The 72,089-nt window shown below is 36.0% G+C and overlaps 3 protein-coding genes and 2 long non-coding RNA genes across 7 annotated transcripts in view; 3 read left to right on the top strand and 2 right to left on the bottom strand.

The window, feature by feature from the left end:
- Positions 1–1,248: 1,248 nt before the first annotated feature.
- LOC121253403 lies at positions 1,249–1,785 on the bottom strand. Its single transcript, XM_041153421.1, has one exon. The coding sequence runs from the start codon at positions 1,783–1,785 to the stop codon at positions 1,249–1,251; it is 537 nt and encodes a 178-aa protein (XP_041009355.1).
- A 12,258-nt stretch (positions 1,786–14,043) lies between these two features.
- LOC121252006 (phospholipid-transporting ATPase 2) lies at positions 14,044–47,427 on the top strand. Of its 3 annotated transcripts, none has more exons than XM_041151454.1 (25): positions 14,048–14,249; positions 18,491–18,699; positions 19,188–19,401; positions 24,389–24,505; positions 26,112–26,204; positions 26,310–26,484; positions 27,787–27,953; positions 33,161–33,265; positions 33,822–33,919; positions 34,016–34,158; positions 35,765–35,861; positions 36,022–36,131; positions 36,217–36,381; positions 38,095–38,249; positions 38,627–38,707; positions 38,907–39,027; positions 40,851–40,957; positions 41,750–41,881; positions 43,047–43,200; positions 44,187–44,304; positions 44,434–44,607; positions 44,723–44,774; positions 45,183–45,310; positions 46,235–46,385; positions 46,882–47,427. In XM_041151454.1, exons 2-25 carry the CDS (start codon positions 18,563–18,565, stop codon positions 47,212–47,214), a joined length of 3,327 nt encoding a protein of 1,108 aa, XP_041007388.1. In that variant the 5' UTR covers positions 14,048–14,249; positions 18,491–18,562; the 3' UTR covers positions 47,215–47,427. The 3 variants fall into 3 exon arrangements, 2 of the variants coding, with proteins under 2 accessions (XP_041007388.1, XP_041007386.1); XM_041151452.1 differs by having other exon boundaries at positions 41,747–41,881; XR_005938164.1 differs by lacking the exons at positions 45,183–45,310; positions 46,235–46,385; positions 46,882–47,427 and having other exon boundaries at positions 14,044–14,249; positions 41,747–41,881; positions 44,451–44,607.
- On the bottom strand, positions 32,403–51,319 carry LOC121252007. The gene is made up of 3 exons (XR_005938165.1): positions 51,307–51,319; positions 40,815–40,816; positions 32,403–32,562 (listed from the first exon to the last, which is right to left on the bottom strand). It is a non-coding gene; the product is annotated as an uncharacterized LOC121252007 (long non-coding RNA).
- Positions 51,320–67,177: 15,858 nt separating this feature from the next.
- On the top strand, positions 67,178–68,321 carry LOC121253402 (secreted RxLR effector protein 161-like). Its single transcript, XM_041153420.1, has 2 exons — positions 67,178–67,351; positions 67,977–68,321. Exons 1-2 carry the CDS (start codon positions 67,178–67,180, stop codon positions 68,319–68,321), a joined length of 519 nt encoding a protein of 172 aa, XP_041009354.1.
- Positions 68,322–70,931: 2,610 nt separating this feature from the next.
- LOC121251764 overlaps positions 70,932–72,089 on the top strand; it is an 18,281-nt gene continuing 17,123 nt past the window's right edge. Inside the window, exon 1 of the long non-coding RNA XR_005938103.1 lies at positions 70,932–70,947. This is a non-coding gene — a long non-coding RNA (uncharacterized LOC121251764). The remainder of the gene's footprint in view (positions 70,948–72,089) is intronic.

Here is a 72,089-nt window from a genome sequence, read left to right as displayed (position 1 = left end):
GTTCAGGTGTTCCTAGTATTGTAAATTGAGCTTCAATACCACATGCTTGGAGGTATCTTGAAAATGGTCTTGGATTCCGCCCAGTCTTGTTATATCTTCCATAGTACTCACCACCCCTATCTTATCTCACTACTTTGATTTTCTCTTCCTTTTTTTTTTTTTTTTTTTTTGGTTTTTGAAGTTCCACAATTGCTTTACAAAACTTGAAGGCTTCCAACGAATATGATTTTCCATGAATGAGCTTAATATATCCATAACGAGAATAATCATCAATGAAGGTAAAGAAATATTTGTAGTTTCTCAAAGCAGCAGGTGTAATAGGATCACATATGTTCGTATGTATTAGGTTTAAAACACCTTCACTTCTACCAACCTTCTCTTTTATGGTTTTGGCAATAAGCTTCCCTTTAATACATCAAGATATGTTTCAAAAAAAAAAATGTCTAGTTCAATAAGAATATCATCTTTAATCAACCGCTCAATTCTATGTCTAGAAATGTGACCCAATTGAAGACTATTCATTGATTCTATCATGTTTAGAACCAATTACAACATTAAAAGCAGGAGACAAGTGAATTTAATACAAGCCATCAAACAATATTCCAAAACCAACCACAACAGAGCCATAATATATGGTAACATTTCCATTTCCAAAAGAAAAAGTGTATCCACATTTATCCAAAATAGATACAAAGATAAGATTTCTCCTAATGGAAGGTATAAAAGCAATGTTAATTGGTTTCAAAATATGATTAGATATCAAAATAAGATCAACATTACCAATATGTTCAACTTTAACCTTTACTCCAATTCCCATGTTCACCATTAATTATCTCTCATTTGGATTTCTATTGTTGTTTAAGTCTTGCAAAGAATTTATAATGTGAATGGGTGCACCAGTATCTTACCACCAAGTATCAGGAGGCACGTCAACTAGATTAGACTCAAAGTACATTAATATCAAATGTGTACCTTTCTTATCTAACCATACCTGAAACCTTTTGCAATCCGCCCTCTTGTGCCCAAACAAAGTACAAAAGTTGCACCTTCCTTAAAAAATGGTTATACCTTAGGCCCAAGTGGAGCATTCTTTTGAGGAAGCTTTCCAAAATTCTTCAATTTGAACAACTTCTTGCTCGAACCACCCTTTAAGAACTTCTTCTTTGAGTTTCTATCATCACGTGACACCATGAGACTTTTTCCTTTTTATCATTTCTTCCTGTTGAGTGACAATAGCAGTTAATTCACTCAAGCTCCATTCTTCCTTCTAAGCATTATCTGTGGTCTTAAGTCCATCAAATTGAGACGATAAAGACTCAAGCACTTGCCACACAAGAAAAGTGTCTGCAACTCAACTTTCATTTCCTTCAATTTATTAAAGAAATGAGTGAGCTTCATAATGTGCTCTCGAACTCTACCAAGCCCATCATAAGTCGTGGTAGTGAGCAGCTTTATGTAGGTTCCATTTTCTACCTTATCAAACTTAGTGAATTTCTTCCCCACAACTTCTAAAAAACCATTTGCATTTTCAGTGTTGGCTATACTTTGCCTAATAAACTTGTCAATGGTATATCTCACAATCATAAGGCAGGTTCTATTAGAATGTTCCCAACTCTCATACAAAAATTCCTCCTCAGTAAAGCTTTCCTCAATAAGTTGAGTAGACGCATCCACCCTCATAGTTAAATCCAAATTCATGATAGCTAAATTGATAGTGAGAAACTCGTACCAATCCTTATAATTGGTTCCAGTTAGCGTCTTGATAGCAAACAATTGTAGAGACATAGCAAGATTGCCAAAAGCTAAGGATAGCACAAAAGTTTATTATGCATACACAAGAAATATGCACCCATAAATATCCTCATAATAAAAATAAGATTTTTCATCTCAAGCATATGCTAGAATCCAAAACACAAAATGGATTCTTACGCACAATCATATTTAAACTTGTAATACCCTATGGTGGGACTTTAGAAAATAGATTTAGAAAACGAGACGAGAATTCCTAACTTTTTAAAACTTTTTCCTTCTTTTCTCATGATATAAAATATTCGACAGTTAAAAATTAAAACTTGCATTTACAAATCTAAGAGAGAATTTTGCAGCGGAAACATTAAATTAAAATATAAGTTCTTTTACAAAAATAAGATTTCAAATATTACACAAAAGGTCTAGGCTTCTTTGACCTTTTCCTTGAGCCATGTCTATACTAATGTTTCGTCCTCATTCATTCTTGGTGGGGCACACATAAAAATAAAATGAGCCAAATACTCAATAAACATTACTTTATACTGTAAAAATATATAACATAAGTTTTATTCATGCATTCTCACTCATATACATACTTTACATAAAACGTTTTCTTTTCTTTAAAACATTACAAGGTGGGGTTTTTCTTTTTAAATAGGTTTTCATTCCTCAAAACACTTTCCACCTTGTATTTTTCTTAGTAAAACAAAAATCTTTCATGCATACAATTAATCTTATCGCTTTTTTTTTTGTCGGTACACACTGTTACGCCATATGTGTTGGGGTTAGCAGTCTTTTGGACACGATTCCACCCATAGCGACAGGTTGGGAATCCCTCAGTCAGGGGGCAGCACTAGGTATACTACCAATACTACTTACCCAGCATTGTAATCTGCCCAGTCTTTTGGTACCATCATTCATTCATCAGTCATGGCCGTACGTAGTTTCATACATTAAAACATCATTTCTTTTCAATCATTTCATTTCCTTTCATTCATTCATTTCCTTTTCATCAGTTCATTTCATTTCATGAAACATTCATAATCATAAAGCATAAAACCTCATCATTCATTTCATGAAACATATATACAATACATACTATATAAAACATTCATTCACATGCATACAACTATTCTTGGGGTGCATAAAAAGGGGCTGCCAAAGAAGACCATTACATATATATACTTAAACATTAATACATTAGTATAGATTCATAAAACATTTTCATTCTAAGAAACATTTCATTTCTTTTTCTTTTAATTTTATAAAAGAACATTTTCTCATAAAAGCATTTTATAAGAGATTCATTTTCATTTTCATATCTTTAGAAAACTCTAGAAGAGCATGAACGTAATAATTACCTGGACTCCATGCTATGCACATTTCGTCCAGTCCGTTCATGTGCGTGTCAGATGGCAACCTACATACATTCACAACCTTTCGTTATTTCCTTTTCATTTACAAGAACACTAAACGTAGAACTTGCATAATAAAACTATCCCTAACTCTTAGTCAATTCTCTCCATTGTGGCTTTAACCTCCAATTGGTTCTTTACTTAGACTTCTCCCTTTTAGACCAGTCATTGTCCAAATAATCTCCATTATCTATTTACTTCATACTCCTCCATAAGATTCCTAATTGTACAAACTTATACCTCTAGGTATTCATAACATCCATTAATTTCACCTACACATGTCATCATCTAATTCTTGAAGTATAACCCTCGCCATAAACCTTAGGCCTAGACTATTAATCTAGAAATCCTAACTTCATTTTCTACCTAATAAAGTGAGCTTCTATTCTTCACTTTAATCTCCAACCATTATTCATGAGCCTACAGCTTAACCCCACTTCACCATACAACCCAACTACAGTCACAATACCAGTCTTTAAATAATACCATTCCCCCGTACATTATCCAATCCAACACCAATCCAAAGTCTCAATTCATTTCCTCACATCCAAATTCATAACACAAGTCAACCAAGCCAACCCATACAATCCATCAAACATACATATACAATCCACCCAACATACATGTGTCACACCCCTTTATCAGCTAAGATCATCATATAATCCAATTAAGATCAACAAACGTCATCCATACATAATACACTCAAAGTATATACTCTGCCCAAATAAATACCATCCACTCCCTTGCAATCCAAACCAATACACCCAATACATGAAATTTGCCTATACCATTTATAATCTACAACACACATTTACAAATCTTTACGAGTTTCAAATCATGACTCCACAAAACTACAACCATTTATCACTTCAATAATTATTACTAGATCACGTCATCCCACTCCAATCTCCCACGAGCACAATTTAATTTATAAAACAAGGTTGTTGCCCATACTATCAATTTCTTGCACATGCAAATTCCATATACAACAACCTACTCATTTACAAAACTTTGCTAGCTCAACTACAACTTCCTTAATCCATGACATCAAACACCATATTGTGTAATTACACCTACACACTCAATCCAAAGTCCAATCAAACTCCCTACATAACAACCAACACAATCAATATATTTAGTTCCGCCCATATCGATTATACACCTACACCATGCATTCACAAACACAACCATACAGCTTCATAACCTCAACCATGGCCTCCCTGTTAGACCCCCACGTCGAGTTGCCTCTAGAGATGCCACACATGCCCTAGTCATGGTGGGGACAAGCACCTTGGCTAGCCCACAAGCATGCCTTGGCCCGCGCGTTGGCACACAAGGAGCTCCCAACATGCGGGCTAGCGAGGCTAGTGGAGCCTGCCAGCGCGCGCAGCCTTGCGTCGCGCGCCCATGAGCGCTACAACGTGCACAGCCATGCGCACAGGCATGCACCGCACGCTCATGCGCACAACACTGGACCGCGCGCGCATGCCCGCGGCAATGCAAGCCGCAGCGCGCTGCACTTGCTTGCAAGTATCAGTACGCAGGCCCATGCGCACCTTGATGGGCCGAATGGCCCTTGTGTGCACCCATGTGCCGCAAGGCCATGCGCAGCTCTTCCAGCCCACCCAGCACGCGATCACACACTTGTCCAACCCTGCCACACACCAGCGAGGTTAGTGGCATGCCTCACAACATGCCATCCAGCACACGGCTCCAACCCGTGCCTAGCAGAGCAGGTCAGTGGCATGTCCACCAGAGCATGGCTCTAGCCCATGCCTTGCAGACGCGAACGCAGTGGGCTGGGTGAGGAAGACGCGGATGCGGGACGAGAGAGAGAGGAGGAGAGAAAAGAAAAGAAGAAAAGAAAAAGGAGGAAAAAGAAAAGTGGAGGGAAAGAAATGAGCTCCAATCCTCACATCTTGGGTCACAAAAATTATCCAACGGAAAAGATTTTAAAACCGCAAGTCAATTAAAATAATTTAAACGTAATGATACAATGAAAATAAAATAATTAAATCCAACAATCAATTAATTTAAAATAAAGAATAATTTAAATGCATCACAATAATAAATATTAAGAAAACATCTCAAATTAATTTTCACAATTTAAAGATCATAAAATAAACCATCTAAAAATATCTGATAAATTTAAAACAAGAGAATAAATATTTTTGAATTATTAAAAATAATCATTCAATAAAAATACACTAAAATACGGGGTGTTACATTCTCCCCCCCTTAAAAAAAATTTCATCCTCGAAATTTGTAAGGACATACATCACGCAAAAACAGGATACAGGATACAACCAGAACACGCTCGAGACAACATACCATCACCAACGCCCAAAAGCGCAAGTAATGCTCTCTCAAGTCTACTCCCATAGGCAATTCCATCATACTCGCATTAGACTTCCAATGGCATCTCATGTCCAGTATCCCTAGGGTGGCTATGTTATCCAAAATCTCATTTCCTCAAGAACCTTAATACAACATCCAATAAATTCCAATGATTAATAGCTCCGTACAATAATCTGTGCTAACCTCAATCGACTCCTATGCTATAATTTCTAATCCTTCATTGTATTCTACCTTTGGTAACCTAATGGACACCTCCAAAGTTAACCATCAATAACAAATTTTGCACAACCAAATGATTAATCTCCAACTACAAGCATCATCTAAAAAAATTTCAAGTCACCACCAATTCCTCAAGATCAGCACAAAATCCGAACTCCTAACTATAACCACAAATTTTACACTTCTGCTGCACACTCTGATAATTCGCCACAAGCATAAAATTTATGTCCTCATAAAAAGACACCATCGAGTACAAGGTGGCTCCATACCTACTAACCAGAAAACTCTTACCACCTTTTGGTAGAAAATACTCTTTCCCAAAACCAAGAGTTATCACTCATATTCCTCAATTAACTCTCGCTGTCTTGATCAAAATCAATATTCTGCAAAATACATCCATGATCATTAACAGAAAACCAATATCAATCAATCTCAACATCCCAAATTGCAAACAAGTAACATCACCCCAAAATACGCCCATCTCGTCTAAGATAAGGAATATACCTTAAAAAGCTCGATTCCAACTCTGTCAACCAATAAGAGCGCTTATAAACTCCTACCCAACAACCTAAACCCAAAAACTCATCACCTACATTCTTAATAACATCTAATCTAGCGATGACTAAACTCACTATGAACCATCATTGACTCCACCAAAACATTATCGAAACCTTCTTAGTAACTCGCCCACCTACTTCTACTCCTATGAGCTAGTATCAGTACGACTAGTTCTTTTAATAGCACATCACTACTAAACCTCAAGGCAAGCCATACTGCTCAAATCATCAATCCACCAAAAGCCAATGCAAATCACCCAAGGATCCTAATACTTTATTAACTCATATACTTGATCATATTATCTACCGCTGATGCCTAAGTTTCAACTTCCAAGATCTTATCATACACCAAACATGACGACCCATAAATCTTTCTTCAAGTTAATAGCAATGTCCTTAATCTAACCAACTGGATGCTCGATCTTCAAAGAAAGTATAACCTCAAAATTTAAATTCCTAGGTAACCTCAATTCACAATTAATTCATGTAGATAATCACAATAATTATTGCCAACCTTCATTTCATTGAGTAATCCGCTTCGACTACACACTCCGATTGACTCAAATCAATTGAACATCATTTTCTGAACTAGATCAACATCTTCAATCCTCAGAAAATATACAAACCAGATCATTACCTTCCATCTCCAAAGAAATTCTCTCCTGAAAAATTCTCATATCAGTAACTCAACTCTGATCAATCCTATTACAATTCAGCTCTTCAACTCGGCAATTTTAAAACCTTAAACCAGATAAGAATCATTTCTCGAAATCTTTAAGATCGATGACCTTAAATCTAAAACATTCACCTTATAAAGCTTGAAAATTCTAAAGTCCCAAATGTTATCAAACTGCTTAACAAAGTCGGCAAGATCGAAAACTTCTAATCTAAGTAATCCTTCAAATGCTTGTTGAACCTACCACCTTAAATTCAATAAACTTTTTTCCTAAAAACTATAGAGCCACAAACCTTAGATAAACTTCTCATAAATCTAACCTTGAAGCTTGTTGAACTTACAACCTCCTATTCTAAAACCTCCTGTCATATTTCCACGAAATCTAAAACCTTAAATATCCTATTCCCCAAAGAGATCACCCAGACCATGCCGTTCCCTTCAAGTCTCGATATTAAAAACAAGCCAATCACCAAGAGTTCAGGCCTACTACACTAAATGTTCAAGCCTAACAATAACATTCTCGATCGTATCATCTTCCTGCCATAGCGTAACCAACCCACTTTTAATTCAAGCAAATTAAAATACAATTGTAGCAAAATAAATTAAAATACGACAATACAACATAAAATAAAATAGAATAAAACTAACAATAAAATATCATAAGACAAAATGAATAAAACAAATGAAGTAATACATAATAAAATAATCAAAACAAATAAAATAACCCACCATAAAATAAAACAAATAAAATAAAATAACATACAATAAAATAAATAAACAACAACGTAGTATACAATAAAATAAATAAAACCAATAAATACAACATACTTTTTAATTAAATAATTTCAATTTACAACTTCTAAAACTTTCTGGTACTGCACCTATGGGACATGTGGGTTTACCCAGAGCCGAAATGCTCTGATACCACCTGTGACGCCCCGACTCCCACATACAAAAAAAACACGGGAATCGTGACATCAGGATAATGACAACACTGTCACGCATCCCAACGACATTGCCAAGTGTGTGTACATGCAATAGTGTACAAATAAACAACGCAACGGATAAATTAAGCAAGTCAACTAAGTACCAGAATTTTAAATACAAATATTCAAAACAAATTATCCTTAAAAAGTTATTCAGTCATCCCAAAATATATTACAAGACAAATACATAAATAATTGATAAAGCGAATCTCGATAAACAGGATTAATCCCAGATCACTCCGCCAACGGAGCCAAGCTAAGGCTCGTCATTCTCATCTGCATCAAAATCTGCATACCATAAAATGGTACCACAGGTAAGTATAAACCAAACAACTCTCGAGATAAAAACATATTAATGCAATCAACATGCATTCATATGACAAAATACACTTAGCCATAAAATACCATTTTTTCCAGAAAAATGATTATTTCCAACACACGTCAAAATCCCATTTTGACCCAAAAATATAGTCTATCATTTTCCCAGAAAATGATTCACACAAAACAAATCATTTATCGGACACTGTAAGCGGGAATCGCAGGCGAGACTATACCACCATTCCTACCGCATGCACCGTAGGCAGGAATCACAGGCGGGACACAACCACCATCCCTGCTTACCACCATCCCTACCGCGTGCACCGTAGGCGGGAATCACAAGCGGGACTCTACCACCATCCCTGCTTACCACCATCCATACAGTTCATTTCCACACAATGAATACTTATCACACACAATGAATACTTATCAGAGCACTGTAGGCGGGAATCACAGGCGGGACTATACCACCATCCCTGCTTACCACCATCCCTACAGTCTCTTTTCCTTTTTCTCAAACCAGTCAATCTAGTCGTTTCAAACACACTCAGAATCATTTCACATGAAAATCCAAATTTCAAATAAACACATGAAAATTCAGTTTTCAATCAACACATGAACATGAATGCATTTATACGAAAACCCAGTTTCCTTTACAAACATGATCATGCGTGCAAATATGCCATGTACATGAACAACGCCATAACCAACAACCAACAACTCACAATGCAAACCAAACACACCACAACTCCGTCCACAATCCATCCGACCCCCGAACTCCTCGGACTCAGTCCGGCATAACCAACCAGTTCACAGATAATATGTGTTAATGCAAAAATACATTTAAAGCACAAAAGTTCTTTGGAAAAATACTTACAGTGCTATATAATAATTTCTGAGGGATCACGGAGTTGCAAGAAGTGGCAACACAGTTGCAGAACAGTGCAAAATGCACTGTGGCAGTGGGTCTCAAATACCCATTTTTGAACGGAGACAACCCAAGACCCGAAATTGATAGGGTATGGCTTAGGGATATCAGTGAAGCTAGTGGTGGTGGTGGTTGGCCGTGGGTGGCGGCGCAAAGGGTGGTTTTAGGCCAAAACTGTCGAAATCGGAGATGGAGATAAATAGGCTTCACCTGTGATAGATCGGAGCTGGGGTTAGGTCCATTGGGTTGCCAGGAGGTCGATGATGAAGTGGTGAAGAAATGGTGGCCGGAGGTGGTGCGACGGCGGCGCTGGAACGAAGAGAAGGGAGGTGGTCGCCGAAGGGAGGGGAAGATGATGGGCTGGGCGGTGTCGGCCACGGCGGCGCGACGGCGGTGGGCTGGGTGAGGATGACGTGGACGCGAGGAGAGAGAGAGGAGAGCTTCCGTGGGAGAGAAAAGAAGAAAAGAAAAAGGAAGATAAAGAAAAGTGGAAGGAAAGAAATGAGGTCCGATCCTCACATCTTGCGTCACAAAAATGATCCAACGGAAAAGATTTTAAATCCGCAAGTCAACTAAAATAATTTAAACGTAATGATACAATGAAAATAAAATAATTAAATCTAACAATCAATTAATTTAAAATAAAGAACAATTTAAATGCATCACAATAATAAATATTAAGAAAACATTTCAAATTAATTTTCACAATTTAATGATCATAAAATAAACCATTTAAAAATATCTGATAAATTTAAAACAAGAGAATAAATATTTTTGAATTATTAAAAATAATCCTTCAATAAAAATACACTAAAATACGGGATGTTACAAGGGAGAGAGAGAGAGGGGCTATGGGCGTGCTTCTAGGAGGAGCTGTGGGAGGGATTGTTATAAACCCACTAGGTAGAACTCACCATTGAAAACCATCTTACAAGGGAAGGGTGCATAGGGGCTTATAAACCACCAACCAATCCCATACTTAGTCAATGTGGGATTGTAACAACAACTTGTTATGAACCCACTAGGTAGAACTCACCCTTGAAAACCCAAGGGAAGAGTGTCTAGGGGCTTATAAACCACCAACTAATCCCATGCTTAGTCGATGTAGGATTGTAACAACCACCACGCTCCACAGTCGACGTCTACGGTGGTCCCGACACTCACATAGGTTGGCTGTGCGCTAGGTCTTTCCCAACCCTGGACAAACACTTTCATGACGGCGTCATCCCCCGTGCCACACAATTGTAACCTTGTAAATATGGACTGCGTATGTGGGGTGGCTTTGATACCATTTGTTATGAATCCACTAGGTAGAACTCACCTTTGAAAACCGGCTTACAAGGGATTGGTGTCTAGGGACTTATAAACCACCAATCAATCTCATACTTAGTTGAGGTAGTAAGTTTGAAGAGTCTATTATTTGGTGTTGTTAAAAAGTGACTAGCTAAATTTATAAAAGTGAATTTTCTAGTCAAATTTTGGTCAAATTTTAGCTAAGCCACTATTAATGCTCTTAAGATAGAAAAACCTAAACAACACACTTTTCCTCAAACGAGAAAGAAACAAAAAAAAAAGTTCCTGTTTTGCATGAAGATGCAACACAATTTCGTCAACACTTCTTTGACCAACATCAATGTGGTCGAAAAGGAAGATTATGCATGCACTTGAATCCATAATTATGCCCGAGTAAATGGCATAGCAAATCATGGTGGAGTCTAGCCATGTAAATGTTGGAGATAGATAAGGTTGAGACCAAACATCCATGGACTTCCTAACCAAACTTGGTGCATGTCTATGTTTAATGCAAATTCAAACAAGTAGAGGTTCTCCTCAACCACAAAAAACTTAACTAAATCGTCCTGTTTCTAGACTTTCAACACCACAAAAAACTAAACTTCATTGTCCTGTTTCTAGACTTTCAACATGGTGGATTTGAAGGCATCTTTACTGATGCTTTTCATCGCCATAATAGTCTTAATTTCCTCTCGTGTCTGCATCAACAATGCCATCCTCTTCTATAACCACGCAGTTCTCCTCTTCCATCAAGGATAACCATGCCCATAGACTATTTATGTCTTCTTCCGAGTCGATTTGGATTGAGATCTCAACTCATCTTACTAGTATTCACAAATTTCAACTCACAAATCTCACTACTATTCACAAACCATCTCAACTCATCTCATCTCATCTCTGAATCCAAATGGGACTGGATCGATGACTTTCCAGTAGCAGATTCTTTTCCACTAAAAAGTTTCCACGAATCACTATAAAATTTGCCCTAGGCAAACTCAATTAGCATGATTGATGCCTTTTATGTTTTGTGCATGTGATAACATTGAAATGAGACGAGATAAGATGATTTTAAATAAAAGTTGAATAAAATATTAGTAGAATATTATTTTTTAATATTATTATTGTTTTGAGATTTGAAAAAGTTGAATTATTTATTATATTTTGTATAGGAATTTAGGAAAGTTATAATGATGAAATGAGATGAGATGAGATGAAACAATTTCTGTATCAAAACGGTGCCTGAGTTGAATTAGCATGACTGATATTTCTTTCTTTTTCGGTTGCATTATACGTTTTAGTATTAATTGTAAAATTAGTACTTGAATTTTTACAATTTTACGAGGTCTAAGTTTTCAATTTTTACAAAATTGATACTTAGATATGTAAAAAATTTACAATCGTTTAATTTTCTGCTAGAAAACTAACAAAATTTCGTCTCATATTGTACTACTATCGTGTGTCAATCTCAGTTAGTTTTATTATTATATTTTTATTATTGATATCAAATGATTAAAAATTATTTATTATATTTCACTTATGAGCCTACCATTTAATATCATATTAAAAAATGTTGAGAAAATGATGATAAAAAGAATTATATGTAAAATTTTCCTCTATAGAAATTTTTTATTATGATTTTTTTTTTTGTACATTTTTATCAAAACTTAAACTCAATCCCCTATAGGATTAAAAGAAGGTTTGGATAGTGAGTTAAGATGAGATGAAATTTGAATAAAGTATTATTAAAATATTTTTTTAATATTATTTTTATTTTGAGATTTTAAAAAAACTGAATTGTTTATTATATTTTGTGTGAGAGTTTAAGAAAATTCATGTAAGGATTATATGAGATGAAATTTTAGAGGTTCTCTTAATCCAAATAAGGCCTAATTATAAATAAATAAACAAATATGCTAGGGATAACCGCCATGCGGAATCGGGAGGTATTCGGCCGTACATAAACCTTACATGGAATTTTAAAAAAAAAACATAAAACAAAAAGTAAAAAGCAAAGGACCCATGCCACTCCCTCTTCATTTATTTCTTCACCCTCGCTGCTCGATCCAAAGCAACCCAAGCCTCTGCAATCCCTCAACATCCCAACCTTTAAGGACCCATGCCAAAGTAAGAACAACTCCACCCTCCTCTTTGACTCTACCAAGCCCTTCTGCCACCTCATTTTCCTTTCCCTCTCCAACTGCTCTATAGACGATGTCGTTCTTTCCTTCACCCTCAAATCCCTCTCTTTCTTCCATTCTCTCTCCTTCCTCAACTGCCCCATCTCTCCCATTTGTTTCATTTCAAAATGATGTTTTGCCGATAACGGGTGCAGGAGATGTAGTCAAATGAGCAGCAACAAGTTACTAACAATCAACCACAAGAGAGACAGAGAGAGAGATAAACTCAATTGCATTTTTAATTCAATAAATTATATTCATTTGCATGGAGTAAGATCTACATAAGAAAATCATGTCCCCTCAACTAGATTATATCCATTTTCCATGAAACTCCAATAAATCCTTTCTTTGACTAAGGTATGACAAGATTTTGGCTGCGCTGAATATTATATCCCCATTTGCCATGAAACTCCACAGCATTCACCTCATGCACTAAAGATTCATTCTCTGCCTCGTCAATTTTGCTCTCTGACTGCTTATTTTTCTCTTCATTTTCATCTACCTCATTTGAAACTTTCACCTCACCAGCAGTCTCTGGAACTAAAAATAAAAAAATTAGAAATTATTACTCTGTGTTTGTTGACAACCCTGCGACCAAAACTCAAAGCCTCTTCTTTTTCTCCTCCCATGAAAACTCGACCTCGCGACCAAAAAAGGACTGGAAGAAATGGGGGAGGCAAAGGGTCGAAGGGAGAGGCAGAGCTTTCAGCTTCGAAGGGAGTGGGAAGATTTCGATTTCGAAGGGGAACTAAGGTTACAGATTTCGGTTTCGTGGGTCGTCTCGAAGGTCGTCATCTTTGTGGGAAGGTGGTAGAATGGGATGATTCGTGCTTGAGGAAGATGAAGTTGAATTGCTACTTGTCTCCCCTTTGAAACCTAACTCTGGAATGACTGAAAGAAATGGGACGGAGGTGGGGAATGTGCTTGTGGGGAAGACGAAGGAATGGGTCTGAAATGGGGGGAAAAAAAGTTTTGGGCAAAAAAGAAATTGAGGGAGGGAGGTTTTGGTGGGAATCATTTGTAAGAAACGCTACGTCTCACTTTCTCATTTTCCACGTTGGAAGCAGTTTCCCCGCAATTACATTGGCCAATTGCATTGAGCATTTTTTTAAAAAAAAAATAGAATATGCATCATATAGATAAGATGAGTTGATATAAAAATTAAAAATTGAATAAAATATTATTAGAATATATATTTTTAATATTATTTTTGTTTTAAAATTTAAAAAAAATGAATTGTTTATTTTATTTTATGTAAAAATTTAAAAAATTATAATAATTAAATAAAATAAAATGAGATGAATTAAGAAAAATTGTGAAAACAAACTGAAACCCTCTTTTCATCTCAACAATTCGGATTAAAAGACTTCCTTCTTCTATGACACACCATGCTATACCATTTTCCACCGCATCAGACTCGGCAATTCGGCGTAGCGCCCTTCTAAAAGTCCATCGATAGAAATCGACACAAATAAGCGTTTCCCACCTTTTCTTCAAACAAGTGAGGTAATAGTCAGGAGGGAGAGAGAGGGAACAAAGATCCGAACCGGCGGCACTCAGAAGAAGAAAAGAGGTATGCTATTGACTGTTTCCTAAATCTCTCTGAATAGTATTTCAATTTTAGCCCCCGAGGTCTGGTAGGTACTCAAGGGAGGGATTCTTCTACATGTCCTATATTTGGATCGCATTTGGGCCCCCTTGGGGAGAAGGGGGGGGGGGGGGGGGGGGGAGTTTCAAATTTCGATCACCCGTTAATTTCCATTAATGGGTTTTCTTTCTAGGTTGAAATTATGGGCATTTGGGTTTTTTTTTTTTTCTTTCCCAGTTTGCATATTAGCTCGAAGTCTAAATCGGATATCATAATTTGCGTTAACAAAAAAAGAAGAAGAAAGTTTTGGTAGTTATTTTAAGCCCTTTATGACATAGTTCCTCTGGATAGTTCAGAATTATGTATGTGGATGGTGTGGGAGATTGGTAATTGTAATATTGGCTGAGATATTCAGAAATATTTGGATTATTTTTCTTGCCTATTGGCTTATTAATAAAATTTCTTGATTACGTATAAAAATGGGGATTTGGATCATTTTTCTACGGATTTGACATTTAAGAAATTCAAGATTGGTACTTAAAGAATTCTACGTATAAGATTAGTTACTTATCAAAAATAAAAAAAAGATTGGTTCTTAAAGTTCAGTTTTAGTTTACTATTGTATTTTGGTGGCCATTTCATAGAAGACAGATTGGACAAATTGCGATCGTGTTTAAAAATGATTGTCTAAATGGGATTTCAATAATATGGAGAAAGCTAGGGTTTTCTTATAAGACGCTATTAATGATGATGGTAACATCAATATAACCTCGATTGCCTTAGAGCAACAGACAGATACTCTACCAAAAATTCCTAGGAATGGTCTTAAACAGCCAAAATGTGGTTCAAAGAGCGTATGCTCGCACATGAAAGCCTACTCCAAGAACTTCCTTTCAGTTGCTAGTGCATTCTTTGGCCACTATAATCACCAAAATCCTCCTTAACATACTCAATAATTCCTCTGTAGCATCTTTTTAGATTGAAGGAGCAATATTTGGGGTGAAAGTTGCTACTCATCTGGATGCCAAAATGGTACCATTCTAACGGTAATGTCACATGAAATGCACCTCGAATCATTATCACTTCTGTGCATCGCACCGTGGCCCATATGGCACGTGGAGATGCAAGCTGTCCAGACGTCAAAACACTACCATCTGAATGGTATTGTGTTATAACATCTCAAATAAACTGTAACACCCCATTCCCGTAGGATAGAGATATTACCAACATTTAAAACATAATGCCCGGTAAAGAGATTCATATCCTGAATTACCTCATTTATTGAAATTCATCAAAACGTTAAAACTGAACTGAACATGATTGTTTTGGAAACTGAACGAAATATAAAGAAACATAACTAATCCTATGCATGACATAAAAGAAATCTAATTCTGGTGATAAAATCACTTATTCATTCCTAAGTCTTGGTACTAGATCTACTCCTGGCCATTCCGCTCTTCATCATCATAGACATCATCTGCGAGAATCAAACATGGAAGAAACAAGAAACACACAAAAATAATGAGTTGAATACTCAGTAAGTAGTACATCGTATCGTAAAATATAGTCATTGCCTAACATACAATTCATCTCTAGGATACCCTTACGAACGTGCATACAACTTCATGGATTTCAATCAAATACGTAACATGATCTTCTGGAAGACTTTACATACATATATCATCACAGATTTACATGGCACACATTTTCATTATTAACATAAGCGGAAGCATATATAATCAAAACATGTCATTGTGAATGCATAACGTCCTAGTTATCTTGTATTAACATGGAGTGAAACACGCTTGAGTCCGTGTTTCACTTAACTTGTGGTTAACCACGCTTGAGTCCGTGGTACTGTTACATTTCTTATCTTTCTTAATGCATGGGATTTGCTTCATGAACATCTCTAACATGGCATAATCTTGTACATGGTATAGCGTAACATGACATGGCATGGCATATTCTTGTACATGACATATTCTTGTATGATTTAGCATGGCATATCTTTGTACATGGCATATTCTCGTATGATTTAGCATGGCATACTCTTGTATGATTTAGCATGGCATAGTATAACGTGATATTACATAACATGCTATGAATGTTTTATGACGTTCCAAGGCATACATGATCCAGGTACTACTTGAACATGGCATACATGGTTTAAGTATTACACAAACATGGCATATATATAACCTAAGCATTTCATGGACATGGCTTGCATAATCTGACTATTACATGGCATACTTGACTTTGAACTACTACTTCAACATTTCATGGCTTTCATGTGAATTTAGTAACATTAAATCAATCAACAATAAATTCATTCACTCAAGTATAATCTCATATTTCATCAAGACCGAAAGGTAAACTAACCTTGACTTGCCTCTTAGTGTAGCGTAGTTAACAATCATAAGCACATCACCTTTTTGTATACATAATAATAATATTCACAATACGTATTTATTAATATGATCATACTATTTACCTCTTAGCGCTGCTTCCTGATTTCCAACTTGTAGCGCGTTACCTAAACGAGATTCTAGACGTTAATAACTTCCTAGCAAAACGTGTCGTAATTAAATACGTATAAGGAATTTAACTACTAATAGACTCTAACAATTGCTTTGAAATCCTTTAAAAATCTTTTATAAAACTTGTCTAAATGCTGATAATTGTTCAATTAGATAAAGCCCATGTAAAGGTAATGTATTTCTGAAAATATACTATCCTTCTTTAAAATTGTAAACCAGTTTCTATCGACCCAGAGATTAACCACTTAAAGAAAATACTATCTGACTGACTTAAGGCCCCAAGAAGTCGAGGCTCAGGGAATAAAACAAGAAGAAAGAAAGAAAAAGAAAGAAAAAAGAAAGAAAAGAAAGAAAAAGAAAAGAAACGAGAAAAGAAACGAGAAAGAAAAGAAAATAAAATAAAAGAAGCAGACGTAAAAACAGAGGCTTACGGGAGAGAGAGAGCTGTGCGATGCTCACCGAGGGAGAGCAGAGTGCGTCGGCGGCTCTAGGTGGCTAGAAGCGACCGGCGACGAGACTGGGGGGTCCCTATGGTGGTGCGACACCGAGAGAGGGAGAGAGAGAGAGAAACAGTGAGAGTTTAGAGAGATATGGGTTTGAAACTCAAACAACCGAAAGGGAGGGAGGTGGAGTGCGGCGGCAGGGGCTTACCTGAGGGGGTGGGTTCAACGGGGTTGAGTTGGCCGGCGTTTTCTGGCGCCGTGGGTAGGGCTCCGACGTCCCGGGGTGGACGACGATGGTTGGGCAGAGGTAAGGTTTAAGCGGGAATGTTGTTTCTCTTGATATGTCACTGTGTGAATCACAGAGGCTTGAGGGTCTTTTTATAGGCGATGGGAGGAAGCAACGTGGAGAGATTGGTTGAATTTTGAAATTGCCTAAACTTTAGGAACCTATTCTCACGTGGATACCGTTTCTGAGAGAGTTTGAAAGGTTTGACTTGGAGTTGCTCAAACTCTGGAAACCGAAACTAGCATGGGGACTAAGTGGATAGAATATTCGAAGTTTTTTTTTTTTTTTTTTTTTTTTTTTTTTTTTTTTTTTTAAGGGAAAGGAATCACTAAATCGATCTATCTGTTATCACAAAATCTAAAATAAATAAATAAATATAAAGAAATTAAAATACCAATAAATAAATAAGTAAAATACTAGTTTTAAACCCTAAATTTAGACCCGTATGTTACATAAACATTTTTACTTATAAAAAAAAAAACATCTCAAATAAACATCACATCAAGCGGCTCAATGCCACATGGCACATGGAGATCCTATCTCTGTCTCATTAGAACAAGCTTTGGTCTTGTTTGATGGTAACCAGGTCAGGATAGATGTGGCTTATTTTGAGCCAAGGGTTTTTTGTGTTTTACTGTCTGGACAGTATGTGCGACTGTCCAGTCACGGCAAGTCATTCTTTGTTTGCTTGGCCGTGTTTTGACTTGTTTGTCTTAGAAATCTTGGTGGTTTTCACTGCACAATTCCCAAGGTTTCTTTATAACATATCTTGTTTCTTTATCTGTTCAACATGAATTTTTGTACTTGGATATTCCAGTACACTAGCAAAAACCTTCTTGGATTATAGCCTTTGATTGAGGGCTCCTTTGTCTTGTGTCTTAGGTGGGTTGTGCCCTGGTATGTGTTATCTGGATGAAAATAGCAATTTGTGCTACTCAAAATTTTTAATTTATTTTGCAGGATATGAAGCAACTTTAATTCTTGTGGCATTGTCTATAGTGAACTTGCAAGCAACAGTTAAAACATGATCAGATGCTTATAACAATGAAGCGTTACATCTACATCAATGATGATGAAACATCCCATGATCTTTACTGTGACAACCGCATATCAAACAGAAAATATACTTTATTGAACTTTCTCCCGAAGAACTTATGGGAACAGTTCAGGTGATTTTTCAATTCGTGTTGTGGGTTTTTTGTTGGTTCTCATCCAGGCTTGAATAGTAATTTGCTTGGGCAAAGTCGTGAACGTTCTTTAGAAGTCATGTGCCGAGTGCCAAGCATCACTTGTGGCTGACTATGACTTACTGTTGTAAACAATTTCTTTGGAGCATGAGCTAATCACATGTTACATTGACCCATTATGAACACTTGTTCATTTCATGCTTTTTTCATCTTATGCTGCAGTCAATGTGGACTAGCACTTGGGATTTTTTCGGTGATTTTCTGCAATGTTGCTTATCACCTTCTTTTGAAGTTTATTGATGTTGATAATACCGTTTTTATTTCACAAGTCAGATATCTTTTGGAGGAGTAGAAGTCCATATTGCTTTTGTGTTTTAGAAATGATTTATCTTGTCTGATTTTCTGAAATTAAATGTTCCTCTTCTTCTTTTTCTCCCTTCTCTAATCAATTTGGTTTCTTTTGTTTTCAGCCGGTTCATGAACCAATACTTTTTATTAATTGCTTGCCTTCAACTATGGCCGCTTATTACTCCAGTGAATCCTGCCAGTACATGGGGCCCCCTTATCTTTATTTTTGCAGTATCTGCAACAAAAGAGGCATGGGATGATTATAATAGATATCTATCAGACAGGAAGGCAAATGAGAAAGAAGTCTGGGTTGTTAGGCAAGGCATAAGAAAACATGTATGGAAACTTTTCCAAAATCGTCTATCTATATTTATGGTTTGACTTGTTGCTTATTTTTTTGCAATTTATCAAATTGGTTGGCTTGCTCAACAACTATTGCTCGACTCTGTTGTTACTTTAAGATGCTTGAGTCAGCAACTAGCTGGTTACTTTTCGTTATTAGTTGGTTCATTTTTTTGTATAACCTTTCAGAGTCTATTCTTGTACACCCAAAACTTTTCTCTTCGTACACCCAAAACTCCAATGATGAAAAGTGATCATTTTTCTTTCTGGTGACATTTTGGTGCTTGCAACGACGAGATTGTGATTGAGTTTAGAGCGTCTAGGTGTGTTCACAAAGGGGCTTTTCAAACATGTAGTGATAGAATCCAAAGTATTTTCAATATTGAAGGAGGGTAGCTCTAGGCTTATTATTGAGAAAAGCTGGAAGGTTGTGAAGGAGTTAAGGCTAGGGTTGCCCATCAGTCGGTCAGTGCGGTAGACTCAACGGAGGGGGGTAGGGGGAGAAAGACACTCCCCCTGGGCTGTAGCTGTATAAAAAGAATGATTTGGTTGCTAGAACACTGGAACAATGCCTAAAGAAAGAAAGAAAGGACTTCTACACCCCGGCATACGGTGGTGGTAGCAGGCGCAGTTTTATCTTCATACCCGAAGAGAAGGGTTAGGGATGAAGGAGGTCAGTGGAGGCACTGTGGGAGTTCGTGACTTTCGGGAGAGGTATTAGTCAAAACAGAGGAGGGAGAACTATAAGGCAGGTGGTGGCAGTGTTACAACCAGGGATGGGGAGCCCATACCCCTTATACGTATGCTTCCAAGTTAGTCTAGTGTCTTGGAATGGGTTCTTCATAAGGTGAAGGAAATTCAACATTGCATGGGATGGAGTGTGACGGTTTTGAGGAACAGTTTATGGCTTTGCTTACAATCATTGAAGCTGGTCATGCTTAGTTTAAGAAATCATACTCCAAAAAACAAAGGGAGTTAAAGAGGCTAACGTGGTCTATTAATTATGAGGGCAGCACAAACTGAGAGAGATCTAAAGGGAAGGGACTAGCACTTGCTTTATGAAGCTCAACATTATTTCTTGGAATGTCTAAGGGCTTAATGAGGCAAATAAGCATCTTCGAATAAAAAATTTGCTTCGTGAGTGAAAGGTGGATATCGTATGCTTACAGGAAACTAAATTGAAATATATTACAAGAAGAATTGTACGAAGTATATGGAGTTGTACATATGTAGATTAAGCTTATCTTGCATCTGATGGGGCTTCGGGAGGTGTATTAGTGATGTGGGATAAAAGGGTGGTGGAAAAAATGGAGGAATTCATAGGGGAGTACACAGTGGCATTTAGGATTGTGGAAGACAACTTTAAGGCCCCGTTTGGATACAAAAACACTCTTAACCCATTTCATCTCATCTCATTATTACAATTTTTTCAAATTCTCATACAAAATATAATAAACAATTCAACTTATTCAAATCTCAAAACAATAATAATATTAAAAAATAATATTCTAACAATATTTTATGCAACTTGTCTAAAACCATCTCATCTCATCTCAATATTCAAACCAGCCCTAAGTGAGCTTTAGCTGGTATTTACGGGCCGAATTTGGACAGCAACAGAAGTTTGTTATGGGAAATAGCTGGAGTACATAGCTAGTGAGACCTACCATGGTGCATAGATGGTGATTTTAATGTTATAAGGCTCCCAACTGAATATTCAATAGAAAGTAGACTGTTACCAACAATGATAGAATTCTCGGAGTTTATTTTCGACTTGAGTTTGGTGGACATCTCTCTCATGGGCGGGGCATTCACGTGGTCCAATAACCATACATGGTCTAATAACCATACGTGGTCTAGATTGGACAGATTTTTAGTTTTATCAGAGTGGGAAGCTCATTATCTGGATGTATGTCAAAAGAGGTTTTCTCGCCTTAGATCATTTTCCTATTTTGCTTGATTGTGGTGGTATTCCAAGGAGGGTGTTGGTACTTTGACTTTGAAAATGTGGCTGAAAACTGATGGTTTTGTGGACAGTGTTAGGCAACGGTGGTCCTCATATTAGATTCATGGCACCCCTAGCTTCATCCTTGTAGGTAAATTGAAAGAGTTTTGGAATACACAATCCTTTGACGACATAGGTGAACGTAAGAAGTCCATGTTGGAAGAGTTATAGGAGTTAGAGAGGATACCGGAGGGTCGAGTACTTTCCTTGGAAGAGCTATCTCGTGGCGCCAAAAGTCTAGAGCATTGTGGTTGAAAGAAGGGGATTGAAGTACACAAAGTTTTTTCATAGAGTGACCAACTCTCACAGGAGAACCAATACCATTAAGATGCTGAATATAGATGGTGTGGCCTGTATAGAGGCCCCTGAACATGCTGTTGATTTCTTTGAACACTTGCTTATCAAGCAAGTGGGGTGGCAGCCAAAGCTTGATGGATTAGGTTTTGATTCTATTGAGCCGCAGAAAGTCTCTTGGTTGGAGAGGCCCTTTGAGGAGATGGAGGCTCATGGTGTGGTTAGGAAAATGGCCAAAGACAAAGCACCCGGTCTAGATGGATTTTCTATGGGATTCTTCCAAACTTGTTGGGAAGTGGTGAAGGAGGATTTAATTAAGGTTTTCCAGGAATTTTTCTTGGTTGGAAAATTTGAGAAGAGCCTCAATGCCACTTTTATAGCACTAATTCCCAAGAAGATTGGGGCATCGAAGGTCAAGAATTTTCGTCCCATTAGTCTAGTGAATGGGGTGTATAAGATTATCTCTAAGGTGCTTGCAAACTGCCTAGGGTAGGTTTTGGGGAAGATCATAACATAACCCCAAAACGCATATGTACGAGATAGGCAAATTCTAGACTCAGTTATCATTGCCAATAAATGCCTAGATGGTAGAAAAAAATCTGGTAATTTGGGGATCTTATGTAATTTAGATATGGAGAAGGCCTACGATCTTGTTAACTGGGACTTCCTGCTCTACTTGCTTGGGAGGTGTGATTTTGGGGAGAGATGGTGTTCGTGAATTATATGGTGCATATCAACAGCAAAATTTTCTGTGTTGGTAAATGGTAGTCCAGTTGGTTTCTTTAACGGCTCTCGAGGCCTAAGACAAGGGTATCCATTGTCCCCACTCCTCTTTGTCATTGTTATGGAGGCACTTAGCAGAATGACCTCGACTTTGGCTCACAATGGTTTTATGGATGGATTCTCGGTTGGTGACCCCGATATTGGTAGCACTAACATTTCCCACTTGTTTGCCGATGATACACTTATCTTATGTGAGGCAGAACAAAACCATATGCGGGCACTGAGGGCACTTTTACTCTGTTTTGAAGCGGCATCAGGTTTGAAAGTGAACCTTGACAAATCAGAATTGGTATCAGTTGGTAATGTTCTCAACATCCAGTAGCTAGCTAACACTCTTGGATGCAAGGTTTCCACCCTTCCAGTGAATTTCCTAGGTCTTCTGTTGGGGGCTGCCTCAAGGGCTATACCAAATGGGATAGAGTGATTGAGAAGATTGAACGTAGATTGGCAGGTTGGAAGAGACTGTACTTAGTCGAAATAGCAGGATCACTTTAATCAAAAGTACTCTGTCTAATTTACCAACGTATTTTTTTTTTTATTTCTTTTCCCAATTCCAGCAAGTGTGGCAAACCAGATTGAGAAACTTCATAGGGATTTTCTCAGTAGGATGCTATGTTGAGAAAGCAGTCTGTGAACAAATTCCTCAGTTGTTGTAATTAGTATTATCCTCCACAATAACATCATTGGGAAATTTTAAAAGATTTAAGTTCTTCCATCTCTAGCATGATTTGAAAGCATCATAGATTAAATTTATAAAAGTCTAGGAATAACCCCCTTGGTAGTTTAGAGAAGCCAATCCACCTGCCATGTCCCTTGCAATACCATCAAGGGTAGAAACCTGTTCTCTTTAGCTGCACCTATGACCTTGTATTTCTTACCATATTCCCAATCTGGAATCTTCGATTCTGTGCAATTGTAATGCCTTTAAAATCTTGTCCTAAAACCATCCCAACATCATTAGAGCTGGTTTAGATAGTGAGATGAGATGAGATGGTTTTAGAGGAGTTGAATAAAATATTGTTAGAATATTATTATTTTTTGGGAATTTGAAAAAGTTGAATTTTTTATTCTATTTTGTGCGAAAATTTGATAAAGTTATAATGATGAGATGAGATAAGATGAAACCATCTCTAAATCCAAACAGGGCCTTAGTGTGGCATATGCAGTTATGGTTGGGGCAAAATTTGTAATGCTGTTTTCTTAATAAAGCTTTATTAATAGGGGTTAGCTGTCAATATCATGGACTTCATTCTTCATTTTGGAGCCCACAAAAAAAAAAAAAAAAACAAATAGTAAGTTTGTTAATGTGCTCCTAACCTTTGACCCGAGGAAAATTGATTGATTGGAGAATGGATAGTAGTTGAGAAGAACACAAAGCACACGATTGGTTTTCTAGTTGCTCATACATTACAAAACAATAGGACCAGTGATGGGAATGCGATTCTTGCCTCAACCCTCTAGAGCTAACATGTGACACCACTAGGTTACCAATACACAATATGGAGGAATTAAAGAATAGGTTAATGTATTTTTTGTGTCAAAAGTCAGTTACTTGATTATCTAATGATATTTGAAGTTTTTGCTACTATAATACATGTTTTTGTGGAGTTTATGGGCAAAATTGAAATTATCACGTGTAGATCATCGTTGGTACCTATGTAAATGAGTTTAATGCCCCACTTTGATGTTTACTGTTTTTACCCATAAAAGAAGGCTTCATGGATACAAACTAGACTATTAGTTATGAAGGTGACAAAGTCATAGATCCCATGATTTAATTTCCCAATTGATTATTTCTTATTTAGTTCTTTCCCAGATTATAGATATGCTGTTTCTTTTTTTCTTAAACTTTGCCATTCTAACTGTATGTTCATCTGTTGTTGATTCATTGACTTGTAGGTCCAAGCGCAGGATATTCATGTAGGTAATATTGTGTGGATTCGAGAGAATGATGAAGTACCATGTGATCTTGTTTTACTTGGTACTTCAGATCCGCAGGGCGTGTGCTATATTGAGGTAAATCTGCTGCTCCATATATCACTACAATGGAGAGTTTGCTGAAGTCAAAGTCACGAGCACTACAAATTTTTACTTTTTTATTTGGTTAAAATCAACAGTAAAAATTTACTATTAAAAGCCTTTTTTGATTATAAAAAGCAAAGTGAGAATCTGAAATAGAGTCGCGCTTGGATGTCGCGCCATAAACTCAGGCTAGCTTGAATGTGAGTTATGTTTCAAGAACTCTGTTTAGCATACAATTTGGCCTCTTTTAGAGTAATGAAACCAACAACTACAACTTGGAGTCTTGAAGTTCCTGTTAAGCAAGTTATGGGATGTATATCTTCATGTTTTTGTTGTATGCAAAAACTCTTCAGTATATTCAGTCATAATTCTAGGTCCGAATTTGCATATGCTAAATTGCTCAAGCAAAAACTCCTAGCTTGGTGCATATATATGAATGGATCTGCTTCATCTGATTACTGATACTAGCAAGAGTAATCTGCAAGGGACTACTTCTTTAAATATTGATGATGATCAGACAGAAACGCACTCTCACCATTCACTAGTATATTTTCGTGCACGGTCGATTCAGTTTATATTCCTTATTCAAGCACTAATGAATTCCATTTATCTAGGGCTTGTTTGGATTTTAAGATTTTTGTGAAAATTTTTAAATCTTTAAGAAAATTTTAGAGGAGTTTTTTATGGTTTTGTGAAATAGTGGCACCTGTAGAAAAATATCTTTGGGTTGAGAAAGTTTTTTGATATATTTTTATTGTGGTTTGAAAAAAGTAGTTGGACCCATTGAAATGATAAAGATGTTTGGGGAGAAAATCTTTGAGATTTTTTCTTGGATTTTCTGAAAGTTGTTTCAGTTTTTATGCCATTTTCACGGAAACCAAGAAAAAAATAAGATGAATTTTTTGAAGATTTTGTAGTGTTTAAATATGTTTGGATTGAAAGTCAAAAAGTTTTCTAAAACTTTAAAGGTGATTTTGAATCCAAACATGGCCTACTATGCTTACCTTAATTTGAGTTTTGAAGTGTTGTGGGATGAACTTATTGCTCTTGGGTCATGAGTGCATCATGCTCCATCGATGGAGGGATACAGTTTGCTGTTGTTTATTTTCCTTACTATTACCATTGTCATTGTTGTAACTTTCAGCATTGATACATTTCTAGCACTTTTCTTTGCATGATAGTTGCTCGTTTTAATCTGACTGAGAAACTATAGGGATGACTTTCCAATTGAACTGTGATTGACAAGGTCATAAGTAAATATAAACAAGTATGGTGGTATTGAAATTTGGGCTTTGGGCTGAGCTAGGGATGATCCAGGGTCAGCCTGAATTAAATTTCTGGCATACAAGTCAAAATGAAGCTTGGGGCAGGTGTTCTTCATTTTAATTTATGGCCCAGCCATTTGGGTTCCTCTTTTTGTTGTTACACTTTTTTCGATCTGCACTTCATATTTTCTGGAAATTTCATATACCTAAACTTAGAGTCTAATCAGATGGAGTCCTTGTATGTGTTGTGAGGGATGCTAGCATTGGGGTTTCTTTTTGGTTGGGATGTCCTTTTGAGCATTTCAACAATCTGATAGTGTAACAATGTTTTACAGACTGCTGCCCTAGATGGTGAGACTGATTTGAAGACGAGGGTTATACCCTCCGCTTGCATGGGAATAGAGTATGAATTATTGCACAAGATCAAGGCAGGTTTCTTGTAACTTAATATTGATGAAAGATTTGTTGGTAGTTTACCTTCCTATGGCAAAGTTGGTGATTGAAATGTTCTTTTCTTCCACTCTCTTCTGCAGGGTGTTATTGAGTGTCATAGTCCAGATAAGGACATTAGAAGATTTGATGCGAATCTTCGGTTGTTTCCCCCATTTCTTGATAATGATTTGTGCCCTTTAACAATTACAAACACAATTCTTCAGTCATGTTACTTGCGGAACACAGAGTGGGCCTGTGGAGTAGCTGTCTACACAGGTATGAACAATAAGGCCTCATTTGGTTACTCAGTTCAGATGAGATGAAATGAGATGTTTTGTTGAAAGTTGAATAAAATATTGTTATAATATTATTTTGTGTGGGAGTTTGGAAAAGTTGTAATGATGAGATGAGATGAGATAGTTTGGTTTTGTATAACCAAACCAGCCCTAAATCTCAAGGTTGTAGCTAACAACATACTAGATTGTTCTCATGTGCCCTTTATTTTTTTATCCTTTGAAAATTCTGAAAGTGGAGAAGCAGCAAAACAAGGTTCAAAATGATCACTTGATCAGCAAAATGCATTCATCTGATATGTATAACCTTTGACAAAGATGGGAGAAAAATAATCATGCAATACAAAAGCTCACTGATTGTGCCAATTGTGATACCCTCCTTTTGGAGTATAAGCCATGTGGTTTGGGTCTTCCATTGGGGCGTTATAGGCAGGCAGTTTTTTTTTTTTTCCCTTGTGATTAAGTGGGGAAAATTTGATGTTTACTAAATGTAGTTTTGTTATGTCATAGGAACTCAATTATTGGCTGGGAGTTGCTCATTTTTCTATTCTTGGTTGTATGTAGCCATTTAGATTAATAATGCCCAATGGGTAAGGATAGAATTGATTCCAGTCGGTTTGTAGTGGATTAAGGACTTAGGTAAACAAGCTTTGTTTTACTGTCAGATCATACCTTTGGGGAAATGCTGAATATGTCCCGAGATTATTGCCAAATTCTTGTTGTATTCTGAATATTCTACAGCGGAAGGAGATAGTACTGGGTTTTGGACGAGAATGTGTATGTATAAATTATGTTTACAATTTACTTATCAGGAAAATAATTTTGAATACGAGTAACTTGTAAAAGAATAAATTGTGTAAAGGATAGTGATTCTATGTTGTCTAATTAGTATGTGAGTCCTTACAAAAACTAGGTTTGGGGTTGCTATATTCTGTTGTTGGATTCTGCAACATTTATGATCTTCTAAAACAGTAAAACTTGTATGACATTTAATGTTTTGCCTACCTTGGGTTCTAGTTAGTGCCAACACGGAAAATACACATTCTTTCCATTTCAAATTTCTCATATTTTAAGCAAGTAATATGCAAGTGGAACTTAATTGATAATTTCAATATTTGAAGAAGTTTTTGGTTGTTTAGGTTAAATGTATGCAACCACATGATAAGTTGAGAATCACTGTGGGTGTCTTGGAACAATTTCTGAACCCCTTGAGTTGCCATGATGTTGTTCAGAGCAGATGCAGCAATTGATGTATTTGTAACTAGTATATATTCTATGTTTTCAGGCAATGAAACCAAACTGGGTATGAGTAGGGGGATACCTGAACCAAAGCTCACAGCTGTGGATGCCATGATTGACAAGTTGACTGGAGCTATATTTATTTTTCAGATTGTGGTTGTTATTGTTCTAGGCATAGCTGGCAATGTCTGGAAGGATACAGAAGCAAGGAAGGTATGTCAGAACTAAGCTTTTGTTTCATATGCAGTTAAAGTTTTTTGATGTGCAATTGATGCATTTCCTTGGATAATGTTTATACATCTTTCTAGGATCTGTGGTATTTGTATTTCTTGGTGAGCTAGCGTTTTGATTATCCAGTGTAACAATCGCGTTGATCTTTCCTTATCCTATTGATGACTTGTCCCTGTTAGCTAGCGCCTTATAACTGCTGCTCATTGATTAGCGACTTGTCTTATAACTGCTGCTCATTGATTAGCGACTTGTTGTACAAGCCTTTAGTAAGCTGTTCATCTGGTTATAATGTTCTGCAAACCCTGCACTTGTCATTCCTGGCCTTCTGAAAGGATCTAATCTCTGGTTCTCTTAAAGTTAACCTCTTAAATTCCAGTAGGAGGATGGAATACCAATCATATACTTTCTGGATATTGATGTATTATTTCATTGTCTTCTTGCCTTTCATGCTTCACATAATTTCTGCTGAACATTGTGGATAGGGCAATGAGTTCTTCCCCAAAATTGTGGTCACTGAATTATGCATATAAAAGGGATAATCCAATGTGGCATGCTCCATATTTCGGCATTTAATTGAATAATATAGTTGATATTGTAATTCTTCCATTTCTTTTTTGTCTTTTTTTTTTTTATGAGTAAACAATAGTATTAATAAAGGATAGGCAAAGCCCAAGTACACAAGATGATATACAAAGGAGAAGGCCTATCTAAAGTCGTAAAAGTGGAAACAAGAAAATCATGAAAATTTAGGCCATTAAAATCTACAGCTAGAGCCCAATGAAATAAGGTTCGGAAAAATAAAGATCTAAGCTCCTCTAGTGTCCGCTCTTTATCTTCGAAGGTCCACTCATTACGTTCACTCCATATGCACCACATAATGCATATAGGTACCATCTTTCATACAGCTTTGATTTGTGGAGCATCACCCGGAATTGTCCAGCTGGCCATAACTCTGCCACTATAGCCGGCATCACCCAGCTTAACTCTAATAAACTGAACACTTCTCTCCACACGGCTCTAGTTGTCTCACAGTGTAACAAGAGATGATCCACTGTCTCGCCAGCTTTCTTGCACATATTACACCAATCTGAAAAAATTACCCGGCGCTTTCGCAGATTATCAGTTGTCAAGATCTTACCCAAAGCCGCTGTCCAAGTGAAGAAAAGCTTTGGGGGGCGCCTTATTCCTCCACAATTTTCTCCACAATCTTTTTTGCTTCTTTGCCATCTATCTCTATAAAAAGTTTGGGTGTTGTGCCTATTTAAAATCTGATATGTCCTAACTAAATAAAAAATTATTTAAACCTAAGTTGAGATGATTAAAAATTGAATGATTTCAAATATTCAAGTAAAGCGATTTAAAATCTATTCCCACCATGCCAGGCAAAAACATTTTAACCAAAGAGAAATTTTCCAGAAAATAAAAAAAAAATATGCTTCCTGTGTAAAAATAATGTATGAATTTCAGCATTTTCTGTTTATACTTCCTATGTACTTGGGCTATGTCTATTCCTATCAATAAGATTTTACTTTTACATATCAAAAAAGGTAAATAATATACTTTATACCCTAGTTCAACTGATAAAATTTAAAGAAGTGAAATTTGAGCTATATTTTTTTTTTATAAGTAAAAAATTATATATATCAAAAGGAGAAACCAAGTACACTGAATGTATACAAGAAAACACCTTGCCCAAAATGACCCAAAAAGCCCCTAATGACCCAAAAAGCCCGTGGAAAGACAATCCAAAATACACCAGACCTGACCCCAACCCCTTGTTTCCCCTAGAACTAAAACTCTACCTGAACACCCAACCCCAACCCCTTGATTCCCCGTCTTCACAATGCCCTCTTTTTTAGACTTCCCTCTAGTTGAGCTACCACCCTTAGCGTCGTAGTTGATTGCCCAAAGAAAGACGCTGTAGCTCCCTACTTTTCTTGAAATTTGATTTGATTTCAAGCGCATGGCTTGCTTCAATCGTAGTGATTAGGTCTTTAAATTGATCTTCACATCCTCCATGTGAGATTCCCACAAACTGCTGAATCTCGTTAACTTTAGGCAGAATCCAGTCTGCTATTGGAGGAAGAGAGACCAGGGGAGCAACGTTATCCCCAGACACAGTATCCAACTGCACTCCCGACTCTACACAAGGCACCAACGCCAAACCCATAGGTTCTCCAGCAACTCCATTGGTTCTCTCCATTGGAGATTCTGGGGTGACAGCAAGTCCCTTCATCTCTGGGGTGATAGCGGATCCTTCTCCTTCAGACCTCGGCAGTACACAATTTTCCTTCAACTCTGACGAGGGAGCCATAATTTCTTCAGGGACCAAGGGTGTAATGCCGACTATCGGTCTATCCTGTGTTACATGAGGCGAATAACATTCCACCGATGTCTCTACGCCGATACCCGATGTAGACCCCGCTTCAAATAACCTAGATTTCCTTTTGAGCCGCCATACTCTCCTGGATCTGGTTATAGGGACAAGGCCTAATCCGATCTTCCGTTTTCCTTTTTCTGAGTTTAAAGAATTTGGGCCTATCTTGTTACTTACAACCTTGTTGCCTCCAACTGAAAGCCGGTCTATTTTCGTAGATAATATAGTTATCACTGCCTTCAACTCGCCAAGTTGGGTTTTCATCTCTTTTAAAGAATTGTGCATCTCAACAAGCTGGTCTTGAGGCATAATTTGTAGACCCTCCTCACTCTGAACTCCCGAAGCCTAACCTGTCTTTAGAGCTGCTGCATAGGATTGCCTCGCCACATGTCTGCTACGCGGCTCCCTGACAGAGCCATGTCCTACAGCACCTTGTCCTTCCAAACCGTCACTCCCTCTCTTGCCGAAGGAAAAATCACGCAGCACCTCCCCCATCCTTCTCCAACCACTGCTCCCCTCCTCAGGAATGGAAATAAAATTCCTCTTCCCTCCACCTCCATACTCCTCCACCGCCATATAACGTCCTCAAGCATTGCAGCAACGATGCGCCGTGAAACTGCGTCTACCTTCCCGGACAGTGGAGAAAAAATCTTGTTTCTCATCTTTTGTGCACGCTTTCATGGCCTTGGCCAACCACTGTACTGTTGTTAAACCCAAAACCAGCTTAGATATCACCCTACGACTCCTTTCAGTAATGACCAACATGCTCCCCTCCTTCATCAATGTAAAGGATTTAGATTCTATGACCAACTCCATAGAAGAACCCATGCTGACGAACTCCCCTCATTCAACAACCATTCGTCATCTCAGAGAATCTAAATCTGCGACACAGGGACACGGCTGAATACCACAGTTGTAGACCACGGCTGAAGACCATTGCTTGATGCCGGAGTACTCCCAGAAGACTCGCCGGAAAGCGTCGACTCGTTCTGTGTCGACGGCAAGACCAACAGAGCCGTCGTGGGGGTTGCCGGAGTACTCTGAGAGACGACACAGAGAAATCTAGGTTGCTGGAGGGTGGACTGATGCCGAACAGCCCTCAGCGAAGTCGCCGGGGTCCGTCGGCTTTATCTGTGACGAAATGGTGCGGTATCTCTCGCCGACAAGGGTGGGTGGCGGCAGATCCAGGGTTTTCTCACTTCGTAAGGATTTCTCTCTCCTTAGGATCGGCGCCGGATGACCCTCAGCAAAGTTGCCGGGGCCCGTCGGCTTTGTCTATGACGGCGGTGAAGGGTCACTCGCTGGCACTGGGGGATGGTGGCGGTCTCCTTAGGGTTTTCTTGGATGTACGGGGAGAGAGAAAATATATATATGTTGGCTTTTGAACAGTGGTTCCTCTAAAAGCATGGAAGAGAAACCAAGGGAGCAACGTTATCCCCAGACATAGTATCCAACTGCACTCCCGACTCTACACAAGGCACCAAGGCCAAACCCATAGGTTCTCCAGTAACTCCATTGGTTCTCTCCATTGGAGATTCTGGGGTGACAACAAGTCCCTTCACATCTGGGGTGATAGCGGATCCTACATCTCCTTCAGACCTCGGCAGTACACAATTTTCCTTCAACTCTGATGAGGGAGCCATAGTTTCTTCGGGGACCAAGGGTGTAATGCCGACTATCAGTCTATCCTGTGTTACATGAGGCGAATGACATTCCACTGATGTCTCTACGCCGATACCCGATGTAGACCCCGCTTCAAATAACCTAGATTTCCTTTTGAGCCGCCATACTCTCCTGGATCTGGTTATAGGGACAAGGCCTAATCCGATCTTCCGTTTTCATTTTTCTGAGTTTAAAGAATTCGGGCCTATCTTGTTACTTACAACCCTGTTGCCTCCAACTGAAAGCCGGTCTATTTTTGTAGATAATATAGTTATCACTACCTTTAACTCACCAAGTTGGGTTTCCATCTCTTTTAAAGAATTGTGCATCTCGACAAGCTGGTCTTGAGGCATAATTTGTAGACCCTCCTCACTCTGAACTCCCGAAGCCTAACCCGTCTTTAGAGCTGCTGCATAGGATTGCCTCGCCACATGTCTGCTACACGGCTCCCTGACAGAGCCATGTCCTATAGCACCTTGTCCTTCCAAACCGTCACTCCCTCTCTTGCCGAAGGAAAAATCACGCAGCACCTCCCCCATCCTTCTCCAACCACTGCTCCCCTCCTCAGGAATGAAAATAAAATTCCTCCTCCCTCCACCTCCATACTCCTCCACCGCCATATAACGTCCTCGAGCATTGGAGCAACGATGCGCCGTGAAACTGCGTGTACCTTCCCGGACAGTGGAGAAGCAGTTTTCTTTGAGCTATATTAAGCATGGAATGTCTCAGTATCCGTACCCATTTTTGTATTTTTGCCCCCCATGTCCCAAGTTTGAAGACACCTAGATGCATGCCTGCACCTAGCACAATCACAAGTCCATATATATTGAATCAAAGTGAAGTGGTTTGTCCCGTGCATGTTGACGGAATGTTGATAAATATATATTTTTTGTAGATATTCATCTATCATTTTTTTTTTTTTTTTTTTTTTTGCTTGCTTGGTCCATAATTTCTTTCAATTCTTCTTTTATTTGGTCAATTTAATTCCTTTACTCCGTATTTGACTGTGGATTAATTTCATTATCCAGAAGCACATTTTCCTTCTCTACTTGATTCTGATTTTCTAGATGAGTTTTGATATTTACTGTTTTCCTGTGTAGAAGTGTTATTTTCGAACATATGCCAACCTTTTTGTATTCATTTTTTGTAGCAATGGTACGTTCATTATCCAATGGAAGGTCCATGGTTTGAACTATTGGTTATTCCTCTTCGCTTTGAGCTTCTTTGTTCTATAATGATCCCCATATCAATTAAGGTAAGCTGTTGAACATAATTGTAACCGTCTTAGATTTTCTATAACATGATTATTATTTTTTTAGGGTTTCCTAATAATTTTCAATATTTTAACACAAAATTGAAAAACCCTCTCTTGATTTATACGCACTTTCCAAAGTCCAAAGAACTACTTTTTTTCTTATAAAAAAAGTTGTTCTTTGGACTTTGGAAAGAGTGTACAAAGCTAGAGAGAGATGAGAGAGAGAGAGAGAGAGAGAGAGAGAGAGAGAGAACTAAGGGCAAAAAGTATTTAAATTTTATGGTCTCAGAGAAATATCAATAATGCTAAAGACGCTCTCTTAGCTAAGTGGTAGAATTTCCATTTAGAAAAGCCTCAGCATTGCATGTTTAGTTGCTGGTGCTCGATAAATAAAAGAAGACCATGATACTAACTTGCAAATTGTCATTTAATATAGTGCTCTAGGTATTTATGGCAGATTTAGTGATTATTTTCTGGATCATTATAAGGTTTGGCATAGATGTCAAGTACCACCATTACTAGTTATATGAAAAACTGAAATGTTTATTTCTGGAAGGTCTCTCTGGATCTTGTGAAGAGCTTATATGCTAAATTTATTGATTGGGACAACAAGATGATTGACCAAGAAACTGGTACTCCATCCCACGCAACCAAGTGAGTGATTTGGGGTAAAAAGTTCCAATAAACTCGTTATATGAAAAATGTGGTCATGTTTCATATTTCTTAAATGGTGTTTGTTGTATGTGGCAGTACAGCAATAAGCGAGGATCTGGGACAAGTTGAGTACATTTTAACTGACAAAACTGGTACCCTAACCGAGAACAAAATGATCTTTAGAAGATGTTGTATCAATGGTGTTTTCTACGGAAATGAGAGTGGGGATGCATTGAAAGGTTTGGTTTTTAACTATGCAATATGGAGATCTTCCTTCTTGTCAGTCACAATGTACTTGTTGCTTGGGAAAATTGTTTCAACTTGTGTTGTAAATGCGTACAGAAATCATAATGTAATTTTAGGACGCAGCTAATTCAATCTTATTCTTGGATATGCTTATTGTTTAAGCTAAACTATTTATAGATGCCTTATAATGAGTCATTTGTGTGGAGTTCTGTCTGGAAGAGGTCAATACTGCTGCAGAAAGTAACAAAGCAGAGGTTTCTCTTGATTCAAATTACAGCCATTTCTTATGTGCTAAGTAGAGAGTCTATGCACAAAGGTGGATCTTTTTTCCCTTATTTTTTCAAACCTAGCTTGGGTGCTAATTTAAGTCTAGCATTTCTGTTTTAGTCTAATACTTCAGTTGATCATTATGATTATGCTTAGGGCTGCAAACGAACCTAGTCGAGTCGAGTCAAATTCAAACAAGGGTGCTTCGTGCTCAATTAGCATGTTTACTCGTTTGAATTCGAATAAAACTCAAATATCCTTGTTTGAACTTGGCTCATTAACCATTAATGATTTTCAAATAAAACTCAAATATCCTTGTTGGAATTCGAATAAAACTCAAATGAACAACTCGAGCTCGAACTCCTTTTCTTTTTTTTTTTCAATTCTGATTCTTACTTTTTGATAAAAAAAAATTTAAATTTTATACAAAACTCTAACCATTTAACTATTCAACCAAATAGTTTTGATTAAAAAGTTCTTATGGTATAAAATAAATAAACTTATAGTTATAAATTAAAAAAATAATACATAAGATAAATGTAATAAACTAAACTATTTAGTGTATAAATCAAAAGTTCTATTTGTATGATATATTATAGAAATTATCCTATGTACACTTTGGGATCATAATAAATATATTAAATAAGGTAAACTATAGATAAATTAATAATATATAACTAAGCATATAAAATATAACTAACATGTAATAAATATAACACATACATATAAAACACATATTACGAGCTTCAAAAGGAGCTCAAACGAGTCAAGTCGAGCTTATACAAGTTTGTTCACGAGCCTAAACCGAGTCGAACCAAGTTTATATGAGTTTTGCTCGTTTAATATTTGAATCAATATTAGTGTTTACGAATATCTCATTTATTAAATGAACGCAAGTTCAAACCGAGTATATACGAGCCGGGCTCAAGCTGCTCTGTTCATTGCAGCCCTAATTAAGCTTTTCATATTGCTCTTTAATTATTTGCTCCATCGGATTCCTTTCCTAGTTTCGAGCAAATTTCAATCAGTATTTATGTAGGATTGATCACTTGGCTGCCTGCTTCACATGAACTTGTTCACTTCTCTGGATTATGAGCCTGAAATTGTCACTTTACAATGTAGTTTTGTCAGTCCAACTAAAATAGCTGACAGAAGCAAATTTTTAAATGAATATTCACGAATGTTTTGCTAATGCATGAATTTATCAAGTGAACTTGTTTATTTGCTGCTGTATATCTTGGTTACCTTGTATTTGTTTCATCCGATACATCTAGGAGCTCTTTTAGATTGCAATGCTTCATTTTCTTATCAGTTCCATACTTTGATACCCAGATGCAGAGCTGATCGATGCTGTTTCAAATGGCTCTGCGGATGTTGTGCGTTTTCTTACAGTTATGGCAATATGTAATACAGTTATACCAGTGAAAAGGTGCTGCATAGCTTCATTTTATGGGTTTAATTGTTGCTGGTATTTTGTGGTTTATCCCACATTCAGATCAGGGAACATTTGCATCAGTATGCTTTAGACTTACACGTATGTATCTCATAGATTTGAAATCTCTCGTATCTGTTTTGTCTGCTGTCAATAGCAAAAGCGGAGATATCTTGTACAAGGCACAGTCTCAGGATGAGGATGCTCTTGTTCGTGCTGCTGTTCAGTTGCATATGGTTTTTGACAATAGGAATGCAAATATTCTTGGTAAACATCATTTACTTTTGGCTGTCACAGAAGGCACGATGCTGACAATGTTGCTGATGATGTAGTTGGGATTAATATATTGCAGAGATCAAGTTCAATGCTTCAACAATTCAATATGAAGTCTTGGAGACTCTTGAGTTCACATCTGATAGGAAAAGAATGTCAGTGGTTGTGAAAAATTGCCAGAATGGAAGGATCCTCCTTTTGTCAAAAGGAGCAGATGAAGCTATTCTTCCTTATGCATGTGCTGGTAACCCCTACCTATTGGTGCTTTTCATTTCTCTTCCTGAAGTCTTCTAGGAAGACAGTAGACGATGCATAGTTAGGAAGCTCTTTTCCCCTAAATTCTTGTTCCATATGGGAAACAGAATTTACTTAATTATTTTCGAATGAGAGAAACATGAATGGTTCGGTCTATTGAATCAACACCATTTCGTTATAATTTATAAAGGCTGTATTCTAATGTAGGGAGTGATTAGTAAATGTCGTATTCTAATTTATGGGATTGAAATCATCAAACCTGGATTCTCTCTCTCTCCTCCCTTGACGTTGATAAACTCTTTTACATCTTATGCTAATTTTATCTAAAAAATCCTCTCAGTTGACTATATTGGGTTCTGAAATTTATGGTAAGCAGCAATTTTGCTGGTGTTTATTCTTCCCAGGAAAGGGAATGAATGACTCTTAAAACTTAAAATATGGATATATCAGTGTGTCCTAGTTTTCTACATGTTTAGAACTCTGTTGTTGTTGCTTGGGCATTTTTGTTGCATGCCCCTGCACAGGTTCTGTTGCCTGTGTTGTAGTCTTCTGCCCTAATTTGATTTTTTGTTTTTTACATTTCTTGTTGGAGATGGGCCATTGTGGTTGATTACTGGCATCTCAGTTGGGCCTGTTGCTTGTGATGGTGGAGAAATTATTTGGTTACAGCAGGAGATGGCAGAGGGAATTACAATTACTAGCTTCTGTCGTTCAATTTTTCCCTTCATTTTTTTTTTTTTTTTTTTTTGGTTGAGTAACTTAGTATAATAAGAAAGCGCTGATAGGGTGCAATCATGGTACACAGGAGTTACATTACAGGGAACCTCTGAAATAAAGAGGCTGTGATTCTCGTATGATTAGTGGATCCATTGACTATTAAATGGTATCCAAATACTTAATTTGAATTCATTATTTATTAATCGCTGGCACACAAGCCACCGCCACCTCAGCCAGCGTAAAAACTTTTTGGCTTTTTTTTTTTTTTTTTTTTTTTTTCCTTTTTTTTTTGGCGGACTTAATATGTGTGGTTGTTTGCCAAAGCTAAAGGATTCACCCATGGAAGAGAAATGATTAGTAGGATAAGGCTACCACATGTTCTTTTTTTTTTTTTTTTTTTATAAGTAAGGCTACCACATGTTCTTTAGTCTACTTTTATTCGTTTAATCAGGAGATGTGCGCCATTCATTTGCATATGCCTTATTCTTTAGCAATGGAGTGAGTTATGTTGACTAGTACATATTATTTGCTGCTACAATACTACAGCTCCTTTGCTGACTTGACAAGAACTGAACAAATAAAGTGGTGCCTTATTGAGGCCTCGTTTGCACTCAACTCATCTCATCTCATCATTACAACTTTTCCAAATTTTCACACAAAATATAATAAACAATTCAACTTTTTCAAATCCCAAATCAACTTTCCCAAATTCCCACACAAAATATAATAAATAATTCAACTTTATTCTACTATTCACAAACCATCTCAACCCATCTCAACTCATTTCTGAATCCAAACCACTCCGTTTTGCTAGGCATGACTATTGTGTGATGATTATAAATGTCGATTCTGAATAGTGGCTTATTGATTATTTTTGTAAGTGTTTGTTGGTTATTTTGCTGAGATACTTTGCTATTTGTACTAGTTATATCGAAAATATCAATTAATGCCATATTACTTAGTGTGATAACCCTATTCCCTTCAGGACAGCAAACAAGGGCTTTTCTTGAAGCTGTGGAACAATATACTCAAGTGGGGCTGCGTACGCTGTGTTTGGCTTGGCGTGAGTTGAAAGAAGATGAATATCGAGAATGGTCTTTGTTGTTGAAAGAGGCTAGCAGCACCTTAGTTGATAGGGAGGTAAAATGTACATCTCAATAAACTAAGTATTGTGTGCGTGTAACCCACCCATGTGGGTAGCCCAAGTGGTGAGAGCTAACATGTGTGCATGAGCCCCATGTCACAAGTTCGATTCCCCCTGGGATCAAACTGCAATTTAAGTGGGAGGCCATGTCGGTGGGTTGTTGTGCTAGTCTCCCTGGGGTTTGGTTTCCATGGGTGAGTCCTAAGGGCTCTGCTGTGGGTGGTTCCCCTGTCAGAAAAAAAAAAAAAGTATTGTGCGTGTGTGGGTGTGTAGACTCATTTATTGTGCGTGTATATGCGTTTGTGTCGACATATAGAAAGATTATTTACTTGCATCAACAGATGTGGTACCCTCAATCTGCTAAATTTTGCAGTGGAGAATTGCTGAGGTCTGCCAAAGGTTAGAACATGATTTGGAAATTCTTGGAGTTACTGCAATAGAAGACCGTCTACAGGTGAATATCTATAGTTGGGCTGTAGTAGCTTAACTTTCAGGAGAAGTCACTTTCCTAATCTGATCCTTTGTGGGGGTGGGTCTTTTCTGCTGATTCTCCACAGCTACCAAAAAAAGAAAAACAGGGGGAAAATCTACTTATGTCCAAATGCTAATTTTATCCTTATGTAAATGCTGACTCTGTTTATTTACTAATTCAGGATGGTGTCCCAGAAACAATAGCAACACTGAGGAAAGCAGGAATAAACTTTTGGATGTTAACTGGTGACAAGCAGAATACTGCCATACAGATTGCTCTCTCATGCAATTTTATTTCCCCAGGTAGTTGTTGTCATATGTATTCTTTTACCGTCTAATGGCATTATCCCTTTTTGTTAGCAATGTTAGAGTTGTTTTCTTTGGAATTTTGAGGTATATGTGTTGGAATGGGAGAAGCTGTGATATAAAGTATCAAGCACTGTATGATTCTCTTGTTTCATGGCTTGACCTGCTTACTTTAAATAATTGGGTCTCTACTTATGTCCATCCAGCTACCTATTTGACACATGACCAAATTATGTTTTTTTTTTTTTTTTTTTTTTCATTTTATTTGTAAGAAATTTTTTTATTGAAATTACAGTAGGCATAGCCCAATTACATAGGAAGTATAGATTGAAAACGCCTAGAAACCACTAGGAACTAGAGATAAGGATACAAGCAAATTATGAAAACTAGTCCCATTACAAATGATAACAGAAGCCCAAGAAAATAAGGTGTCGAAGAAGAATCTCTTCAACTTGTCTGAGGAGCGCTCCCAATCTTCGAAACACCTACCACTATTCTCCATCCAAAGACACCACATAATACAATGAGGAATCATTTTCCACACCACAGCAATATGAACGTTTTCCCGAAGACCACTCCAACACCTGATAATATCCATTACCCTTCCAGGCAATACCCATGCCACACCAGTCCGGTAGAAGATATCATCCCACAAAAACCTGGCCACCTCAGATGTAACAAAAGATGATCCACAGTTATCCCCATTTTTCTTACACATTTAGCACCAATCCAACATAATAATACCACATTTCCTCAAGTTAGCAATGTTGAGAATTTTCCCAAGGGAAGCAGTCCAACCAAAGAAAGCAATCTTGGGAGGTACTGTACACTTCCAAATGTTCTTCCAAGGAAAGTGGTTACTATGATGACCCTCAAGAGTCTCATAAAAGGATCAAATTGTATATTTTCTACTCCCATTTGGAATCCAAATCAACCTATCCTCCACTGCAGTATCAATTATCAAAGCGTACAATAAATTGAAAAATCAGCAATGATGCCAAGTTGCCAATCTTGAACCGCTCTGTTGAAACAAATGTTCCACAGATTGAACTATTAGAACTATCCCTCAATTCAGCCACCATAGCCTCCTTTTCACTAGCTAACTGAAAGAGAGGGGAAAACACTCTTTAGGGCCCTTACACCACACCAAACATCATGCCAAAAACTAACACAACAGCCCCTTCCAACCTTGAGCCTAAAGAACTTGGAAAACTCCCCCCCATCACTTTTCGAATATATTTTCACACCCCAACTCCATAAGCACCCCTAACTTCATTAGAACACCATCTCCCATACTTAGAATCAACAACTCCTCTCCACAAAGCCTCCTCCTTCCTATGATACCTCCATAATCACTTCCCAAGAAGTGCCTTATCAAAGATCTTCTAGTTTCTAACCCCCAACCACCACAAGCGATTGGAGAACAAACTTGTCCCAACTGATAAGATGGAACTTGACTTCACCCTCAATTCCTCCCTAAGAAGCACGTCAAACTTTATTGATACGAGATGTCATACCTGCAGTTGAAGGAAAAGAGAGAGAGAGAAAATATGCTGGGAGGTTAGAAAGTGTGCTTTTGAAAAGAGTGGTTCTGCCCCCTCAGACAAGCAGTCTTTTTCATCCTGCCAGCCTTATTTCTTCTTGTGCATGTGAATTATGTGTTCTAGTTGGTACTGTGGCACTTAGGTTTCCCATGTATTACATTTATGTGTGTGGATTACGAAAGATTTGTTGCGATTGTCGGAATCCCCTCATCAGATACGAAATGCTTACAACATTATCACCACTGAACTCTTTTTTGTTTTTTGACAACTTGACAGAGCCAAAAGGTCAGCTTCTTTCAATTGATGGCAGAACTGAAGATGAAGTTCATAGAAGTTTGGAGAGAGTTTTACTTACAATGAGGATAACAATGTCAGAACCTAAGGTATAGCTTATGCACCCAGTCAATCATGAACTTTATTTTGTCTCTAGTTCTTTGCTTCCATTCACATTCTCAGAGCAACTTAATTAAAATTTAAAGTAATTCATAAAGTGAAATGATTAAATGATGTTTCTCTATTGTCTTAAGTGGATTGCTGTATGAACTTGGGTCTGTATCTAATAAACATGTGAATTCTGAAACAATGAATGTAATTGAGTCCACTGTGTATGTGTTTAGCGTTCCATTCTCTTTGTATCAGCATAGTTAGAGTAGCTGTTGGATGGAAATAACCTAGCTAAAAAGCCTAAACCCTTATTTTTTTTTTCAATTATATATGTATGTTTTTGTATTCTGAGTTGAAAAGTTTTATTCATTCAAGAAAGTTTTAACTGCTCTTAAATGTTAGTTTTTTACGCAATCGTTCATGCTGATCTTTTCACCTGTTAGGGTGCAGTCTAGTAGTCAAAGGGCAGGCTTGAGATGAGCCGTAGAATCAGACATTCTGGGTTTGATTTAACGCTAGGAGTTCCCCTGGATTACCTGATTTATGGTAATGGGGGGTGGGGTCATATGACTTCCTTGCATCGCTAAACCAGCATGCATAGGCGATGCTCTTGTATATGTCCCGTATACTAGGGATTTTGTCTATTTCATGATCAATAAAATTTTTTTTTATCGATAAAAAAATGGGGGGTGGGTCTAAAGGGCCCTGCCTAGGTATTCTTGTATTAAATTTAAGCAAGCAATGGCTTGTTCAACATAACTGTTTTCTCATAGTTTTATCTTTTCTAGCAGGATATGGCATTTGTTGTTGATGGCTGGGCTCTAGAAATTGCACTGAAATACTATCGGAAAGCCTTTACGGAATTAGCAATATTGTCAAGGACTGCAATTTGTTGTCGTGTGACACCATCTCAAAAAGCGCAGGTGGCCATGCCTAACTTTTTTTGTTATCTTCATATTCATTTTTCTCCTACATACTTTTGCTTTTTAATCTCATTTAATATCTGCACACAATTGAGTACTCCATTGTTGTAGGATTCACATTCTTGGATTTATTCTTTTCTCTTGCTTATATAGTTTATATTCTCTTTTTCCCTCCTTCACTAATGAGGTTAACGGCTGTACTATTGTGGATATAAGATGCACCAAGCTTTGAATGGTTAATGAATTATGAACTAAGGTGGTTTTGAAGGGTTTATAGTCTTCATAAAATCCAACAAAAGGAATCTTCGGTACTTCTAGTTTTGGACCTACCTCACCAAATCCCTACTGCAACAAATTCCACCGATGCCACGAGATATTTTTTTTTTAAGTAAGATAATTTTGATGACATGAGATATTTTAATCTAATACTACATCAAAGAACTATTATTGATGTATATAATGTCTAGTGATGATCAGCATAACCTAAAGCAGAGATGAAGAATGAACCTAATTTAGACCGCTTGATTATGTCATGGATAAATTCATTTTCTGCTGTTTAGGCACAATTATTGCTTTGTGGACTTCACTAGAGATGCGAAGTCTGAAGTGAAGAAAGAGCATGGATGATTTTTTTTTTTTCTTCTTTTTATTCTTCTTGAAATTCTGGATGCACCACCAATGTATCATTGGAAGTTCGGAGAGCTAATGCTAAGAGTGGCTGCAAATTTTTATTGAATAATTGATGACAGAATATTAAGGAATTTTGAGTGGCATCTGCTACATATTAATTCGCTTGTACTTTGCTTGGTTTCTTAAAACTCCTAAATTTCAGGTGTTAGGTTCTCTATATTTTCTTTGTTTTGTCTTCTATTAGTCATATATCAAAAAGAAAAAAAAAATTATGAATATTTTCAAGACTCGTTCTATCAACATGTTCTGAATTCCCAGCTACAGAAAACTCTATATCAGTCTACCAGATATATAACTAAGTTTTTCTATGTGGTCTTGAAGACTTTTGAATTGTGCTGGGTTATGCTATGACTACTTTTGTAATGGACAAAAGCCAATTAAGTGTAGTCCTTTTTACTTAAACACTAATTGTGAAGGCTACCATTTCGGTCCAGTAAAGAGGACATCTAATCTTTCTTATAATTATTTTTTGCAGCTTGTGGAGCTCCTAAAATCATGTGACTATAGAACATTAGCCATTGGGGATGGTGGGAATGATGTCAGGATGATACAACAAGCCGATATAGGTGTTGGCATTAGTGGGAGAGAAGGTCTGCAGGCAGCAAGGGCAGCTGATTATAGTATTGGGAGTAAGTCAATATATATCTGTCCGTGCATGTATGCTTGTGCTGTGCATTCATGTCTAGATGAGACAGTTATGTTAGAAAGTTGTAGGTATTTACTGTTGGATTTTATTTTTGTCTTTGGTAGTGAGTCACAGCTAAACTTGGATAAATTTTATTCTTTTTCATTTGTACATGCAAATTTCTTTCAACGACACTTGAGATGTTATATTTCTGCAGGGAACTCAAAATGTTAGTTGACATTCTTATCAGTTTTGTATATGGAGACCCTTGATGCTACATTGGAGTTTTGATGCTTATTTTCTGACATTAAATATCTCTGTGACTTCAAACTCAGGTCTCCATAGCTCTTCTAATGCATTGACACTTGTTTGACGTTGAAAGACTACATGGCGTTAGAGAAACTATTGAAGTTTGTACAGTGTGAGAAAGTTTAAAAGAGACTTAATTTCACATATATCCTGCACTTCTATCCATAATTGAAAATAAAAATGATCCTATCCCTAGAACTATTTGTTGATTGAGCCTCAAATATCAGCTTTTAAGGAATTTTAGATTGTCAGTTGTGACGGGCATAGATAACATCACTGTTCCAAATCAAGCTACTTAGAATCAGTTGGCAAGAGTTCAGGAATCAACAGGAGTTGCTCAACCAATATGTGAAGGCCCTCAAAGTGGATCGTGAATCTGCCATGCATGTTAATAACTAATAATTCAATTAAGATCATGCACGTCAAATCTTCTCTTTTGGGCATATTTAATGCTTTCGGTGTTTTAAATAATGTCCTTCAAGTTTTGTTACTTGTTTCTTTGGCCTAATTATGTAATGTGCACATCTCAGGTGATAGATTTTTTTTAGTCATATTACAATTATCTTAAAATTTAATATTGTCAACAAATATTAACTTATTTTTATTTTATTTAATTATTTACTGTCTCGAGTTGGAGATCATAAATGTTGAGACTCAAAACTACTTCTCTTGGTTTGGCAGAGTTCAGGTTTCTGAAAAGGTTAATACTAGTCCATGGGCGGTACTCATACAACCGTACAGCATTTCTGTCCCAGTACTCCTTTTATAAATCCCTACTAATATGTTTCATCCAGATCTTGTAAGTTGTCAGTGTCCTTTGTTTTGAGTCTTTTTCCAATTTGGTTCTACTGCATCATTCATTTGACTTTCTTCCTTTGAATCTCTCTCTCTCTCCCCCTTGTTGTACTGATATTGGAAAAACATTTAGTTTCTCTTTTATTTCAGGTGTCTCTGGAACCAGTCTTTTCAATTCTGTCAGCTTGATGGCTTATAATGTTTTCTACACTAGTATTCCGGTTCTAGTCAGTGTCCTTGACAAAGATCTTGGTGAAGAAACTGTGATGCAGCATCCACAAATCTTATTTTACTGCCAAGCGGGGAGGTTTGCCTTCACTACTTATCCTTATTTGTTTATGTTCCATGGATTTTAAACTGTTCTATTTCAAATGGAAATTAGGCTTCCTGTTGGTTAATAGTCATTATTATTTTTTAAACAGGCTTCTAAATCCTAGCACATTTGCTGGATCGTTTGGGCGATCTCTCTTCCATGTGAGTTCTTGTTTGTTAATTTTCTTCTTCGTTTACTATCATTTTTGCAACCATGGTTGGTTGGCTTACTTTTGAGCATATTCTCTCAGTTTTGTTGTTTGTCTTGTCCATTTCTTATGTGCTAAAGTTGGGCCCCCTATTTTCTTTGCTAAATATACCTCCTGTACACCAAGAATTTGCATCCCCCCTCTTGGCAGTATTTTTAATTATATTTTATTGCTCATATTGGTAAAAAGCCAGAAAAGAAAAGAAAATAAAGAGTTCTTCTCATATGATTTCGTAATGTCTGTAAGTTGTTTTTCCCCAATATGAAATCAACTTAAAAGTTTCTTTCCTTGGCGAGTTGATTTGCTTGATAAGGAACAATGCCAGTTACTTTTACCTATTGACACTGGCTATGACCTGCAGGCACTTGTTGTGTTTGTAATCAGCATAAATGCCTATGCCTATGAAAAAAGTGAAATGGAGGAGGTTTCGATGGTGGCACTCTCTGGATGTATTTGGTTACAGGTCTTTGTTGTGATATTGGAAACCAAGTAAGCTTCAATCTCATTAGTCATGGTTGCAAATTCCAATGTCGCTTTAGTCCTCTGAACTTAACACAGCCTTTTCTATTGGCATTAATAATCTTTGTTTTTTATCTCAATAGAAAATTTAAGGTTGTTTGGTGTAAAAAAATTTCTGGAAATAGTTTTTCTCGCAATCCAGTGTATGATGCTACCAATATCTGCTTGTCAATGTAAAATACTTTGGTAGTCAGCAGAAAATTAGTCCCAAAATATTACAGGAACCCTTGCGAGCGGTAGTGCATCACCCTCTCTTCTTTCTTTCTTCTATGCTTGTCTTTCTTCTGTCTCTTCAATTTCCGTCTTCCGGCTCCTTCATATCTCTCTCCCTTCTCAAATTCACTAATCACTAAGCTCTTATTTCCTTTATGCATCCACCACCACCATATCCCTTTTTACCTCTTCCATTCAGATTTCTCCTGTGCACTTGTAGGCTTTCTTTTTGGGGGTGCGGTAGGTGCTTTTTTCCAATTCACCGGCAATAAATTGCACTTGGAAACTGCCCGCTTTTTATCGTTGATTGAGACTTGCTAAGGCTAGATCAGTCTATCTGACCTCACCTAAACCTGCCCTGGTCTTTTTAAGCCAACCCTTGCCCGATTCCAATATATCTTATCTATGCTTTCTGGTTTCTGAAACCTGGTCTCCCAGGCCTACACTTCCCTCATTTCTTACCCTTTCCCCTATACTGCCAGCTGCCCAGAGTCTTTTGATGTTTGTGTGTTCACGAAAAATGTTTTCTGTGCTTGATTTTCATCGGTCTAAGCAAACCAGGGAAAAGAAAGGTGTGATGGTGTTTCCTTGATCACAGAAAAATGTCCACTCCTTCACATTGAAATGATTAGTATTGCGCAATACACTATAAGTGCTTGAAATATTGTTCGCTACATGCAGTTCCTTTACAACACTGCAACATATTGCCATATGGGGGAATTTGGTTGCTTTCTATTTAATCAACTGGATCTTCAGTGCTGTTCCATCATCAGGGATGTATACCATTATGTTCCGGCTGTGTAGACAACCATCTTATTGGACAACTGTGTTCGTAAGTTTCTTTTCCAGTTTTTATTTTTTATTTTTTGGGCGGCTAACTACAGCTTATCTCTACTCATGTTAAAAGGACTGCCCCTGGGTTTTTTAAAAAATGGGGAGTATGCTGCCAAATAAAAGGAAAAGATGTAATGTCATCATTTGCTTGAAATAAAAACTGTTACACTACAGCTTGTCTCTACTCATGTAAAAGGACTGCCCCTGGGATTTTTCAGAAATGGGGAGAGTATGTAGCCAAATAAAAGGAAAAGATGTAATGTCATCATTTGACTAGCAAAGCATTGTGGTTTTTATGAGAATGTATGCTCCTTGGATTCATTGGTTTGCCACCTCCTGCCAAATAAATGAAAAGATGGTTTTCTGTTCAAAATTTCCGACGTAGAAAGGAACACACGCACACGCACACGCACACGCACCCGCAAACACAGGCCAAGCCACATTTCTGTGCTCCAAAGTTATATGCTGATGATGCTTCAATTGTATTGCTGCAGCTCATAGTTGCAGCTGGGATGGGTCCAATTCTGGCTCTCAAGTACTTCCGGTATACATACAGACCAAGTAAAATGAATACACTTCAGCAGGCTGAACGCATGGGTGGGCCTATCTTGTCTATTGGTAGCATTGAACCACAGCCAAGATCTTTAGAGAAAGATGTTTCTCCTCTGTCTATAACCCTACCCAAGAACAGAAATCCAGTTTTTGAGCCTCTACTATCAGATTCACCAAATACTAGAAGGTCTTTTGGATCAGGAACACCATTCGATTTCTTTCAGTCGCCGTCCAGATTGTCTTCGAGTTATGCAAGAAACTGTAAAGACAACTGAATCCTACAATTCATCCAGCAGCTTGAAACAAATGGTTTCTAGGTGCCCCAGATTTTGGTTTCATTTTTGTTATAAAAGAGCAGTGTTTGTAGCTCAAGGAGGTCAGGAGAAATCCTTATTCATACAAGTTACAGAGATGAATGGTATATATGTACTGTTAAATTTTGGCCTGGCATAAATGAATAAATCAAAATCACTGCAATCTTTAGGATCCAGTTTTTGCTTAATGTAACTTCAGGAGAAAAATAATCGTTTAGTTCCAATGAGAAGAGTTGAGCAGGTCAGGTATAACTTTGGTAGCTGAGATTGACTGCCTGAGCTATTCACTAATTCCTAACTGGCTAGCTTTATCATATATACTAGTTTGGATTAGTGGAAGTTCGTCCATCTTTTTCAGTTCTCTCGAATGATTGGACAGCTGCAGTTAACAGGTTGAATATATTAGAAGGGATTTATTATGTATCAGTCATTATTCACTCTCACACTGAATACTTACAGCTTTTTTATAGGGTGTAGAGATGTTTTTCATAGGATATGAGGGTAGGGTGGTGAATAATGGTTTATAAGAAAAAATTTTGATATTAGAATTCCAGTTATCTTTGCGGAGCTAAAATCACTAGATTAGTCATTGGCAAGTTCATCTATATTTATATTTTTAGCTAGAATTAAATTATACAAAGTAATCTCACACACAACTTCACTTGGTTCGTTAGGTTGTAAAATTATATCTTTAGGAAGAGTGCTAGTTTGTCCTCTCACTTTATCTACTCACTCTGACCGCTTGTGTATTTAATTTTTTTTTTTTACTTAATGATTGAGAAAGTGATTTTTAATGTATTAGTATATTTTTTTATTTTATAAAAAATAATTAAATATGTTTAAAAAAATATGAAAAAATAAAAATAAAAACCCACATTTGTGCTAAGTGGCACGGTCATCAATCAAAACTGGACGGGAGCCTAGCACAACTCATATTTTTAGAATAAAAAAACTACTATGCCGCTCAATAGTTATTGTTCCATTTGACCGTTCAATGAATTTTATTTTTTTTTGTTTTTTACTTAATAATTAAAGAAGTAATTTTTAATGTATTTTTAAAATATTTAAAAATAATAAAAAAATATTACTTTTACACTAATGGTCACTTACAACGGTAATTTGCAAGCGGTATAGTAGTGCACCTCTTTTAGGATTTGCATTCTGACACTGCAGACACATTAATTGTTTCTACCTCTAGTTTTTGCTTGGATGGGTGCCTACTCTTACTTCGAACAACTAATGAGTTTAGCACTTTATTGCTTCTCCCCAAATCTTGTAAAATCATCATTGTCGGTGAGATTATCAGAGCTTGTTCCCTCTGTATATTCATTCCCAAATATTCTCGAACCAATATCACCCAACAATTCCTCCACATCTTCACCATAGTCATTGTTGTCTAAATTGTCTTTGGCATTCATCTCACTATCCTCGATAGTCTCATTCCCTTCAGTAAAAAATCAAGTCTTTCAAATGGTTCACCATGTAATACTTCATGTCTGTAACTCTTGTCAATTCCATTAACGTAGAGATGCTCCGCAACCAATTTCAAAGTGTGACTACTCAAGTTTTTGCATTTTTGACATGGATATCTAATACATCCATATGAGTTTGCACAGCCTTGTACAAAGACTATAAGTCCCCTTACCTCACATGCATATGTCTTGTAGTCTCTATCAAGTCTGTCTCCGAGGCACATTCAACGCTTGTCCATTGGCAATGTCCTAATACATTATCATTTTCGATAAGTCAAAAATCTACATACATAAAAAAACATGCAAGAAATTTCTCTACTTCATCCACACCGCCCGGATTTTAGCATCTGGATCCGGATCTGGATGAGCACTCCTAACACTAACCTCTAGGGTAGTTGGTCTTATTCCATTTGATATTATATTATCTATATCGCATAAATACTAAGCCATGTGGTCCTAAGCCAAACGAAATTTCGCAACATTTTCTCTCAATTCTTTTAAGTGTACTTGTTGCTAGTTGTGTTCACAACAATACAAGTGTGCCACACATACCGACCACATATACAAAGAACAAAAGGAGGAATGCTATCGAACGAACAACTGGACATGAAAAAAAAGACCAAGTAAACATGTCATATAGATCATATAATCTCATACCATCAACCGTGGACAATTTAAGAGTTAGTAGCACCCATCACCTTCACCACAAATGTAATGGGTGCAAATAACTCTTGAACGGGTCTAAAATTATATTTAATGCAGCAATCAATTGGTAAAAACAACATCGAGCTTCATCTAATACATAATGGACTTGTTCAAGTAATTGTGCTGTTTTTAATTCTTGATTTTTTTTTTTTTTTTACTTGTTTGAGATGTTTTAAATTTTTTATTTTTTGTATTTTTTACTGAAGAAGTTGTTTTAAATTGTTGCTTTTCTTAACTCATTGTGTGTTTTTTTTTTTTTTTAATGATCTTCGATATTTATATTCATTTGGTTTTTTTCTGTAGGAACACAATTTTCTATTTTTTTGGGTTGTTTAAGCAATAATGCTTTTTTTTTTTTTTTTTTTAATTCTTGGTGTTTTAAATTGATGTTTTTCTTTGCTCAGTGTGCTTTTCTATACCCTTGGATATTTGTAATCCTTTGGTTTAGTAGAGAATTTTCTATTTTTTTGGGTTGTTTAAGCAATAGTGATTTTTCATTCATGTTGTATTTTTACTTATTTGAGATGTTTTAATTTATTTTAATTTTTCATTTATTGGATTTTTTTACTAACGAAATTATTTTAAGTCGTTGATTTTCTTAACGTAGTGCGTTTTTTTTAATTCTCAGTGTCTTTTTACTTGCTTGCGATGTTTTAACTTATAGTGTTTTGAATTCTTTATTTTTGTTTACTTGTGTTATTTTAAATTTCAAATTTTTTTTAACGTCTTTTAACTTATGCAACGAAAATTAAACAAACATTTTAACGATTTGAAATGAACAATGCTACATACAGTTCTTTTTTAGGAATTATAATACAAGACTAGATAATTTTATCTTTAAAATTTCTTAAAATTATAAAAATATCTCTCATAAAATAATGTTTTTTTTTATTTAATAAAGGTCTGCACATACAGTCCCTAAGTAGGGATTGCAAATAGAATTTCTAATTTGAAATTAAGCAATGCTACATACAATCCTAAAATGGAGACTGCAATGTAAGTCTACGTAATTTTATCTTTAAAATTTTTTAAAATTATAAAAATATCCCTCCTAAAATGATGTTTTTTCTCATTTAATAAAGGGCATGCACATACAGTCTCCAAGTGAGGACTGTAAATAGAATTTCTCATCAAACAAATATTCATTCCTAAACACGTCTTGTTTGTTTTCGCAGATGAGATGAGATGAGATGAATTGAGATTAAAGTTAAAAATTGAATAAAATATTGTTAGAATATATTTTTTTAATATTATTTTTATTTTGAAATTTGAAAAAGTTGAATTATTTATTTTATTTTGTGTGAAAATTTAGAAAAGTTGTATTGATTACATAAGATAGGATGAGTTGAGAAGAGATGAGTTGTAAAAACAAACTTATTTGAAATTATTCTATCCAATAATATACAGCATGCATTAAACACAAAAGCACAAGTATAAGACCAATTATGGAACACACATCAAACATAGTTATTTAACAAACACAAATGAAGAAGATAAGAGCTTGCTTACCTCAAATACAAGTATTTAATTCATCAAAGCAAGTAAATAAAATCTACAAAATCAAATATATTAAACCCAGTAATCAAAATTAACAAATCTAAATAAATTACATCAACTACCTGAATTCGAAATACATACCCAAAGACTTCCACCTCCAAAAATCAAAACAAAAACAATACAAACGCAACAAAAATTAATCTATCGAAATATCACGGATTCTCTCTCTCTCTCTCCAAGCGTGACTCTCTCTCTCTCACAAATATTCACTCTCTCTGTTTCTCTCAATCTCTCTCTCTCTCACTGCATCTCCTTCTCTCTTTCAGCTCACTGCATATCCCTCTTTCTCTATCTCGCACGATCTCTCTCCGAAACCCACTCACACTTCTCTCTCTAAGAAACTCGCAAATGGTGAGTGAAGGGTGCGAGATCTAGATTTTAAGCCATTTGTTTTCGCAAATGAGATAAGATAAAATTAAAATTAAAAAGTTGAATAAAATATTTTTTTAATATTATTTTTATTTAAAAATTTAAAAAAATTAAATTTTTTCTTTTATTTTATGTAAAAATTTAAATAAATTATAATGATTAGATGAGATGAGATGAATTGTGAAAATAAATGAGATCTAAGTATGGGTGAGTTTTATTTTTTTATTTTTTCTTTTCTTTCAAACTTATCACAACGACATGGTCCATCCTAATAAGTGGAAAGTTATTGTCGTTTTGGTCCAACCCAATATATATTACGAAGACATTTTCCGCTCTCTGCGCTGCGATAAATGAGAGTCACGTTCGAACACCAACTTGTCCATATAAAATATAGAATATATATATATATATATATATATATATATATATATATATACAGATATTAAAGCTATAGCTATTTAAAGCTAATATATAGTAAATAGCTATTTAATTAAATAAATTTCACTGTAAACTCTTATTCAATTCTCAAAGTAGGTTTTAAATTTTAATTATGGAATCAATCCTTTATATCCTATGGAGCAAATGAAAAGTTTTAAAAACATCAGTAATTTTCGTTTTATTTTCTAGAACTAACTTTAAAAACTCACGACAAGGACCGGCGTTACATGCACCACTCTTCGAGCAAAATATTTCTCATTCTCTTGATAGTCTTCTTTATATTCCTTATGTTTTCTCCTACATGCACACTAAAGAAACCTCATTGTAAATATATTGTGTATATTTACGAACACAAATATCTTTCAATTATGTTTTCGTATAGGTGTATGTGAATGTTTAGATGCTTGCTTCCCATGGTCTTGTTGGCCTTGAGGAAGATGAGAGGAAGAGAGTAAACGTGAACTTGAAAGAGAAGAATTGAGAGGTAACGGAGAAAGCCTAGAAAATATATATATATATATATATATAAATGTATTTATATATTTGTATATATATAGAGAAGGCCAAAGGGTCAATACGTGATTATTTTATAGAGAAGAAGAAGATGGGACTTTCGGTAACTCAAATGCTATGAGTAAGAAATTTTGAGAATGAGAGGACTATATAATCGTTGCTGATGTAGGAGAGTGCACTTTGCGAAGAGTTTGAAAGATTCTACAAATGCCTAAGGTTGTCGGGGTTGTTCACTTTGATGAAAGGCCCACTTCTCAACTAAATCTTCAACAGGCTTTAACATTGGTCATGGCCTATCTAGCACTCTCCAATAAGTAGGGGTGGGCAGTAGGGCCTTCATCCCGCTGCCTCGCCCCCCTCCGCCCCACCCTCACAGGGAGGAATCGTTGTGGGGAGGAGTGATTGAACTGAGTTATTGCATATTTTATATATTTAAAACTAATATATTTTATTTATTTAATTACATTATTATTGGTTTTAGATAGAAAAATAGCTACGATGAATAAATCCGAGTTGTGATTTAAATTACTTTATAGCATAGTTAATGCTTAATTTTTAAAACTTGTGATTTAATTGGATAATGTTCTGTCACATGCACAACATATTTTTCATTTTCTATTTTTTCTTTTTATTTTATTTTATTTCATTTCTTTTATAATTTTATTTATTTTTTAAAAGAATGCAAAAAAAAAAAAGTCAAATGAACTCTCTCATTTAAATGAAAATGTTATTTAAATATAAGAGCTGCTAAATAAAAGAGAAAAAAACGCATGCACAAACGGCTAGGCACAAATGGGATTTTATTCTTCTATGGGCTTTCACATGGACTGACGATGCAATTGGAGTTTTGGTTTGACTTGGTCTTCATGGAGTTGGACGTGGGAGACACATGCTAGTAGTTCTTTTGGTTTGACTTGGTCTTCATGGAGTTGGAAAGGGATTGGCTAGGCGGACAAAAAGGAGGGCTAGTCTTTGGGTTTTTGCACGCAAGCACAAGGGGATTAATTTCTTTTTCAGATGGACGCAAAAGGAGATAGCAACGCCGCATAGTTGAAGAACTCCTCGAGGGTTCATCTACCGTTGCCTCATGGCCTACCACCTCCATCTCCATTTATTTGGCTTACTCTTTTCATTTCCTACTTTTTATTTAATTTCACTTTAAAGTTTATGGAATATTTTTGAGATATTTGACTTAGACTTTTGGGTATTTTATTTGCTGTTTATTTACTTCGTGTTATTTATTCTTCTCATTTTTTTAAGTTTTCATTTAACAGTGATTACAATTGCTATGGATTAATTTTGAAAATTTGTAATTTGAATATAAGGATGAACTCTAGAATCTTGATTTTTGGGCTTTTCAATTCTCAATTCGTATTTTGTCAATTACTTTCTAATCTAGTTTAATTCTTAGATTAGTTTTATTAATCTCTTAGTTCCATTGCATATTAGATTGATTAAAGTTTAATTAGGACTTAAATCATTTTAGTTTTATTGTTTAATTTTCAGATTAATTAAGATTATTCAGTTTAGTTGATTCTTTGATTGTTAATTTCAATTTGTTAGTATTTAACATTTCATTTCGACACTCAAAAATCTAAAAATATGAATCTAGTCCATGACTAGTGCCCTTTTATTCTTGTTGCACTCTTCCATTCATTGCACATACCATTATTTTTATTTTCTTTTTGTGAATATTTTTACTATTTTTAACGAATTTGATTTTAAGTACATTTCCCTTAGGAGACGATCTAGGAATTTATTTCGAATTATTATGCGACATCCTCCTGCACTTGGGATAGCCTTTGTGCTGCTCATTTTTTAGTGAGTCAAGTTTTTGGCGCCGTTGCCGGGGAATAGTTGCTTGACGTAAATTTAGACTCGTTATTTTTTATTTTTTATCTCAAATGATTTTTTTTCACTATTTGATCTCTGATTACACATTGCACTTGTCACCTACTACTCAGTCACTTGAACCTTACTTATGCTATTTGGACTGATGTTTAATGTCATGGGTGAGAGACAATTCAAATAGGTTGATTAGAGTTACATTGAGTACTGAGAGTAGTATACACAACTCAGAGATAGATAGCTCTTCTGTTTTTTCTACAGATGAGGACATTGAAATTGAACAAACCATGACTGCACCTGCACCACGCACTCTTAGGGATTATTTGCAACCCACTCGCACCACTACACCATCATGCATTATTTTACCTGATGATACACCTAATTTTTCCATTAAGCATGGCATGATGTCAGTAATACCTCAGTTCCACGGGATGGATTCTGAGTTATTATCAGCACTTGACTGATTTTGAGTTGGCATGTATTACTTTTATCAATATAGCCACTACTGATGAATTTATTAGACTTTGTTTATTTCCTTTCTCTTTAAAGGATAAAGCGAAAATTTGGTTTAATTCTTTGAGGCGTAATTCTATCTCTAGTTGGTCTGATATGCAGTGTGAGTTCTTATAAAAAAAATTTCCTTTTCAGAGAACTCAGTATTTACAAGAGCAGATCAGCTAGTTCAATCAGAAATCTGACTAGACTTTCCAGGCTAGCTGGGAAAGGTTTAAGGATTTGGTGAATATCTGTCCACATCACGGTTTTGAATCATGGAAGTTGGTGAATTATTTTTACACTGGTCTCACTCCACAATGCAACCAGTTTGTTCAGACTATGTGCAATGGAGAATTTTTTAGCAAGGAACCTGATGAAGCATTGCCATTTTTTGACTATCTTGCTAAGAGCGCACAACAATGGAACACTCGCACTGATCGAGTTTCATTGACAGCACAGCCACTGAGGGCTATTGCTAGTGGGGGCAAATATGAACTTAAGGAGGACACTGACGTTTAAGCCTGAATAGCTGCATTGACTAGAAGATTAGAGGTCATGGAGATGGAAAAGGTGAAGGTCGTGAAAACAGTAGAGACATGCTCTATATGCGATGATTCAAACCACAAGATCCAAGATTGCCCGATTATGCCAGTATTTCAGGAGAATGGCTCTGAGCAGATGCAATCAGCGAACTGGGTAAATAAAGCACAAAATCAGCCTTTCTCCAATACGTATAATCCGGGGTGGAGGAATCACCCAAACTTCTCATGGAGGAATGATCAGCCTGGCCGGTCTCCACCACCTTCTCAGCAACAATTTCATCAGGCTACTCCTCAGCACCAGTATCAGCCATATCAGAGTTCTCAGAGCTATCCTTTTGTAGCACCTCCAGGATTTCAAAACCTCATGTAGCTGCACAGAGTTCTCAACCTCAATCATCTGTGAAAAAGTCTCTAGATGATAGTATGGCACAGATGGCCAATACACTTCAGCAATTCATGCAGATTCAGGCCACCACAAACAATCATAACACTCAAGCCATAAATGACTTGCGGGGCACCGTCAATAAGATGAGCACGACTTTGAGTACTCTAGAGAAAGAGAAATTTCCAGTACAGCCTCAACCTAATCCTCAAGTATACCGACAACAGCAACAATAAGTGCATAATATCTCAGGTGAGGTTTTTGAGATAGGGAGGGCCGTTCTTACTTTGAGAAGTGGAAAGGAAGTTCCTTAACCAGAGATGACTATGGACACACAAGTAGTTGCTCCTACACCTGAAGATGCAGCAGAGACTGGTGAAGCTGAAAAAGAACTAGAGGTAGTGAGACTAGAGCTGAAGAAGCCCGTGAGTGCAGATGCTGAAACTAGTAAGGGGTACCAACCTGTGATTCCCTATCTTCAGAGATTGGCAGCTGGCCAAAAGAACAAATACCACACTGAGATTCAGGAGATTTTCAAGCAAGTAAAGATTAATATTCCACTCTTGGATGCCATACAACAAGTACCTTCATATGCAAAATTTTTTAAGGACTTGTGCACAGTGAAGAGGAAGCTGAATGTAAAGAAAAAAGTTTTCCTAACGGAGCAAATCAGTGCATTGATATTGAGCGAGACTCCTCAGAAGTTCGGAGATCCCGGCTCTCCCAACATTTCTATTATGATCGGTGAGTCACGCATTGGGAGAGCTTTATTTGATTTGGGGAGTAGTGTGAACTTGCTACCATTCTCAGTGTATGAGCAATTGGGATTGGGTGAGCTGAAAAAGACCTCCATCATGCTACAGCTGGTTGACAGATCAGTTAAGGTGCCGAGGGGTATTGTAGAGGATGTGCTGATCCAGGTGGACAAATTTTATTACCCAGTAGATTTTGTAGTTCTTGATATGCAGCAACCAGCCTCCACTATTTACCAAGCTCCTGTCATCCTTGGAAGACCATTTCTAGCTACATCAAATGCTTTGATTAATTGCAAAAGTGGAGTTCTGAAGCTTACTTTTGGGAACATGGCACTTGAATTGAACGTTTTCAATGCTTGCAAGATGCCAGCATATTTTGATGACACAAGTGATTTGAATGCTATGGAGAGTTTGACACCATCAAAATTTATTTGCTCAACTTTTCCTTTCTCTGATAATGATTTTATTTTTCAGACAGCTGAATTTTTACTTAATGAAAAAACTGACCATGTTGATGAAGATGTCTTTGAATTTTTAGACTATTTTGCATATTCTTCTTTACCACTTGAAGTACAATTTACAGGCACAAGATGGAAACTCCAATTTGAAACTCTACTACCACCAGACATACTTAAATCTTCAGAGGAAGAAATTCTACAGTTGGAACTGAAACCACTTCCTCAAGATTTAAAGTATATGTTTCTTGGTCTTGAAGAAGACACTTTTCCTGTGGTGATTTCTTCAAAGTTAAATCAGAAGGATGAAGTCTAGTTGATTGAAGTCTTAAAAAAACATCGAGGCGCAAATGGTTGGACAATAGCCGACATCAAAAGTATTGATGCTGCTGTTGTACCCATAGAATCCATCTTGAACATGATGCTAGACTGGTTCGTGATGCTCAACGTAGGCTCAATCCTACCGTGAAGGAAGTTGTTAAAGAGGAAGTGTTTAAGCTACTCACAGTGGGTATCATTTACCCCATCTCAGACAGTAAGTGGATAAGTCCAACTCAAGTGATACCAAAAAAATCTAGTTTAACTGTTGTCAAAAATGATAAAAATGAGTTGATTCCAACTAGAATAGTTACTGGTTGGAAAATGTGCATTGATTATACAAAACTCAATTCAGCCAGTAAGAATGATCATTTTCCTTTACCATTCTTGGATCAAATTTTAGAAAGAGTGCCTGGTAATGCATTTTATTGTTTCTTAGATGGATATTCTGGTTATTATCAAATTGTTGTAGCGCCTGAGGACAGGAGAAAACCACTTTCACCTGTCCTTTTGGCACCTTTGCTTTTATCAGAATGCCTTTTGGTTTGTGTAATGCTCCAGCTACTTTTCAGAGATGCATGAGGAGTATTTTTTCTGACATGATTGATGATATTTATGAAATATTCATGGATGACTTCTCTGTTTTTGGAAAATCTTTTGATAGTTGTTTGCATAATTTGGTACGTATTCTCCAGAGATGTGAAAAAAAAAATCTTTTACTTAATTGGGAGAAATGCCAATTTATGGTTACTTAGGACATTGTCTTGGGACATATTGTTTCTTCTGAAGGTATAAAGGTCGACAAGGCAAAAATTGAATTAATATCTAAACTTCCTATCCCTAGGATGGTTAAGGATATTCGTTCTTTTCTTGGTCATGCTGTCTTTTATAGGCGGTTTATTCAAGGGTTCAGTTCTATTGCAAAACCTTTATGCACTCTTTTACAAAATGATATTGAATTTGTTTGGACTGGTGAGTGCCAAAAAGCTTTTGATACCCTTAAAAAATCGCTTACCACTGCCCCTATTATGCAACCCCTGCAATGAGACATTCCCTTTGAAATCATGACAGATGCAAGTGATTATGCCTTAGGAGCTGTTTTGGGGCAACGTGTGGATAATAGACCTTTTATGATTTATTATGCCAGTAGAACCTTGAATGATGCCCAAAAAAATTATACCATTACTGAAAAAGAATTGCTTGCAGTGGTTTGTGCACTTGATAAATTTTGGACTTACATTTTTGGTTCTCCTGTTACTATTTTCACTGACCACTTTGCTCTTAAGTATTTGTTGGCTAAGAAAAATTCAAAATCACGCTTGATTCGCTGGATTCTACTACTTCAAGAGTTCAACATCAACATTAAGGACAAGAAATGAGTTGAAAACGTGGTAGCTGACCACCTCTCTAGATTGCCATCATCCTTCTCTTCAAATGTCAGCCTTCCTCTTGATGATAGTATCCCAGATGAGCAGCTGTTTGTGATTAATAGAGCTCCCTGGTATGCTGACATAGTCAATTATCTGGTAACTGAGCGAATGCCTTCTGAATGGTCTACCCAAAATAAGAGTCGATTTCTCTATGAGGTACGATACTTTTACTTTGATGATCCATACTTTTTCAAATATTGTTCGGACCAATTGATTCGAAGATGCATTCCTGATGATGAGTTTTCTTCTGTGTTGAGATTTTGTCATATGGGGTGCATGTGGTGGTCATTTTTTAGCAAGGAAAACAGTCACTACAATTTTGTAAAGCGGTTTTTACTGGCCTTCCATGTTTAAAGATGCTTATAATTTTTGTAAAGCTTATGAGTTTTGTCAAAAATTGGGATCCATTAGCAAAAGAGACATGATGCCTCTTTTCCCTATGCTTACCTTAGAAATTTTTTATTGTTGGGAAATAGACTTTATGGGACCTTTTCCAGTTTCCTTTAGAAACACATATATTTTATTAGCTGTGGATTATGTTTCAAAATGGGTGGAAGCCGTCGCTTGCAAAACAAATGACCATCGTGTTATCCTAAAATTTTTACAATCTCTGTTTACTCGTTTTGGCATGCCCAAAGTTATCATAAGTGATGGAGGTTCTCATTTTTGCAACAAACCATTTTCTACACTCATGAAAAAATATGGTATCACACACCGAGTTTCTACCCTTATCACTCTCAAACAGATGGACAAGCAGAATTGGCAAACAGAGAGATAAAAATCATTTTAGAGAAAACTATCAATCCTAATAGAAAAGATTGGCCAGTTAAGCTTCTTGATGCTTTGTGGGCTTATAGGATAGCTTTTAAAACAAATCTAGGGATGTCCCCTTATCGATTAGTTTATAGTAAAGGTTGTCATTTACCTGTTGATATTCAGCATCGAGCTCTTTGGGCTATAAAACATGTTAACATATTACTTGATGAAGCTTCAGGGTTGAGAAAATTGCATATCAATGAATTGGATGAAGCTCGTCGAGATGCTTATGATAACGCTCAGCTGGCGAAGGAACGCATGAAAATTCTACATGATCAGAAAATTCATCCAAAGCATTTTACACTTGGTCAGGAAGTTATTCTTTACAACTCTCGCTTGCATATTTTTCCTGGTAAAATGAAATCTCGATGGAGTGGGCCGTATATTGTAAAGTAGGTTCATCATCACGGCGTGTAGATATTGTCAATCCGAAGAATAGCAATTGCTTCACTGTCAACGGACAACGTCTAAAGTCATTTATGAAGGTCTTTGATCCATACGAAGAGATTTTGCTTGTGCAAGATTCCAAGGAAGTGTTTTGATTTTTTCCCTCTTTATAGTTTTCTTTACTTGCATTTTATTATTATTATTATTATTTGTTATTTTGCTTTGATTTTATATTTCATGTTGATTTTTTTTTGTTTTGCTTGCTTATTTCTGTGCACTTTGTTTTCTTTCGTTCGATTCATTGAGGATCATGTCTCTCACTAGTTGGGGGTAGCATGTGTGCACAGATTTAAAGAAAAAAAAATTTAATATGATGTGCATTGATACATATATGATTGACACACACTCTATTTTTGGTATTTTGTGAAATCTAAGCATCTTGGTGGAGTAGTTGAGCAGAATTATTTTGTGAAGATTTATTTTCAAGCTTAAGCATAGAGCATAATTTTTGATGCATCATATTTTGCTGATGTGTGGCTTGAAACACTGGGATGCTATACTTATTGAGATGAGACTTGATAAGATTTTTGTAGAACAAAGGGCAAATTTTGAAGGAAATTTTGCATATGCTTACGCTTGTAGTGTTCTTTATTTACTATTCATTGATTTAACACAGGAGAAGTAAACTGCAAGACTACCAAGCTATGCTTAAAAAAAAAAAGGAAAAAAAAAAGAAGCAGAAGAAAATGAAAATAAAAAAAAAAGATTTGAAAAGATTAGAAAAATAAGAGAATAAATGCGATTTAGTGAACTTTCCTAAGTAAAAGGGGTAGAAACAGTTACCCAAGACTTTGGAGGTTGAGTGTTCAACCTTTAAAAACAGAGCTGGCGTGAAAACTGCTAGTTCCTTGGGCTTTGAGGTAGTTAAAATTAGCAATGATTAATCTTAAGGTTGAAAAATCCTATAACAAATCATGGCTAGTAATGAGGAACATACAACCAGTTTAGCTCCACACACACATTTGAGTTCTGAGACATTTACCTCAATTATATGTGAAAGATTGTTGCGATAGTCTTGGTGGGTATAGCCCCTGGGGGTTGAGTAGTAACGTGTCACTTTTGTGAGAATTCAGAATTGTGTTTGATTGTTTCTGTTTGAATTTCAATCTTTATGTAATATTCATCTCAATTAATTTTCACTATTTTGCTCAAGGATTAGCAAAATGCTAGTTGGGGGGTGTGATTGAGTTGGGTTATTGCATATTTTATACATTTAGAACTAATATATTTTATTTATTTCATTACATTATTATTGATTTTAAATGAATAAATAGTTAAGATGAATAAATCCGAGTTGTGATTTAAATTACTTTATAGCATAGTTAAAGCTTAATTTTTATAACTTGTGATTTAATTGGATAATGTTTTGTCACATGCACAACATATTTTTCATTTTCTATTCTTTCTTTTTTTTTTCATTTCTTTTCTAATTTTATCTTATTTTAACAAAATGCAAAAAAAAAAAAAAAAAAAAAAGTCAAATGAACTCTCTCATTTAAATGAAGATGTTATTTAAATATAAGAGCTGCTGAATAAAAGAGAAAAAAATGCATGCACAAATGGCTAGGCACAAATGGGATTTTATTCTTCTATGGGCTTTCACACGGACTGACGATGCAATTGGAGTTTTGGTTTGACTTGGTCTTCATGGAGTTGGACGTGGGAGACCTCTCCCCCCTCCGCCCCACCCTCGCAGGGAGGAATCGTTGTGGGGGTGGGGGCGAGCTGGCCCTAGCGAGACCCCATCTCACCCCATCCCCACTCTGTTTACTTACATATATTTTATATAAATATATATTAATACATATTATAAATATATGTGAATAGTTGTACTATATATAAATATAGTAATATGTATTAAGTATAATTTTTACTTAATACTTTGTGCAAATTATAGTGTGGCATAGTGTAGCTTTTATATAGGAAGCCAAAACAATATAAGTGTCTCACTTAAGCACTATAGAACTCTTGTATTACCTTGTCATATGATGCACTATAAAATTTGAAAACTATGTTATTAGTTTTTAAATTATGATCATATTTATAAATTTAAATTTCCAATTTTGGTAAAAAAAAAAAGAAAAACTTTTTTGATCACTTTTGAGCCCATGAATAAGTTTTGGGCCCAGTAAGCCATAGACACTAATGAATAGAGGTGTGTAACAGGATCCGGATGTCAAAATTGGGGCGATTATCTGCCCGGATTAATCTGGATTAAATCCTGGTGGATAACCGGATTCAGTTCGAATATTCGAATTGTAACTGGATATCCCGATTTTTTGCATTTTTGACTTAAAACCCGGATATTTGGGTTATATCCAAATTTAATCCGGATTTTTTAATTTTTTCTTTTAAAAAAAGACTTTAGAACTTTAAAAAAATATATATAACATTTTTTTAAAAAAAATAAATTCTGATATCATGTTTAAATTGCCTAGAATTTTTTTAAAAAATAATTTAAACACTTTTTTTAAAAAAATTTAAAATAAATTAAAGAACAAAATAAATAAAAATACAAAATAGATAATATTGTTGTTACATCACAATGCAAAATATAAATTTACAAATAAAAAAATAAATAATAATACATGACAACTAATTAAACTAATACAATGCTACTACTCTTCAAGTCATGAATCTGGAATTGGGGGAAGTTGCACAAGGGACATACCAACATCCTCCAGCAACCTGATGACAGAAAACATGACAAATAATTACCAGAATGTAGATATATTAATAGGACATATGTTTTGGTAGCTTGACAAAACTACTAAAACCCTTAGCAACAAGCTAGATACATATACTGCTCATTAAACATAAATACAACAACAAACATAAAGAACACAGTAGCAAATTTCTTGTTGAAAGCAATTTTGTGTTTCTACTATTGCCTTGGTTTGGTGGCGAGTAGCTCACCAAATTCTAATTTGATTTTTGTTGACCATTTCTCACGGAGGTCGTTTGTGAGAACGAGTCTCTAGCTTCTTTAAGTTTAGGAGCCCTTGAAGTGGTCCACTCTGCCTTATTCATCACGTTCGTAGAACATTGGAACTGTCCCATGATAATCTGAACACGTGGGACACGTAGCCATTAAAGCTTGATGGAAGCTTTGGCTATAAATACTACATTTGGTCCCCAAACTCATTCACTCACTCTCCTTCAGTCTTACACCATCTAAATAAAGTTAATAAATTTTGGAAGTGCCAAATATCAGTGAGAGAGTGCAGCAAAACCGTGAGGAACATCAGGCTGGAGGTACTATTTATTTGTTATTAAACTTGTTAATTCTGTTTTAAAGTGTTTATTCCGCATTATAGAATCGTCATTAAGCTTTCATTTGGTATCAGAGCTACGTTTTATCTCTGCCTTGGTGTTTATAGAATTGTTTTGTTCATCTCTATTTTTTGGTCGAAAGTTTTGAAAAATTTTAAGTTTTGATTTCTGGATTTTTTTTATTCGAAAGAAGTTTAGAAATCATGTGGAAATAGTTTTTTTAACTTTTTGTGATTAAAAACGTGTCTTTTGACGTGAAAATGGTCCAAAAAGTCATGATCTTCCAAATTGTTTGGAGGTTAAAGACGACCAAAACAACATGTAATTTTCAGGTTTATTGAAAACGACATGTCGTTTAGTGGGAAAGTCGTTCATTCAGTATTGGTAAACGACACGTCGTTTTCAGTTTTGGTGAAAATGACATGTCATTTAGTTCGGAGCCATTTATTCAGTATGGAGATAAACGACATGTAGTTTTCAGTTTTGTTGAAAACAACATGTCATTTAGTTGGGCCAATGTTCATTTAGTATAGCGATAAAACGACATGTCGTTTATAAGTTTAATAAAATGACATGTTGTTTATGTGACCTATTTTTTTCTTTTAAACAATGAGGAAAACGACACATCGTTTTCAATTTTAGAAAAATGACATGTCGTTTATATAGGTCATTTTTTTTCAAAAACAAAATTCAAAAAAAAAATTCCACTTTTATAGATGGTCTGAAAGTGGGTTTTTGGCCCACGCCTTTTGTGCTTATAATTGTTATGTTGTATAGTTATGCTTATATTTTTTATGTAATTTAATTATATGCAATTTGGATAATTGTTGTGCAAATTTATTTATTATGCTCGTATTTAGTTTGCATGAATTGATTAATTTTGTTCTATATTAATACATGCAATTTTTGGATAAGTATATAGTTAAAGACATGAAATTAAATGTTATGCATAATATTATAGTTTTGATTGTGCAATATTTATGCTTATATTATGAGAATATTTGTGCATAATAATAACATGTTAGTATTAGGTAAAATTATGTAATTCATAATATTAAGTTAGTCTTATGTTATTTAATGTCTAGTGATCCATATAATTTTAATTAATTAGAGAATAGCCACAGCATCTTTAATTAAATAAAATTATATATTATGATTAATTAGGATCACATAAAAAATATTAAACATTAATTGTAATTAATTATACTTAATATAATAAATTTTATCCCACAGGAATTTTTATTATATTTATATTATTAATTAGAATAAAATATCAAGTTATTCATAACTTACCCACAGGAATTATGAATTTAGTAAATGATTTGATAGTTTTATCATAAAGTTTAATCTAAGATAGAATAAATATATATATCAAATTATAATCATAATATACCCTTAGAATTATGAATTAAGTAAATACTTTGATAAAATTCTATCATAAAGAATGATTAAATCTACTTGAATTAAAATTTTAGTCTACAGGCAATTTTATGTCATTAGATTCAATTTTTAAGTATGATTTACATTGGTAAAGCATGAAATTTTTTTATTTAGGCCTTAGTTTTAACGTAAGCATGTAATCTATAATTTTATACAGTTGTACAACCTGCAAATTTCTCTGATATTCGTTATGATATCCCTGAACTTAAGGGAGATAATTATAAGGTCTAAAATGAAAGAATTCTTCTTCATTTAAGGTGGATGGATATAGATTATGCTATTAGGAAAGATGAACCACCAGCAATCACTGATACCAGCACTATAGTGAACATCGCGCTTTATAAGCAATGGGAGCAATCTAATCACTTCAGCATGATGTTCATTAAGACTAGAATTTCTGTTGATATTCGTGGTTCTGTCGATTAGTATGAAAAGGTCCGAGACTTGCTAAAAGCCATCGATGAACAATTTGTCACTTCAGACAAAGCACTAGCAAGCACCCTAATCATGAAGTTCTCATCCCTGAGGCTCACCAGTGTGAGAGGTGTGCGTGAGCACATTATGCAAATAAGGGATAATGTGGCTCAATTGAAGAAACTTGAGGTTGAAATGTCGGAGTCCTTCCTGGTTCACTACATCCTAAACACCCTCCCGCATCAATATGAACCCTTCAAAATCTCATACAACACATCTAAGGATAAATGGTCAATTAATGAACTCATGACCATGTGTGTGCAAAAGAAAGGGAGATTGATGATGGAATAAGGTGAAAGTGCAATGCTGACAACGCGTGGAAAGGGCAAATCTCAAACCAATCAGAAAGGAAAAGGTAAAATACCTCCCAAGGTGGTATTAAGAAAGATTCCAAGTGTTTCTTCTGTAAAAAGAAGAGGCACATGAAGAAGGAATGCACCAAATTTCAGAAATGGCTTGCAGACAAAGGTAATCCAACCTCACTTGTTTGTTATAAATTTAATATGGTTAATGTCAATATTAACACACAGTGGATTGATTTTGGATCAACAATCCACATTTTAAATTCCTTGCAGGGTTTGCAAAACCTAAGGAAGCCAGTGGGAAGTGAGCAAAACATCTTATCAGGAAACAAGATGGGCTCGCATGTGGAAGCTATAGGAACTTGCTATTTAATTTTATCTAGTAGTTTTGTTTTAAAATTGGAAAAGACCTTTTATGTTCCAAGTTTCTCTAGAAACTTAATTTCAGTTTCAAGACTTTGTACCTTTTGAATATTCTTTTAATTTTTCAAAATTATCATTCAGTTTATTTTATAAATCTGATTGTGTTAGGAATTATACTTTGTCTGATGATCTTTACTGCATTAATTTGCAAAATAATGCCACTTATGATTCAATGCATGTTCACACTAGCACTAAAAGATGTGTTATTAATGAGGATTCCTCTAAATTATGGCACCGGAGATTAGGTCATATCTCCGTAGATAGAATTAAAATATTAGTAAATGAAGGGATACTTAATACTCTGGATTTTACTGATTTTGAAACTTGTGCGGACTGCATAAAGGGAAAGCAGACCAACAAGTCAAAGAAAGGTGCCAATAGGAGTTCAGACATATTAGAGATCATACATACTGATATATATAATCCAGACATGGACTCACATGGTCAGAAATACTTTATCTCTTTTATAGATGATTACTTACGATATATGTATCTCTATATGCTTCATAATAAGAACGGAGCATTAGATGCCTATAAGATCTTTAAGGCTGAAGTAGAGAAACAATGTTGTAAGCAAATTAAGATCGTGAGATCAGATAGAGGTGGTGAATATTATGATAGATACACAGATGATGGACAAGCACCTGGGCCATTTGCAAAGTTTCTTCAAGAGCATGAGATTGTTGTCCAATACACTATGCCTAGTTCACCGGACCAAAATGGTGTAGCAGAGAGAAAAAACTGAACATTATTGGACATGGTGCAGAGTATGCTTAGCAGCTCCAATCTCCCTAAATCCTTGTGGGCTGAAACACTTAAGACGGCAGTGTATATGTTAAACCGAGTTCCAACCAAGACTGTTCCTAAAACGCCATTTGGATTATAGAAAGGTTGGAAACTGAGTTTGCGACATATGCGTGTTTGGGGATACCCTTCTGAGGTGAGAATTTATAATCCACAAGAGAAGAAACTAGACCCAAGGACCATTAATGGGTATTTCATTGGATATACTGAAAGGCCTAAAGGTTACAGGTTTTATTGTCCATCTCACAATATTAGGATTGTGGAATCAAGAAATGTAAAGTTTCTTGAAAATGACTTGATCAGTGGGAGCAATCAAACCAGGAACATAGTTTCTGAGAATGATTATTCAGAATCTCAACCTTTCACCTCAAGTGATAGATTGATTATTGTTTACAGCACCCTTCAAGTACAAACTGGTGTTGAACGACCAATCATTGAAGTTCCACAAGCTGCTGACAACATTCCAGTAGATCAGGTAGCTCAAGAGTTGCCAATAACTTTTGAACAACAAGTTGAACTACATACTTCTCAGGAAGATGATGGTACAATATTAAGAAGATCTATTAGAGCAAAGAGATAAGCAATTCCTAATGATTATGTTGTGTATCTACAAGAATCTGACAATAATATTGGAGCCGAAAATGATCTCGATTCTTTTCATAAGCCATGAGTTGCAAAGAATCAGAATTGTGGTACAATGCCATGAAGGAAGAGATGAATTCTATGAAGAGTAACGAAGTCTGGGATCTTGTTGAGTTGCCTAATGGTATAAAAGTCATTGGATGTAAATGGGTCTTTAAAACTAAGAAAGACTCATTGGGCAATATTGAGAGATACAAGGCAAGACTCATTGCTGAGGGATTCACTCAGAAAGAATGAATTGATTACATGAAGACTTTCTCTCCTGTATCTAAGAAAGATTCTTTGCATGTTATTTTGACATTAGTAGCCCATTTTGAATTAGACTTGTAACAAATGGATGTGAAAACAGCATTTCTCAATGAAGATCTAGATGAGGAGGTTTACATGAAACAGTTTGAATGATTCCCCTCTAGTGATAGTGAACAATTAGTTTGCAAGCTCAAGATCTGTTTCATGTAAAATCTGTTTTCTTATTTTATATGTGGATGACATTTTGCTAGCAACCAATGATAAAGGTTTGCTGCATGAGGTAAAACAATTCCCCTCTAAAAATTTTAATATGAAAGATATGGGTGAGGTGTTTTATGTCATTGGCATTAAGATCCATAGAGACAGATTTCAAGGTATTTTGGGTCTGTCTTAGGAAACTTATATTAATAAAGTTTTAGAGAGATTCCGGATGAAGGATTGTTCACCAAGTATAGCTCCCATTGTGAAGAGTGATAGGTTCAATTTGAACTAATGCCCAAAGAACGACCTTGAAATGGAATAAATGAAGAACATTCCATATGTTTTTACTGTCGGAAGTCTAATGTATGCTCAGGTTTGTACAAGACCTGACATTGCATTTACTGTGGGAATGTTGAGACAATATCAGAGTGATCCAGGTTTAGACCACTGGAGAGCTGCAAAGAAAGTAATGAGATACCTTCAAGGAACCAAAGAATACATGCTTATGTATAGACGGACGGACAATCTGGAAGTAATTGGCTACTCAGATTCTGACTTTGCTGGTTGTATTGATTCACGCAAATTAACATCAGGATACATTTTTTTGATGGCTGATGGAGTTGTATCAAGGAGGAGTGCAAAGCAGACTTTGACTGCCACTTCCACTATGGAAGCCAAGTTCATCTCTTGTTTTGAGGCTACTTCACATGGTGCATGACTTAAGAGTTTCATTTATGGGCTTAGAATTATGGATTCTATCTCTAGGCCATTGAGAATGTATTGCGACAATTCAGCTGCTGTTTTTATGGCTAAGAACAACAAAAGTGGGAGTTGAAGTAAACACATCGACATTAAATATTTAGCCATAAGGGAACGTGCTAAAGAAAAGAAAGTGGTCATTGAGCACGTCAACACTGAGCTAATGATCGTTGATCCTTTGACTAAGGGCATGCCACCGTTAAAATTCAAGGATCATGTAGTGAATATGAGATTTGGTTCCATTATGTAATTTTTCATTGTATGAACAATATTATTTTTAATGAAATTCTTAAATATTTTGATGTTTTTCTCATATTAATGTGCACCTTAATTTAATTTTGAGAAAATTCATCTGTGTTGGACCAAGAATAAACATAGGGTTTATTCATTAAGAAATTGTTGCCACATAAATTATAATGTTTAAGAAATAAATACATGGTAATACATGGAAGGTAATACTTGTCATTAGAGGACCTATCGCCATGATTCATGTATTTATTATTTAAATACAGATTATCGATGTGTTTAAGATGAAACATTAGATTAGAAGTGTGGACCAAGTGGGAGAATGTTGACTGTTTCTCACGGAGGTCGTTCGTGAGAACTAGTCTCTAGCTTCCTTAAGTTTAGGAGCCCTTGAAGTGGTCCACTCTGCCTTATTCATCACGTTCATAGAACGTTAGAACTGCCCCATAATAATCTGAACACGTAGGACACGTAGCCACCAAAGCTTAATAGAAGTTTCGGCTATAAATACTATGTTTGGTTCTTAAACTCATTCACTCAATCCCCTTCAGTCTTACACCATCTAAATAGAGTGAATAGATTTTGGAAGTGCCAAATATTAGTGAGAGAGTGCAGTGAAACCGTGAGGAACATCAATGGCTGGAGGTACTGTTTCTTTGTTATTAAACTTGTCGATTCTGTTTTAAAATATTTATTCTGCATTATAGAATCGTCATTAAGCTTTCAATTTTTGCATAGAAAATAGGCAATATTAGAGAGACTTTCAAAAAAGAAAAGAAAAAATAAAAGTGACTCATCCCCATTTTTTTTCCATTTTTTTGTTTTCATCTCATTTTTCATAACAAACACAAAAAGAAAGTACCTTGCATTATGCAGCTGCCATTTCAACCTTAGAACATGGGTTAACTTTTAATTAAAAGATTAGGTAAAAGATAACACAATAGGAAACGTTATGAAAACTATTTCAAATTTTTTTCAATAACAAAGCATCAAGTTGATATTTTAGACATTGACAAACTTAGGTTAGTTCGTTTTTCTCTTCAACTTTTTGTCAAACACGTTGTGAGCAACTCTGTTTAACTGCAACAACAACACACCTTACTTTCTTTTTTGGCCCAAATTTAACATGCAAACACCCCCACAACATAGAGAGATAAAAAATGATAGCAACTTCAGGAACTCTTGATGAATGCTTATTTGGGATATGAAGGCAAACAAAAACTTAAAAAAAAAAAAATGAAAACCCATTTTTGGTTAAATGTCTTCCTTCATTTCCCATAACCAAACAATGAAAAATGAAAATGAGAATCCATCCAACACTCATCCAAAACAACATCCCGATATTTAGTTTTTCTGCTCATTTCTATATATATATTCTCATTAAGCAAACAATAAAAGAGAGATGACCATACCGATCGAATGTCGCAACATTTGAGAGAGACTGATAGTGTTGCAAACTTGTAGATATACAAACATTCATTTTTGCTGGAAGATTTAAAAGAAAAAACCCAAAAAGCAAATCTATAAACATAGAAACTTAGATCTACAAGCACAGAAACTCATATCTAGCCAAAGTGGGAAATAGAGGAAATACCCACTAAATCTACGGCACAAACAAAACGTAGACAAGAAATTAGAGGCCCGAGATAAAGAAATCAAATAAGATGGGGAAAAGAAAGGGGAGAAGCCAGACTCTTTCTTGTTGTGCTCTAGGATGACAAAGCGTGCAAGGCTGTAGAACTTGGCGCTATTTTGAGAACCCTTGCAATCGTGAACCCCTCCAAGCTTCATCTTTATGAGTTGGTCGTCGACGAACCTGGACACCGTACCATGATGGGTTTGTGCTGATGACTCTAAAGAGAGGGAGAGATGATCGAGACTGAAGAGCGGGAGAAAATGGCTTAGGGTTTTGGCCAGAGAGAGCAAGGGAGAGAGTGAGGATATCACCTGGAGGCTGGGACGTTTTGGCTTGACCTAATCATAATTTTGTTTAAATAGTGCATTCACTGGTAACTGCATGGCCAAACCGGACACGTGTTTGGATTCGGGCAGTTAAAAATTTATTTTAACTGCATAGTAATAATTCGAGTGGTTAATTGCCCAGATCCTGTGGGATATCTGGTTTTCAGACCGGACCCGATGCATAGCCTGAGTAGGCGGGGAGCTGACGGATGAGGGGTCTACCATTACATAACTGAGCGCTTGTCATATGCACTTGGGCGGGGTGCAGGGCTGAAAACCCCACCTCCTGCCCATGTGGGGGTGGCGAAGGGGAAGGGGAAGGGGCTACCCCTGGTGGGGATAGCACCCCTAACAATAAGTTCAAAACTAAAATGGCTGTAAAAAGTCATGGTTTTGTGGGTTCTCTCATATAAAAATACCTTTTCGACCTTAAAAATTTAGAGCTCAGGTGTTGTATTATAAAATTTCTTGGGTTTCAACCCAGTTTTTCCTTATCTCTAAATCGTGGGCTGAACCTCTCAAATGCTATCCAATTCAATCATTTTCAAGGTGACTTAAGAGATTTGTGGGCCCAATAAGACCAACACACTTTCTAGAATATTGGTTTCGGCTGTAGCAATTTTAGCAATTACTTCCAAATTATCAAAAAAATTGTAATGTATCTGTGAGTAATATTAGATATAGTCTTAGTAATGCAAGTTCTGCGTACTTTCTTTAAAAAGAAAATGAAATTCACGATTAAAAAAAATATTTTTTAATGTGAGCTTCAGATTTATCTACTTTTTTCAAAGAGAATATGCAAGACTTGCACATTATGACTGAAAATATCATTTCTCTATAAAAAGTCAAACTAATCTTAGAATATCTTAGAAACACAATATAATCTGATTAAATAAGAAAAGAAAAAAACACAATATCACCCAATTCCTCGTGCCTATCACGCTGCGTGAAGGATATAAATTAATAATAAATTTGACATCTTCTGATCAACTTAAGTATTTAAGATAAATAGTAATTTTACATAGGGGTGAGCATCAACCCAGTCGGATTTGGAATCCCCTAAATCCAACTACGAGTCCGACTTTGTTAGAATTCGAATCTAAACTCCGGCTTTTACTTATGCGAGCTTCAATCCGACTCCAATTCTAATTTGTCAGAGCGGATTCGGATTTGAACTTTTTTTAACCTTCATATTTAGTCAATTTTTAAATAAGACTTTTTTATGGGCTTTCAAATTTCAAGTTTACTAAAAACATAACCAAAATTCTTTGAACAAGATCAACAAGATGCCCCTGTTAATGGTCATTCCACATCAGTATTTACAATAAATATTTAATTATAAAAAGTATTAACTGTAAATATAGTAGAAGCCCAACAACAAAGTAAAAAAATCATAGGTTTAAAATTCAGATACTACCATGTATGCCATATCAGTTGCTAGTGTCTAACTTATTTCTAATGTTTAATTACATGTTATTATACTTTAGTAAGTTAATATTATGTGTTATTAACTTTTTAA

Source organism: Juglans microcarpa x Juglans regia, chromosome 2S (genome assembly GCF_004785595.1).
Source record: "Juglans microcarpa x Juglans regia isolate MS1-56 chromosome 2S, Jm3101_v1.0, whole genome shotgun sequence".
NCBI classification, from domain to species: Eukaryota; Viridiplantae; Streptophyta; class Magnoliopsida; order Fagales; family Juglandaceae; genus Juglans; species Juglans microcarpa x Juglans regia.
Note: the sequence above shows the minus strand (reverse complement) of the source record. Positions and strands in the feature narration are given on the sequence as shown.

What these genes read in the sequence shown, in the direction of transcription:
- LOC121252006 (XM_041151452.1), top strand. Translation starts at nt 18,563, where the DNA reads ATGCTTATAACAATGAAGCGTTACATCTACATCAATGATGATGAAACA. An exon ending in TTGGGCGATCTCTCTTCCAT is followed by an intron (nt 44,775 to 45,182) that starts GTGAGTTCTTGT and finishes TATGACCTGCAG; the next exon opens with GCACTTGTTGTGTTTGTAAT. An exon ending in GTTGTGATATTGGAAACCAA is followed by an intron (nt 45,311 to 46,234) that starts GTAAGCTTCAAT and finishes CGCTACATGCAG; the next exon opens with TTCCTTTACAACACTGCAAC.
- LOC121253402 (XM_041153420.1), top strand. Translation starts at nt 67,178, where the DNA reads ATGAGTTGCAAAGAATCAGAATTGTGGTACAATGCCATGAAGGAAGAG. An exon ending in GCAATATTGAGAGATACAAG is followed by an intron (nt 67,352 to 67,976) that starts GCAAGACTCATT and finishes ATGTATGCTCAG; the next exon opens with GTTTGTACAAGACCTGACAT.
- LOC121253403 (XM_041153421.1), bottom strand. Translation starts at nt 1,785, where the DNA reads ATGTCTCTACAATTGTTTGCTATCAAGACGCTAACTGGAACCAATTAT.